Source organism: Salvia miltiorrhiza, chromosome 5 (genome assembly GCF_028751815.1).
Source record: "Salvia miltiorrhiza cultivar Shanhuang (shh) chromosome 5, IMPLAD_Smil_shh, whole genome shotgun sequence".
NCBI lineage: Eukaryota > Viridiplantae > Streptophyta > Magnoliopsida > Lamiales > Lamiaceae > Salvia > Salvia miltiorrhiza.
This window is the reverse complement of record NC_080391.1, coordinates 46,363,789-46,435,538: the sequence shown is the minus strand read 5'-3', so window position 1 is coordinate 46,435,538 and position 71,750 is coordinate 46,363,789. Positions and strand designations below refer to the sequence as shown.

General features: G+C 38.4%; 6 protein-coding genes across 7 annotated transcripts; 1 reads left to right on the top strand and 5 right to left on the bottom strand.

Annotated features, from left to right (window-relative positions):
* Positions 1–5,543: 5,543 nt before the first annotated feature.
* On the bottom strand, positions 5,544–8,776 carry LOC131024549 (3-oxoacyl-[acyl-carrier-protein] synthase I, chloroplastic-like). 2 transcript variants are annotated; one of them, XM_057954064.1, is made up of 8 exons: positions 8,251–8,715; positions 7,566–7,921; positions 7,048–7,479; positions 6,792–6,965; positions 6,588–6,701; positions 6,404–6,505; positions 6,268–6,334; positions 5,544–6,134 (listed from the first exon to the last, which is right to left on the bottom strand). In XM_057954064.1, the coding sequence occupies exons 1-8, from the start codon at positions 8,405–8,407 to the stop codon at positions 6,067–6,069; spliced, it is 1,470 nt and encodes a 489-aa protein (XP_057810047.1). In that variant the 5' UTR covers positions 8,408–8,715; the 3' UTR covers positions 5,544–6,066. The 2 variants fall into 2 exon arrangements, with proteins under 2 accessions (XP_057810047.1, XP_057810046.1); XM_057954063.1 differs by having other exon boundaries at positions 5,544–6,334; positions 8,251–8,776.
* A 3,122-nt stretch (positions 8,777–11,898) lies between these two features.
* LOC131024560 (uncharacterized) lies at positions 11,899–14,055 on the top strand. The gene is made up of 2 exons (XM_057954075.1): positions 11,899–13,701; positions 13,790–14,055. Exons 1-2 carry the CDS (start codon positions 13,103–13,105, stop codon positions 13,842–13,844), a joined length of 654 nt encoding a protein of 217 aa, XP_057810058.1. The 5' UTR covers positions 11,899–13,102; the 3' UTR covers positions 13,845–14,055.
* A 37,385-nt stretch (positions 14,056–51,440) lies between these two features.
* On the bottom strand, positions 51,441–53,480 carry LOC131024555 (3-oxoacyl-[acyl-carrier-protein] synthase I, chloroplastic-like). Its single transcript, XM_057954071.1, has 6 exons — positions 52,997–53,480; positions 52,820–52,933; positions 52,644–52,745; positions 52,033–52,099; positions 51,787–51,950; positions 51,441–51,609 (listed from the first exon to the last, which is right to left on the bottom strand). Exons 1-5 carry the CDS (start codon positions 53,471–53,473, stop codon positions 51,883–51,885), a joined length of 828 nt encoding a protein of 275 aa, XP_057810054.1. The 5' UTR covers positions 53,474–53,480; the 3' UTR covers positions 51,441–51,609; positions 51,787–51,882.
* Positions 53,481–53,616: 136 nt separating this feature from the next.
* LOC131024569 (3-oxoacyl-[acyl-carrier-protein] synthase I, chloroplastic-like) lies at positions 53,617–53,979 on the bottom strand. The gene has a single exon (XM_057954090.1). The coding sequence runs from the start codon at positions 53,977–53,979 to the stop codon at positions 53,617–53,619; it is 363 nt and encodes a 120-aa protein (XP_057810073.1).
* Positions 53,980–58,722: 4,743 nt separating this feature from the next.
* LOC131026013 (3-oxoacyl-[acyl-carrier-protein] synthase I, chloroplastic-like) lies at positions 58,723–60,277 on the bottom strand. Its single transcript, XM_057955793.1, has 5 exons — positions 59,672–60,277; positions 59,495–59,608; positions 59,304–59,405; positions 58,982–59,048; positions 58,723–58,900 (listed from the first exon to the last, which is right to left on the bottom strand). The coding sequence occupies exons 1-5, from the start codon at positions 60,275–60,277 to the stop codon at positions 58,833–58,835; spliced, it is 957 nt and encodes a 318-aa protein (XP_057811776.1). The 3' UTR covers positions 58,723–58,832.
* A 62-nt stretch (positions 60,278–60,339) lies between these two features.
* LOC131026012 (3-oxoacyl-[acyl-carrier-protein] synthase I, chloroplastic-like) lies at positions 60,340–61,062 on the bottom strand. Its single transcript, XM_057955792.1, has 2 exons — positions 60,886–61,062; positions 60,340–60,704 (listed from the first exon to the last, which is right to left on the bottom strand). The coding sequence occupies exons 1-2, from the start codon at positions 61,001–61,003 to the stop codon at positions 60,340–60,342; spliced, it is 483 nt and encodes a 160-aa protein (XP_057811775.1). The 5' UTR covers positions 61,004–61,062.
* Positions 61,063–71,750: the final 10,688 nt, after the last annotated feature.

Genomic DNA, 71,750 nt, shown 5'->3' with positions numbered 1-71,750 from the left:
AGATTTTAAGCGTGGGGTGTTTGTTGGTATTTGTAATTCCTGTGGGTGTTTTCTTGTTGTGTTCTTGGGCTTTCTTGTGTTGGGGCGAATGGTCCCCTTGTCTTGTTTTTTTTGCTCGTTCTTAAGTGCATCGCATGTTGATAGTGGTTCATTGGCGATTCTGGACTGTGTCTGTGTTGTTTGTTATCCTTGTCTTTCATGATTGATTTGTTCCCAATGAAGTGTAATTAGTTTAAGGTTTTGGTGAAGCACCCTGATGAGCAACTTTTGACGTGATTTGTCCGGTAGATGCTAGGGGGAGTGTTTTCAGTGCAAATTCCTAATATCATTCTCTGTGTTGAAGTGTTTGGTTGGTTGTTGAGTTTTTGATAGCTCTGGGTCTCTGCTCCCCTGATGGCTTCATTATGAGCATGAGAAACCACACGAGAACATTTTGGATCACCTTCAAAAGTTCAATCTCGTGATTTTCGGCTTATCTATTAAGAGCGAAAACAACTTGACCCAAAAAAAAAAAAAAAAAAAAAAAAAAAAAAAAGAGAAGTGAAATGCGAAAAAATGAAAAAAAAAATGTGAAAAAGGATGGAGATATGATTATAAAGGAAATTGCATTAGGAAATTCACCCCTAGCGGAGAATTGGGTCTGATCGGATCGAGTGGTATCATCTTGTTGTTGCATCTTAAACCTTAACTTTGAACACTTGATTGGGGACATTGATATCTTGAAAGACTTGGATTGGTTGGTGTTTTGCTTGGTGAGAAGAATCGCTTGTGGATTTTCTTTCGATGTTGTGATTGTTGCTTGAGGACAAGCAAGGATTTAAGTGTGGGGGGGTTGTTTAGCCCTATTTTGTGATGAATTTGTGGGTGTTTACGTCTTATATTGACTTTTATTTTGGTCTCTTTCACTTAAGAGTTGAATGATTTGAGCTTTTGTGCTAATTTTGTTGTCTCAGGATTTTGTGCTCAAATTGATTGATATGTGGACAAAAATAAAGTCAGAATTTAGTTGATTGGTTTGAAGAAGAATCGAAGTTCGTCTCGATACGAGTTCGTAGGCGAAAACGGATCCAAAATCCGACTTGAAACGAGGGAGAACGGGCCAAAACAAAACCGCTGCGCATTGCAGTGGACGGCGGGCGCCGTGTGACGGCGGCCGCCGTGCCCAAACTGCGAAGGGGGCACACGGCGCCGCCGTGTCACGGCGCCGCCGCCTCTGTGCAGATCCGACAGCATCTTTTTTTAGTTTAAAACCCATCCCTAGGGTTTCTATTTAAAGGACTTTCGTCCCCAGCAGCCCATAGACGATTTCTCTTAGTTTTTCTTCAGTTTTAGGGGAGTTAGAAACATCAAGAACATCTTGGACTCATTGGATTGCTTAATTTTGTAAGAACTCCTTTGATTCTCTTTGTTTTATGAATCCTTTGGTTATTTGAGTTTTTGTTTCTTGTCTTTGATGAATATGATGATTGAGGATCATTGTTATTGATTCTATATTCTCTTGGTTATATGAATCCTTTGATTAATTGAGTTTTGTGTTTTATGCTTTTGATTAATGTGATGATTGAAGATTATTGTTGTTGATTCTAGATTCTCTTGGTTTTATGAATCCTTGGTATATTTGAATCTTTGTTTGTGTTTTGATGAATGTCATGATTGGAGATCATTGTTGTTGAGTTTAGATAATCTACGTGATTCGTAGTTCGTTGCTATTGCTTACGTTTTTCCCTTCTTGTTGGTGAATGTTTAGAGATTTCTTTTATGGTGATTTAGGTTTCATTGTACTTGAATCGGATGATTGATTTAGTTTTCATGCTTTTGGTTTAAATTGATTGAAGGTTATTAATATGATCGTTTGTTTAAAGCTTTAGGTTAAACCTTAGTAATCGGTTTAATGTTCAATCGCATGTCCTTAGTTCTTATATGTTTTCTACATTAGTTAATGTTTATTGTTTCTTTCTGTTTATGCCTTGGTGATTAGAGAGCGAGTTAGTGACAGACCCAATTACCCGATTAGAGTGTTTAGATTTCTTTTAAGTTTCTTGTGAGCAATACGATTAGAGCCCTGCTAAGTCTTCCTTGTGAGACGACTTGAGTCACCTTACCACCCTAGGACGACCTCGTATAAATTCGAGTCCATCCGTTAGGTGTTTTAGGATGAGTCAGTACTCAATCTAACAATATTTTTTAATGGGAAAAGGTGCAGATTGGCCCCCAAAGTAGTAGCCCCTATAGCGTATAACCCCTCTTACTCACTGTGTGTGCAATTAAACCCCTGAACTCCAAGAAAAGGGTGTAAATTCGCCCCTCTGACTAACGGCTGTTAACGACGTTAGGTCAGAGGGGGGAATTTGCACCCTTTTCTCGGAGTTCAGGGGTTTAGTTGCACACACAGTGACTAAGGGGGGTTTTACGCTACAGGGGCTACTACTTCAAGGGTTAATCTGCACATTTTCCTTTCTTTTTTTAAAATTATCTCTCATCTATGTTTTCTCTCAAAAAGTCACGGACAAAAAAACAGGAAGCCCTCCTCCTCCAAAATCTGATCGCCGTCGCCGCTGATTAAAGCTCCGGCGAGGCTAGCCGAGGGTACCGCCCCTTTCCCTCTCTCCTGGGCCCTAAACCCCGGAGCTTTCTCGGCTGCACACGCTCAACGTTAATGACGAGCCCTAATTCCCCCCTTCGGTCCGAAATCATCGCCGCGATATCCGGCAAACCGGCCGCCTACCGCCAACGACACCCACCACATGCCCTCTATCTCAATCTGTGATAGATCGCGAGCCCTAGCTTTTCTCGATGATGAGTCGCCTCTTTCTCTCAAATACGACGAAATCGCCGCCACCGCTGCTAAAAGGCCGGCAAGCAGCCAATCCATGGCTCCAGTGCAGCCGCACCCGGCCGGAGAGCCGTCTCCTGCTCGATTCTCCTCTGAAGAGGACGAAGGATTGAACTGTTTGTGATGTTTGGCAAGGCGTCGGCGCCATCGCCAAATTTGACGCCTCTCACAATTTAACGATCATAACCTACTTATTTTCGCTATTCCTATATAATGTCGATTTGATGGATTAATCGTTTGTGTTGCTGATAAAAGATGATCCTACAACTTGTCGATTCAACCACCGTTAGCGGCGGTGTAGTGGCCGAGAGAGAAAGAGGGCTGAGTGAGAGAGATGAGAGTTAATTAAAAAAGGGAAAAGATGTAGATTAGCCCCTAAAGTAATAGCCCCTATAGCGTAAAACCCTCTTTAGTCACTGTGTGTGCAACTAAACCCCTGAACTCCGAGAAAATGGTGCAAATTCCCCCCTCTGACCTAACGTCGTTAACAGCCGTTAGTCAGAGGGGGGAATTTGCACCCTTTTCTCGGAGTTTAGGGGTTTAGTTGCACACACAGTGAGTAAGAGGGGTTATACGCTATAGGGGCCACTAATTCGGGGGCCAATTTGCACCTTTTCCCTTTTTTAATTGTGTCCCCTAAAAAATTTTCGGCGCCCGAAAGTTGACGTGGCACGCCAAAAACTGTGACATGAAAATATTAAAACAGTTGGATTTGCCAGCTATTATAATTTTTTTAAAAAAAGATATAATTATGTGGCACTAAAACAATACTAACGAGTCTGAGAAGAAAAATAACCCAAATCAACCCTCAAAATTGAAGAAGTTTGGAAAAATGGAAGATATTATACACATCAAGTAACAAAAAAAATATGCTTGCAGGAACCCCCAAAAATACAACACAAGATATCTTATAACAAATAAAGCTAATAATACAACACATAGATATCTATATATAATATAAAAGAGGATTCTTAACGTAAACTTTTTCCCACCAAAATTTCTCTCTCTTTATTTTTCTTCTTATAATTTTGATTCTCTTTTAAAATCATCAACTTTAATTTATAAAAAAATATTCAATATGGATGTTAAATTAAAGATAATGACGATATCTTTAATTTGATGTAAAAATTATAAAAAATAAATTTAAAACCAATAAGTTATTATAGTTTAAAGTCACCAAATTATTTTTTTCTATGTCCTCTCTCTTCTCTCCTCTATCATCTCCTCTCTCATTTCTCATTTTTTAAAATTCACGGTTCTTTCATTCCTTTTTCCATATTTTTTTATTTTATTTTTTATGTTTTTACTATATATCAGTATTTTTTATATTTTACTATTTATATTTTTATTATATCAGTTTAATGCAATTACAATGATGAAACTTATATTTGTTCATTTTAGAAATCTTTAGCTTAAAAATATTTTTTTAAAGGTCAACTTTATATTAATATAAATTTGTAGATAAATAACTAATATATAGTATATCTTAAAAATCGAATTTTTAAGCTTCAAAATTACTCATTGGAAAATCAGTAATTAGAGAACCATTATCGATTTTCTTTAAAAATAAAAAATAAAAGTAAATTGAAGAGTTTAATTTTTTAGTAGCACATTTATTTAAATTTACTGAAATTGTATACATTTTATTTTGGAAAATGAACGACACATTTCTCATGTTAAACCCTTTATTTTTTCACTTTCCAATTGAAAAAAAAAATGTATACATTGTAACTTTATTTTAAAATTTGAGCATAAACAAAATGACCTCATAAATATGATTTAAATATGCATTCGAAAACTATATTAAACTATAGTTATATTATATGTAAATAAATAGTTTTGTACATCTTAGAATATTATATGATCCATAACGATACTCATTATCATCTATACTTGCTTTTGATATTTCATAATTTATTTATTTATAAATTTATACACATTATCAATTAAATCAATTAATTGCTATTTCAATAATTGAAAATTCTAATGTTTTCATATTGATATTTTTATTGAGATTATATTGTGAATAATTTATTTTTTATTGAGATCATTCATGTTTATATTTACTTATATATATATATATATATATATTATGTTTAATATTTTTATTTATTTATTTAAATTATCGTTCAATTTTGATGATGGTCGTGCATCGCACGAGCGGGCACATACTAGTTCACATAAAAAAACACCGAATGAAACGGCTTGTGGAAAAATACAACACGGAGATAATGCTATACAAGAAAACAACAATTAAAATAAAAAATAAAAAAACAAGAAAAACGAAAAATTAGGTTTCGAAATCATCGCACGATTGGAACAGAGGAAGGGTACTTGAGAGGAGAGGCCACTGCATCGAACGCGTATTTCGTGGCGGCGACGAGCTTGGAGAGGCGGCCAGCGTAGATGCCCTTGCCCGACGAAGAGTTCTTCACTTTTCCCAAACTTCTGAATTTTTTAGTGCTGATTTGGGTTTTTTTCCTTCACACTCGTTAGTATTGTTTTAGTGCCACATAATTATATATATATATTTTAAAGTTTATTATAGCTGGCAAATTCAGCTGTTTTAATATTTCCACGTCACAGTTTTCAGCGCGCCAGGGGCCGAAATTTTTTTAGGGGACACAATTGAAAAAATGTTTTTAGGTTGAGTACCGATTGGATATTATTGAAAAGTTGGGACATAATCGATAATTCGACCAAACGATGGGACATAAAGTGACATTTACCCAATAGAAAATATAAAAGATTCTGTACATTCGGATGCACGACTCATCATTCTAATTAAGATTCATCAATCTTTAATTAAAGTTTATTAATCACCCATCAGAGTTTATTAATCACAATTACTCTCTCTGTCCCGCGAAGCTTGAGCAATTATTTTTAGTACGAAGTTTAAAAAATTGGTATTTTATGTGTTAAGTCTAATAGATGAAAAAGTGAAAAAGTGAAAAGGTGAATAATAGAAAAACTTTTGCCATATAAAAAAAGTGCTCAAGCTTCGCTGGACAACTCAAAAATGAATACTACTCAAACTTCACGGGATGGAGGGAGTAGAATTCAATTAGGGCCTAAACAACGCACCAAAACTCAAGCAAGGACAGATAACTAAATGCTTCAAGACACATGATCTGAATGAAGCATATACTTTGCTAAAATCCCTACTTAAAATGTAGGAGAGCTAGCAAAGATCTGTCGCTGCTGAGGACGAGTCGAGCTTGTGTGAGATCGTTTCATGGGCTGAAGGGCGCGAAGACAACAACTGAATTATGGCCTCCAAAGCCAAATGAATTAGATATGGCTGCAATACAATACAAATAAATCAGACACCAAACCATAAGAAGCTGCTGCATCATTTAGTAGTATTGCACAATGGTTTCTACTTGAAATATTATGATTTAAAGAGTTGGATTTGGCGGAGAAGGAAGACACACCAACATTTACTTGATGCTGCTTCTTTACATTCGGGACAGTGTCGATGGTGACATTAGGCTCCAAGTCCTACACATATACAACACTTAGAATTAGGAGATGATCATAGAGATAATTACTAGTTGCAGAAAAGCTTACATATTGATTGATTGTGGGGTGTAACCATCCTGTGTTGATTGCTTTGATCGTAGCTATCGCTTCCAATCCACCAGCAGCGCCAAGTCCATGTCCGATCATTGACTAAACCAAGCACGTTGAAAAATCATCACATATATTGGGGCAATAACTTAGTCTAGCTAGATGGGATTATTAACTAATTGACCTTGGTGCCATTCATCTTCAACTCAGAGGTGTTCTTGAAGACTTTCTTGATAGCATTCACCTCAGCCAGATCTCCAGCAGGCGTTGATGTCGCATGAGCATTCACATAGTTAACCTGTCATCACTTGCAAATTTCAAAATCTTGATTCATACACCAAAATTCAGTTTGATTTTCTATCACAGATAAATAAAATAAATGGGGAACCTCTTCAGGAGCCACTCCAGCATCTTGCAAGCCCTTGACTATGCAAGAGGAAACACCAAACCCGTCGGGGCGTGGATCTGTCATGTGGTGAGCATCACAGGTAGCTGCACCTCCCAAATACTCGGCATAAACCTTGGCTCCTCTTTTCATGGCGTGCTCCATACTTTCCATTATCTGAAATCACATTAGTTTAATAAACTGAATATTTGAAGCTACAAATGCTGCAACTTAGTAAAAGATGTAATAAATAACATACCAACACACCAGCACCTTCTCCCATGACAAAACCATCGCGGTTTCTATCCCATGGCCTTGACGCTCTCTGTGGTTCGTCGTTTCTCTGAGACAAGGCTCTGCAAGCTATGAAACCTCCGATTCCAATTGGAATGATTGAAGCATCTGTTCCTCCAGCCACCATGATATCTGCATCGCCTCGTCTAATGTGGTTTGCAGCAGCAATGAAGCAGTGATTAGAAGTAGCACAAGCTGTTGCAATGGAGTAATTAGGCCCCATGAAGCCGGTGTTTATAGCCAGCAATGCAGACCCCATGTTTGATATGGAATAAGGAATGAAAAATGGAGTTATCTTTTTATGCCCCTTTAGAACTAAGGCTTCGACTCCATTACTGAAAGACGTGAAGCCCCCCATTGCTGATCCCACCAACACTCCCATTCTTGTCTTGTCCATCTGCAACACAGAAACGAAATTGCTTTACGTGTTTGTTTCTGAATTGAATTATCAATAACTTCAGATTCAAATGGTTCAATTCTCACAGTATCCACAACTTGTTTCCCTAGGGTGGCATCATCAAGAGCCCTTTTCCCAGCAACCAAGCAATATCTCCAGCAATCATCAAGACGGCGGTCATTCTTCCCATCAATATATCCCTTGGAAGAGAAGTCGCGAATCTGGCCAGCGAACCTAACAGAGTAATCCGAAGCATCAAATCTGTCAATGGGAGTGATGCCACTCACTCCATCCAGCAGATTGCTGTAGTAAGTATCAATGTCACTTCCAAAAACCGAAACAAGGCCCATTCCAGTGATCACAATCCTTTTCTTGGGATCCGTTTCTCTCTTCGGAGAGGAAACAGTTGGAGAAGCCACTGCCTTGATCTTCCCACATTTTGCTGCTCAAAACAGACCATCACTTGGTCAACATACCCACTTAAAAAGGTATTCAATTTCTTCATTAGAAAAGCCACAAGAATGATTAACAATCGATCTATTTCCAAGAGGTACAAATAAACAGGACTACATTAGTTATTAAGCAACTGAAACAATAAGAAGATGATCGAAATTCTGCAGTAGCCATTGTTAAAGAAGTTATTTGAAAGTATGATCAAAGATATTAATATGACACATCATAAAAGTAACTCAGCTAAAGGTTAGAATCTAACACTGAATAAGCTAACAACAGTAAGCAAATAACCACAGAATCAAAGACATTCGTATGCACCTGAAGTTGCAACGAACCCCTTAATATCTAAACTAGCCAAGCCGAGCTGCGTGGCCTCGAGTAATTTGAGGCCATTATACTGAAACAATGAAGTCCCACTGTTTCTTGATTCTCTACTCCTGCTGAAGATGAGAGTAGAAGAAGATGTGCAAGACATTTTTCCCACCCGAAAAATGGCGAGACCATCTTGTTTCTTAAATAAGAAGAGGAAAGAAAAGGGGATATAGTGTGGAAGGAGTTAACAATGAGAGTTTTGTTTGGTCTTTGTTGGGATTCTTAGCTATGTTGGGCAATCCGCCTACTGCTTCTAACAGCTATCATTGTTGTCTATGCTTTCTTCATTGCAATGCAAGAAATGCAAGAAACTAACTGATTGGACTTTTTGGAGCTATAAGAGGAGACGCGAGGCAAAATCTTCAACACTGCCTAACCTATTCATAGCTTAAAAATAAAAGAATATGAAATCATCCAATTTTGCTCAAACCAACCGACCCTTATATGGAGTAGTAATTAATAATGCAAACAACGACACCAAACAACCGCAGGTTTTTACCATCTTCATCTTCTAGTTGAACATGAAAAAATGAAGAACGGAAGAGAAAAATAATCGAGCTGGGAATAGAGAAAAACATACTATAGGACTGCGTTTCCAAATGACAATAATTTTAAATCCTCCAAAATTAACACATACTACTGTATTACGCAAATGACAATACATAATCTTAAATTATGTACAAAGGTGGTAGTTGTTTTTGGACTTTTCTAATTTGATAGCAGGATCTTTTCTACTCCCTTGACCCTTCGTCCCTTTAGTTTTAACTTATTTCTTTTTTGGTAATTTTTTTTTACTATAATAAATATGACCAGTACATTTTTGTATTATAATCATATTCATTTAAATAATCATGTTAAACACAATTAGGTGAAGTAAAATGGGGCAGCAGACAGCCATTTAATTAAAATCATTTATTTCCAAGGATCTATTGGTGTGCACAGGATATGATGGATATCCCTGTTATATTTAGGCAGTTGCCTCTAATACACTTCGATCATCAATGTAATTTACTCTCTTTCTTTTTAAATTGTTTCATTGATAATGACTTATTCTAAAAAAAATATTCTCTCATAAAAAAATTATAGGCTTTATCATTTTTTGTCACTTTTATTCTTTAATTATTATTTTTCTTAAGAATCGTTTCGAACAACAATGAGCCATCATTAATATGGGATGAAGGGAGTATAAATTTTCTTTTTCATCGAAAATTTAATTACACTACTACTTGTTTGTCCCGTGTCTATGAGTTTTATTTCTTATTGGCTAAAAAGTTTTTGGGCCTAGCTATTTCTCGATTGCTTGCTCATATGAGCAGGGACATATTTAAAATCTCATGTGTTGCATACAACATAATATTTCAATAATGACATATTTTTTATAAATAATGATATTTATAGATATTATTATATAAAATTATAATATATTATAGTTGGATAATTATTATTGCGCATCATAGAAATAAAGACATATCACTAAATTTAGTGACACTTGAAGGTATAAGTCGTAACATGCACGACTGTAATTATTGTTGTGAATCTTGTGATATGTGAAAGCTTAACTATTTTGTATGACAATATATTTCATAATTAGTTCTTTGAGAAATTTAATTTTATTAATAATTAAATTAATAATATTATTTGTACGTACATGTGTGAATTTGTATGTGTGCGTGACTGACACACATAGAAAAAGAGAGAGAGAGTGTAAGCAAAAATATATATATTTTTTTATTAAAACCTAAGAAATTATTGAAAGCATAGGAAAGCAGACTAAGGGTTGAGCCTCATTAAAACCTCTTTAGGGTGGGAAAAACCCCAAAGAGAAAAAGAGTACCCGTCTAAAACAGAAACACAGAAAAACCACGAGGAACAGAGCTAGGTTGGGATAACTTCTAGAGCTCCGGTTGAACCATTACCCTAAAGAAACTTCAGCTCTGATAACCCGAAAAGAAGACAAAACAACCAAAACCAAGCAACAAAAAATAAAACGCAAAAAATAGAACGACTCAACGTCGAACAGGCTAGACCGCGAGGTCATTATGCTCACGGAGCAACCAATGGAGCCTGACCACCCGGATCCCAACTTCGAGCCGAAAGCTGAAAAGGAACCCAGGAGACGCTCCATCCCAAACACCATGATCCCAATCAACGCAACCAAAAGGAAAGCTAGAAGCCAAGCTTTCGAAACTCACGTCTATCGCCAAACATCCGCAGCGCGGCTCAACAAAGTCGTCCGCAGCAAGCCTCTCGTATCCTCGCATCTAGGACGAAGATCAGCAGGCCGCAAGCCTGACGCTATTGTCGCCAGCCAAAAGACACACAACCCAACTCCAAAAAACAAGCCGTCTGCAGCCTGCGTGACCAGCAGGCCTAGAACCAAAGGCTGAAACTGATGCCGTTGCCATCAGCCAAAAGCCATGCTGCCCAACGCCAAAAAACCAGCGACAGCCACCCACCAAAGCTATAAACCGCGACCTTAAAGAACCACCCTAACAAAGCTATGGGTAGACATATCACGAGCCATAGCATGTTTAATCCGAGTAAGCAAAAATATATTGTGATACATACGTGTAGTAAAAATATTTTATGATTAGTTTTAAATGTCACAAAATTTGTTAGATTTTTAAATGTAGCAAAGTACATTTTTATGTGTAATTAAAGTATGTAGATACATATTAGGATGTAGCTAAACTTTGTTATACTTGAAGATGTAACAAATTTTGTGATACATTTCTTGCTATCACTAAAAATTGTATTACAACTAGACAAATTTATTGTTTTTTTTTTTTCCTGAAGAACTAGACAAATTTATTGTTGTGTTAGTCTAGTGGTAAAATGGTTAATGTTTAAGGTCAAAAATCATGTGTTCGAGTCTACCATGACTCAGATCTTTGAAATTTTTGTTTATTCAATAAAAAAAATGCTTAAAATCTCAAATAAAATTAGATACCTCATCTTCTATATATTACTAGTATTTAGGATTTCTCAGTTTATAATCTTGGGAAAAGTATCAAATAAGCCCCTGTTGTGGTGGCCCTTTTCACGTCTGGCTCCCTATAGTCGAAGGGGTATCAACTAAACCCCTGAACTAATTAAAATCGAATAATTTTCCTCCTCTGACCTAACGTCGTTAAGTGTCCGTTAACGTTTGGGTTTAATTGCACCCTCTACTTCAGGGGTGGATCTGCACCTTTTTTTTTATAATTTCAGCAACCCACCTCTGACATCAACTTAACCGCCCCCCGTACTCATCGGCTCCAACTTACACTTTGTCAGCTCGCACGCGTTCAATCTCTTGATCGTCGACTGCTTACCGCCGACATGCAGCAGCATCACCAACTCCAGATGTGGACCTGGATCGAATCCTGCTTGGTCCAAATCCATATCCGTATTTTTTTACTTAGGTCAGGATCCGGTCCAAATCCATTAGGTCCAAAAAAATGAGATTCATGTCCAGATCCATTAGATTCACAGGTTCTCGAGTCTTGACCCGAAAAAGAGAAAAAAGAATGGATCCGGGTCAGGACTCGAGAACCTGTGAATCTAATGGATCATCAATATTACGGCAATTTGCTCCGATCTCACCGTAGTGTGTCTTCGTCGAAGGTCATAACCATGGACTTTCTACTCCTTCGAAGGTGCATTTGCTCTGATCTCACCGTAGTGTGTCTGTTGTGAAGAGGGTATTGACTCAACAATTTTCAGAAGCTAATATACCGACTTGTCAGCAAATGCGACTATTGGAGATAGAGTGCGGCGGCCCTGAAAGTGTAGGTTGCACAGAAAGAGATATTAGGAATTTCGAGAAAGAATTAAGGGATCAACAAAAAGAGATTGATGCTGAAACTCTGATAGAATTCTTTACATCTGAGAAGGAGAAGTATTCAGCATTCTTCTTTGATTATGAGATTGGTTCAGATAATAGGTTCAAAAGATGTTTTTGGGCAGATCATATTTCAAGGAGGGCATATAGTGTATTTGGCGATGTCGTTGTTTTTTATTCCACTTATAACACTAATAAGTATGGGATGATTTTTACACCTTTCGTAGGGGTTAATCATCATCATCAAACAATTATTTTTGGTTGTGGGTTTTTAAGTGATGAGAAGACTGAATCATATGTTTGGCTACTTAATAAGTTTATTGAAGCCATGCCAACTGGTGCACCAAAAGCGATCATCACTGATCAAGATCCTGCTATGACAAAAGCAATTGAACAAGTTTTGCCTGAAACGGTGCATCGGTATTGCTTGTGGCACATATTGAACAAATTCTCAGATAAGATTTCTGCGGTGACTTTCCGAGATCACTATCAGAGCATAAAGAGAATGTTATAAAAAATTCTACATCCCCTGAGGAATTCGAGCATGGTTGGGAAGAGGTTATTCGATGTGCTAACTTGGAGCAAAATAGTTGGATATTGTTGATGTATGGATTGCGGCATAAGTGGGTTCCGACATATTTTAGACATGTATTTTTTGCTGGGATGTCAAGTAGTCAGAGATCTGAGAGTTTGCATTCTTTTTTCAAAAAATATATCTCGAACAAGAACTCATTGATGGATTTCATCACACGATTCAATCGGGCATTAAGACACCAAAGACACAGCGAGTTAGCTGCAGACCACGTTGATATGAATGAGCATCCCAAAATCAAAACAAATTGGCCAATGGAAGCTCAAATGGTTAAGGTGTACACAAAAAAGAAATGGATGGAGTTTCAGGATGAAATGAGTCAAAGTCATGGTTAGTGTGTGCAAAATGCCTCTATAAGAGATGAGCTTGTGATTTACAATGTGATGAGTTTTCAAGATTGTTCGTCCTCGAAACCAAGGCTACTCGTGCATGACAAACTGAGAGACCATATATCATGCAGCTGTGGAAAATTTGAGTTTGATGGTATTCCGTGCAGACACATGTTAGCTTTCTTCCGTGTTAACCAAATATTTCATTTACCTGAAAAGTATATAGTCAAGCGATGGACACGAGATGCAAAGATTGACGCTATATATGCCATAGATGATCAAAATGCTAATGACGATCCAATAAGATTTTTGATGTCACGACGCTCCAAGTTATCTTATAAGGCTTCAATCTTGATTGATGATGCATCTTTAACTGATGAGGGGACAAAATTTTTGGATGAACAATTTGATTACATACATGGTAAAATCAAAGAGATGAGTATTAGTCCAACATCTATCTATGAAAGTCAAATAAGGAAGAGCTTGGATAAACTAAGAAATATTAGTGATCCTTCTGAAATAAGAACAAAGGAATGCGGAAAACGAATGCTATCATCGAAAGAGAAGTCAACTCTAAAGGCTAGGGCGTGTCATGGATGTGGGCTTCGTGGAGTATCACATGACAAACGTAATTGCCCAAATTTGCATAACGAGTATGTGTATAATTATTGAGTTTTATCATTTATGTTTTTAACTAATACATTCACTTGACTGCTTTTACTATGTCATGTTTAATTTCAGATCGATTGCAGATGATCGTCACGGAAACAATGGAAAAGCAAGTGAAGAAGATTAATGTCCATAGCAAGTGAAAATGCATGCTTTTGAACTCATCGATTTTGCAGACTTGAATTATAGTTCATAAATTCATTTTTTTTATATAGAGTTATGAGAATTTAAACAATTTTTAGTTGGTTTGTAATTTCATTAATTTCTCTAATTTTCAATTTTATGAACTTTGATTCACTCTGTTTGATTACATTTGCTTATGGGAGAAGGTAATTTAGTTTTTGGTTTGTGTCTTGTTTATATTGAAGACAATTACTTTAGTCTTCCTGATTTCTTCTATTTGCTTGTTGTGTGAAGTTGTTCTCTTTTCTCTTTTTCTTGTGTTGTTGCCAGGAATGAAGTTATTTTATTTCCTCTTTTCCTTGTGTTGTTGCCAGGAATGAAGTTATTTTATTTTCTCTTTTTCTTGTGTTGTTGCCAGGAATGAAGTTGTTTTATTTTCTCTTTTTCTTGTATTGTTGCCAGGAAATGAAGTTGTTCTCTTTTCCCTTTTCTCATTCCATCACCTGCCTCTAACAATTAATTTGAGAAATTCCTTCAGGAACTCCCCAAGTCTCAAACTCGCGCACTTATTGTACAATAAGGCAGTCTCATTTTTTCTCTGCAACTAAATTCTGCAACCTCTACAGGCCATTGGTTTTTGGTTTTCTGCAAGGCATAATAGTCTCTTATTTTCTGTGTTTTTCTGCAAGTAAGGCATAATAGCCTTCTATTTCTTGTGTTTATCAAACCCATGAACAGTAAGATATATAGTATTTGTTTCAATGTATGATAGAATAAAAATGGATATAATATTGTTAAGGGATATTTGCCGTAAAATATATATATAGGGGAGGGCTAGAATAAAAACACTCTTAAGTGTATAAAATATAAATGATTTTCAGCCCTTAGATCATCAAGATCTACGGTTGATTCGTAACCCTTTTGGATGAATTCGTGGTCCTGGGTTCGAATCCCAAAGGTAGCAAAAATTTATTTTTCACAATTCGTAACCATGTTGGATGAATTCGTAACCCTGTTGGATAAAATTCGTACATTAAAAAACGTTTATATTTATATTTTAAGAAGTGTTTTTACTGTAGCCCTCCCCTATATATATATATATATATATATATATATATATATATATATATATATAAATATGGAGAGGTTCAAGAAAAAATCACTAAATAAAAGAAGAACGGAGAACAATTTTTAGTCATTCGATCATCAAGATCTACGGTGGATGCATCATCTTGTTGGATGAATGCAGATCCTGGGTTGGAATCTTGAAGGGAGCAATTTTTTTTTAAGTGCATTAATTTTAACAGCAAATGCATTAGATTTGATGGTTCTCACGTTCTCACAAATAATGTAGTTCTCTCTAGAACCACACCCTATATATATATATATATATATATATATATATAGGGGTGGGCTAGAATAAAAACACATTTTTTTGTATAAACTATAAACGAATTAAAATGTATGAATTATATGTAGAACACGTATGAATTGGCTGTGTAACTTAACTGTATGAATTGCAAAAAATAAAATTTTCGCTACATTTGGGATTCGAACTCAGGACCTGAATTCATCTAACAAGGTGATGAATCAACCGTATATCTTGATGATCTAAGGGCTAAAAATTGTTCCAATTTTATTTAAAAAATGTGTTTTTATTCTAGCCCTCCCATATATATATATATAGGGTGTGGTTCTAGAGAGAACTACATTATTTGTGAGAACGGGAGAACCATCAAATCTAATGCATTCACTGTAAAAATTAATGCATCCGCTGTTAAAATTAATGCACTCAAAAAAATAAAAAAAAATGTTCCCTTCAGGATTCGAACCCAGGATCTGCATTCATCCAACAAGATGATGCATCCACCGTAGATCTTGATGATCGAATGGCTGAAAATGGTTCTCCGGTCTTCTTTTATTTATGGTTCTTTCCTGAACCTCTCCCTATATATATATATATATATATATATATATATATATATATATATCAAAAGGTGCATTACTTAGATTTTTCTGCTTTTAAGGAATATATTTTTATTCTTATGTTGTCTTAAGTAATTTGATAATTTGTATATTTTTATCTAAATGGTGAACTATATGAATAAATTTTAATATACATGCAAGAAAAAAATATAAATAAATAAATATATAATAATGAAAAGGAACACGTATCATATATATATATATATATATATATATATATATATATATATATATATATAGGGAGAGGTTCAGGAAAAAACCATAAATAAAAGAAGACCGGAGAACCATTTTCAGCCATTCGATCATCAAGATCTACGGTGGATGCATCATCTTGTTGGATGAATGCAGATCCTGGGTTCGAATCCTGAAGGGAACATTTTTTTTTTATTTTTTTGAGTGCATTAATTTTAACAGCGGATGCATTAATTTTTACAGTGAATGCATTAGATTTGATGGTTCTCCCGTTCTCACAAATAATGTAGTTCTCTCTAGAACCACACCCTATATATATATATATATATATATATATATATATACATGTTAGCAATATTATCATTATTTTATAATACAAATATATGTCCTTTGTTGTGATATTAACTTTGTTCGATTAATTTCTAAAAATATAATATAGTGCAAAAAATAATATAAGATATTACACTAGTTGTCACGACCGGCCCTAATTAAGGATAATTAAGCCGGGGAAACCGTGACTAATGGAGGGAGATTAGGAGCGGGGTAGAAAGGGGGATAATCAAACAAGGAAGGATCGCATTTCATCATTTTTAATAAAAGGGATATTTATAATATAACGGAGGTTTAGTCGTATAGACTCAAATAACTAGTAAGTTCGGATAACTCCGACTTAGCCAAAATAACATAAAACTTCTGAGTACGCAGCGGAATAAGGTTCTGATTACATGTATGAAGACATGTATCCCTAGAGTTCATTAATACATAATAAGACAAAAGAGTCCCGTTCGTCACTTCATCACCATCGGCAGCTACTCAACCTGCACATTTAGAAATATATGCAGGGCTGAGTACAAAAGTACTCAGTGGGCACGTATGCCTAAGTATAAAAATACATGCTTCAAAACTGTAAATTGTCATGCCATCATAAACAGTACAGCAAGGGAGTTTTTCGCTAAAAAGGCCCAAGCTTACTAAGTTCATTTATGATTCTTAAAGTTCGACTGCAGTCTAAGTTCTCTTGTAATCTATCATATCTGGAACTGTGTGCCGGAGAGGTGGCCACCTCTCACAAACACTTGACCGGCCAACCCGCTAGATGACTCACGGTCACTGGTGTACACTAGCCCTGGCAGGATAGCTATCAACTGCTCAGGACCCGAATTCGATTGCATAATAACTGGCAAAGCCACATCAGATAGATATCATACCAAACATTGAAACATTTATGGCAAGACAATAGTTGAAATAATTTTCAGTTCAATGATTTTGCCATGAAATAACTTGCTTGAATGTAACATTTAAAATCATTTGATATATATGAAACTGAAATTAACAGTTAGATCATCTCATGCATTCATTCGTATAAGAGGCCTACGATACGCAGGGGATCTCTATATACGTATAGTAAAAGTAATGCCCACCTGATAGCAACTTTTGCTTTGGTAAAGTAGCTTCTTGTCTGGCTATTCTTACTCTCGCGCTTCACCTTTATTGCGATGATATAAAGTAAGATATTTGCTCGAATGAAATCCTCAATTAATGAGAATGCGTAATTTAACTATGCATGACTCGTATTCCGATAATTATTATTCTGAGATAATAATCTGGGAGATTCTATTATAAATCCTAATTGTCGGATTAAATAAATAAAATTAACTAATTGAGGATCGTCTCATGAGGGTGGATAAATAATTAATCCGCTCATCTTAGAGTATTCTAACTCACTTACTAATTAATAGCCTCATTCTAAATTAATCAATAATTAGAATTAGCTCAATTTAATAAATAGATTAATCTAGACTACCCTTAAATTGGGCCTGATTTTAAGCCAAAAATAATAATGGCAGTCCAAATAAAAATTAACTCTAGCCCAAACTAATTAAATACAGCCTATTATAAATTTAGATCTGCAGCCCACGTAATTAAAATGAAGGCCCAATTTTTCGGCCCAAAGAGAAAAAAATCAAATGGCCCAACTCTTTTTCTTCCTTAACAATCATCCGCTCTCTTTCTCTCTCTCAGAAACGCTCACAGCTCCCTTCCGTAAGGGCGGCTTCGTCCGCCTCCTGCTCCGGCCGGCGTCGGTCGTCGCCGCGCCTGAGCCCGGCGCTCTTCTCTCTCTTGTCCGCCTTCGATTTCCTCATGAAACCGAGCTTCCATCTCCCTCTCCTCTTTCGATTTCGGAGGCTCCGTCTCTCTCTCCACGCGAGTCCTGCCGCCGCCGTCTCCGGCTGTTTCAGCCGCCATCGATCCGGCGCCCTTCTTTCACGTCGGCCACCCTTCTCCTTCCACGTTCTCTCTTCTCACAGCGCCTTTCAAATCTATGAAGGAAACCCAAAAAGGGAAGCCCCAAATTTTATTTCCTCCTCTGCCTGAACCCGCCGCCGCCGCTGCTGAGGAACCGGCGAGTGGCCGTCGTTCTAAGCTTCATGTTCGGTTGAGGGCGCCGCCCCTCTCATCCGATTCACCTTCCTCAGTCTCGACGAAGCAACCCAACCGAGCCCTAGGTTCCTTCGGCTCAAGCGACATCGCCGCCACTGCCTGGGCTCGATCGCGCTTCAGAAATTCCGGCGGAGTCGACGCCGCTCTTCGGCTTTGCCTGAAAACTGGCGTTCCTCCTCCCACTTCACAGATGCGAGGTAGAAAGGAGGTGAGCCCTAATTTCCTGGATCAGAAATCGCCTCCACCGCCGTCACCGGAAAACCAGCGAGCGAGGTTGCTTCTGTCGCCATTCTAAGGTCCGGCGAGGTCGGCTCCCTCCGTAGCTGTCGGTGCTGGGTGAAGGCACCGCGAACCGCTGTCGTTGCTCTTCCGGGCGATGGTGAGGCAGACGCAATTTCAGGATACACAACTCAAAAGAATTGAGCCCTAGCTTCTCTTTCCACAAGGCGTCGCCGCTCTGTGATTCGGCGAGAGCCTCACCGTCGTCGTCGCCGGGTTCTCCCCTGATCTCGCCCGACAAGCAGCATAGCTCTGCCTCCGCCAATGCTCCTCGGTTCGGCGAAACAGGGCAACCTCCCCTCCTTAATGAAAGCTAAGTTCATTCTTAATACTCTATTGTGAACGAAACTCAAAGTTTGTTGTAAACCCAGTTCATGTTTCTATTGAGTTCTAGCATTTCTATAATTCGATTATGCAGTGGGTAAAACTAGCCATAGTAGTTTGTTTATCATGCTTAAGTGTAGAGTATGTATGATGGGAAAGTAGTATATGGAGCTCAATGAATACCTTGAATGCTTTGCGAATGTTTGGTGCATGGTTGGCTGCTGCTGTTGTTGAATCCAGAGGATAGGAACTGAAATAAACTGTGGATTGCTTTCATTCTGAATGCAGGTTGAAAATTCAAGAAGGAAGTTTGCAGCTGAATTGTTACAGGCGTGAATTTGGTAGTTATACTTGAGTATCTAGTCATCTATGCCATGTGAAAGCCTTGAGAGAGAATAGGTAGAGTTGCGGCTGATTGACAGCTTCTCTCATTTTTCTCTCCCGCATGCTTGTAGGTATGTAGCTGTAGTGTTTTGTGATAGTGATAGGTTTTGATTGTAAGTAGGGAATAGTGGTGATGTAAATAATTCTCTTAAGTCATTGTGTAAAGCTATATCTGCAAATCTAATTTTTTGTATCATTGCATATCTATAAAATCGATTCTAGGTTTTGCTGAATAACTATGCTTCGATATAACATCTCTACGAATTAAATAACTAATTTAACTCGTTCTCATTAGTCTGAACCAAATCACGACTTTCAAGTAACTAATAGAAATAAAATCTCTATCGCATATAAAATAACAACTTTAAGTTGACTTTGCTAAGTCAGTTATAGATTTGAAAATATAAATTATTAACTGGCTCAATAATTTATATCCCGATTCTCTCACGCGAAGCTAACAAGCATAACTAAAATAATAATAGGCAAAGAATACATATAATTTATAATCCTAGTTGAATTCTAAATATAAATAATTATTGGACTTTTCAATTACTGAAAGATGCAATAATAATTATCGATTTACTGGTCTTAATCATAAATAAAAGAGCGGGCTACTACATACTACCCCTCTTAACAAAAATTTCGTCCCGAAATTTGCATATCATCGTAAAAGTTTTGGGTAAGTTCTCTCATCTTGCTTTCGAGTTCTCATGTTGCTTTTTTTTTATCCATGGTGTCTCCATTGGACTTTTACTAAAGTGATAGACTTGCTCCTGGGTTGTTTCACTTTTTGATCCCAGATGGCTTTTGTCCTTTCTTTATAGCTCAATCTGGGCTAAGGATCATCTTCTTTTGGTAGATCACGTGCTTTGGATTGAAAACATACTTCCTAAGTTGGGATGTGTGGAAACATTGGGCATTCCCATAAATTGGCGGTAACGCCAATCCTAAGCCACTAGGCTTATTTTATCTAGAATCTCCTAAGGTTCCAGAAATCGTGACATAAGCTTACCTTTGACACCAAACCTAATTATTCATTTGGAGGGAGATGGCTTTTAGGAAGACCATGTCTCCTACTAAAGATGTAACTCAGGTCGGCGCGTATCAAAGTAAAAATTTTGTCTATCGCCTCTTTTATTCTTTCTCTGACAATCGAACTATCTCGATCATCTCGCTGAGCATTTTTGGTCCTAAGATTCTCCTTCACCTACTTTGCCCAGTAAAGTAACGATCTGCATTTTCTTTCATATACTGCCTCATAAGGCGTCATATCGATGGTTGCCTGATAATTATTATCATATGCAAACTAAATCAATGACAACACTGATTCCTCACTTCAACCTCTGTCTAGTACTATTACTCTTAACACTTCTTCGAGAGTTTGAATCGTTCTCTCAAACTGTCCATCCGTTTGTAAGTGGAAGACAACACTAAAATTTGACCTCGTGCCTGATTCCTTCTACAAGTTCATCCAAAACCTGGATGTAAACTTCGAATCTCCGATAGCCTGAATTTTTCTCTTAAACATCCATAAGTGATTGTCACGGGCACACCGTGTAACGCACAATTTCTCGGGTATACAACTAGGCTAGCTTGTTCGATTAGTATCTAATTGGTATTGTTATACAATAAGCGCATTTCGTGAGTCACTACACTATTACGCAAATGGCGGTGTTCCCTCCTTTCGACTTTGTAAACTAGCCACGAAATCCATTGTAATGTGCTCCCACTTCCAATCTGGAAATTCCAATGGGTGTAACTTATCATATGGTCTTTGGTGTTAAGCCTTCACTCGTTAACATGTTAGGCATCTCTCAACAAATGAAGCTATATCTTTCTTTATATCTATTCACTAAAATTTTCCTTCCTAGTCCTAGTACTTTTTGTGCTTCCTTGGTGGGCAGTATATAACGTGGAATGAGCTTCGCTCATTATCTCATCTCTGAATTGTTCATCGTGTGAACACACACAATCTTTGATCAACATTAACGCATTATCCACGTCTCATGATACGTCTCCTGATCTTATTGCTAAACGTATTTTCTCCAAGGTCTCATTCTCTTTTTTTTTTTTTTTTTTTTCGCATTATCAGCTTTCCTATAAAGTTGGGTGTTATTACCATCGTGGCAATAATCCATTCTACAGATTCTAGTGGTTGAATCACTTCTAAATTCATTCTACTAAAATCTTTCATGGGTTCTTCTTCCTAAGTAAGGGGAGATCCCAACTTAAGTTGAGTCTTACGACTCAAGGAGTCGTCTACCTTGTTAGCTTTGCCTGGGTGGTAGTTAATACTACAGTCGCGGTCCTGCGCTAGTTCGAGCCATCTTTACTGTCTCATGTTAAGATCTTCTTGCTCGAAAAAGTATTTCAAACTTTTATGGTCTTTACTGCAGTTAATTCTAGTTTATGAGTTGGCTAGTTCAATTCATATGGTTAATGCTATCGTGATGCGTATGTTGCCACTCTTCCTTCTTGCGTTAACATGCAACTAAGTACTCTCCTTGGACACGTCTGTATAAATCACATATTATTTGTTAGCTACTGGAACAGCTATGGTTAACTTCTCCTTGAGCTTCTTGAAATCTTTTTTTTTTTTTTTTTTTTCACATACTCTTGTCCAAAGAAATTTAATTCCCTTCCTGAGTAATAGGGTCATTGGTCTTGCTATTTTGGAAAATCCTTCTATGAATCTCTGATAGCAACTTGCTAGTTCCAAGAAATTTTTGATCTCATTTGGGGTTAGTAGGTGATCTCCACTCATGTACAACTTATACTTCCTCAGGGTGCACTTTGATCCTTTCTAATGAGATAATATGTCCCAAAAACGTGATTTTGTTGAGCCAAAATTCGCACTTGCAGAACTTAGCATAAAGATGCTTTGTTTTCAATATTTTTAAGACTATCCTCAGGTGTTTCTCATGGTCCTTCTCGTTCCTCGAGTAGATCAAGACATCATCTATGAAACTAAGACAACTTGCCTAAGTACGGGTGGAACACTCGGTTCATGAGGTCCACAAACATGGCTGGTGCATTGGTCAATCCAAATGACACCACTACGAACTCATAGAGTCTATATCTGGTTCGGAAGACCACCTTGGGTACATCTTCTTATCGAATCTATAGTTGATGGTACCTAGACCTTAAATCTAGCTTTGAGGACACACTCACTACTCTGAGTTGCTTGAAGAAGTCGTCTATCCTCGTTAGAGGATACCTGTCCTTGAGTGTCACCTTGTTCAACTCTCTATAAGTTGATGTGTATTCTCGGACCGAGGATACACATTCTCAATGTGCCATCTTTATTCTTTTACAAAAAGAACGGGTGCACCCCAGTGAAATCTCCAGGAAACATTTGGAAATTCACGTACGATTGTCACGTCTCCTATACTTTTTTTTTCGGTTTTTAGTTTTCTGTGCAACTACACAAGGTAGGGTGGACACCATTTTCTTATCATCTTTGTTGCTTGAGGGGCGGAGATGATCGTCTTTCTCCTACCCATGCTGATCCCATGAAAACGTGTCAGTTTCTTCCCCATGGTCGAAAAGAAATTTGACTTTCATTGCAAATGATGATGGCATAGTTCTCAACTATCCATTCCATTCCTAAAATTATGTATATGTCTCTCATCGGCATAACATACGAGTTGTTCACTCCAACTTGAATAATTTTTATGCTTAGCTCTAAATTCAAGCACACACGTGCTATTATTGTTGTTGTTGCTATCGCTGGTGTGGTTACTGCTCTTGGTATTGTTGGGCAAAGCTTGGATTGCTCAAATGCAGATTCTGAACAGGCGAGTTTAGCCTGAGACCCGCCCTTTGTTGCTTATTCGGGTAACGATTTGTATAATGTTCATTCCAGTTACTATGCAACAACCTTCATTACCAGTACTGGAGAGTTTCCCATGGTTCTTGTTCCACTTTGGGCAGGGTGGAGTCCCATACTTGTTATCCCCCATCTGTTTTGAGGTGTCATAGCCACGTTGCTGTGACGTCTGCCCCTGCCATGGCCCTTTCCTTAGCTTGGCCAGGGTTACTATATCCCATTCTCTTTTTCTTTCTCAAAAGTTTTGAGCCCGAGTTTGTGGAGGTGCAGACGTAGGCGCAGTTGCTGGTCTCTCTCCCAGCATTGCTGCCTCAATGCATAACGCTTTGCTAAGCGACTCCACGTAAGACGATCCACCATGGCTTGCCCAAGCCATTCTAATCTCGTGCCTCAGTCCGACATCGAATTCTTTTAACCATCTTTTCATATGTGTCTACTTGCTCTAGCGCATATCTTGACGTATCGCAGAACATCATGCCATATGGAGTAATTGTTGTTCTTCCTTGCTTCGGATTGTAAAATTCCATTTCTTTATTTTTGCGATAGCTTTTGGGTGTATACTTGTCATATATTACAGTCTTAAACTATTCCCACGTTAAATTTCCTAACTACTCAATTATCATTGTCTTCCTCCTTGCTTCCCACCATAAGTCAGCTGAGAGGATACGCAAGTAAGACGTTCCAGATCTGTGCAGCGTAAGAAATTGAAGATGCGCTCACTAGCTTGTACCCAAGTCTCAGCCTTTGTTGGATCTCCTATCCTATCGAAGACAGGTGGGTTTCCTCGTAGAAATAGTTCTTCTATTCTATATTTTTGTTGTATAGTTAGTGGCGTTATATTGTTCTAGCCATGGTACTGGGCCTTTTTCATTATCTCGTGGAATTCTTCATCTTCTTCTCGGACTCCCTTGTTTTGGTGGCGTACTGATGAGTTGACACGTAATCATCAATACATACATATGCATATCATCACTTCTGTAAACCGTTTCTTGATTCTCAAATCTTGCTCGCACTCTTTCTCGTGCAAGCATATAAGTAAAATGTGGCGGAATTGACTTGCCGCAAAAGATCGATAAGGTCGCTAAAAAGACATAAGAAAATTGTTTCGATGAGAACTTCTACATTAACATATGGATCTAGATGTATTGATCTATCCAAGTACTACTCATGATGAACTGGCTGTCTAGCAATGCCATCACCAACTAATTTGGTCATGGAACCAATTTTTTTTTTTTTTTTTTCGTACTAATACTAGTCAAACATAACTAAGCCAACATAGGGCATACAAAAACATCAGAACAATCATTGTTTTCTAAAAAAAAATAATAACGTTCTACCAAATCCATAAGAGATGGTCTAGCTGCATCATGTGATTGACCCTTGGGTCGAGGCATACTTGTTTGATGGATTTAATCTGGTGAATACTTGTTTGTTTTTAGGTCACCGGAAATCTACTAACAACTAACAAACCACAATGATTAAAGTCACAAATGGCAATTACGCAGAGTGAAGTGAATCAACAATTTTGTCATACGATTGAAAAGAAATGGCCTTAGGGTAGAAATGAATTGACTAAAAGGTCGAGACGAAATGACCTAATAATCTGAACCCGCTTGGCTTTTCAGATGAAAGTTTAAATATATAGGTTTAGAGACCCATATATGACGACTACTGATATTTTGGTCATGTGGACTGGCCAGGTCCGACATAACTACTTCTCAGTCACTCGGAAATACTTTTCCGAACTAGGCAACTCTTGTTCATTGGCTGAAAAAGGTATATTTGGTCTAAAATCACCACTTTCTTCTTAACATCTTGAACATGTCCTTGAGAATATTCTAGAGCTTCTCAAACTTGGAGTCTGCCTCCTAGTTTAATGCAATCCTTAAACATCTTCTATAGGCGAAATAAGGTAGGCTCGACCTTACTCAACAATCTTCCTCTATATGATCTTTGTGTAGTACTTCTAGTACTTAGTGTTTTCTTCACATAGCGCTTGAAATGCAACCATATAATTTGAAGTACTATTCCGTGTTATTGCAAAAGACCTTCTGAATCATCACACATTCAATAAGGAAATAGCTTTTGCTCATCTGAGCACCTTTATAGGGTATGTGTCACCATATGTAATGCTAAGTCATGGAATGACCTTAGTCAATGCTCTCATTCCGGCTACCAGACTAAATACCTAATCCAAGACGTTCTAACTGAGGCGATGTCCTCGATAGGTTAAGATATGTATACTTATCTTGAGTATATCCTTAGGGTCTCATTAGAATCTTAATTCATTTGTTTCAGCATTAATCCACTGTCGGCGCTTCTAGCTATTATTAAACTCTGAACCATCTTCGAGAACTTCTCTCGTCTTACCCACTTGAGTAAACTTTTATGATCAATCATAATGGTTGGTAATTGTTAGTACCCATATCACATCTCGTCTTTCCAATTCGTAGTAGGTGATCGTAATCAATAGGGATTCTCAGTCATGTCCTCATCTAATATGATAGGTACTGTAAGCAGAATGGTTCCGAATATCTGAAACTATAAGCTGATAGCTTTAATCGAATTATTAACATCATATACAAAGCATTTTGACCCCTCGTAAGTCTAACTCTGAAGTTCATTGATGAATCATGAAAGTTATCCTCAAGCCATAGCTAGTGATAATCGAGGCTAGAAGTGAGTCTCAACTTATTAGGGATTAGCTAACTGATTACATAAGTCACACTCATCGCTATAAGCAATATCATACTTAAACTATCATTGAATAAGGCAGTAGTTGATTAGGTTTTCCGTCTTGCGTGAACAACCTGAATGAAGAACAATGCCTGCGTCAGTGATCCGTGCGTGGCACTCCGCTTGCACTACTTTCATTAGATTCTCTTCCTCTTTCTTAGCTCTTCACCATGGCTATAGTGATATATAACTGAGTTTCTAGCTTTTATTGTTCTTCTCGTAACAGTGATCATGCATTCTTAACGCATCTAAGTTTATTGAGATATCTAATCAATCAATAAAGCATAAAACTTGAATGTAAGCATCAGTACATTCATATAGAACGTGAACTTCTCAATGTTTTAAAATCATTACCACCTTCTTTCTTGCGCTGAGCATGACGATGTGATGAAGTGATGAGCTTTGGTTGACTGACTCATATATACTAGTGATCATACTAGAAAAATGGGCTAACTCTAGGGTTCAGAGCAAATGAACTGCTCTGATACCACTCTGTCACGACCGGCCCTAATTAAGGATAATTAAGCCGGGGAAACCGTGACTAATGGAGGGAGATTAGGAGCGGGGTAGAAAGGGGGATAATCAAACAAGGAAGGATCGCATTTCATCATTTTTAATAAAAGGGATATTTATAATATAACGGAGGTTTAGTCGTATAGACTCAAATAACTAGTAAGTTCGGATAACTCCGACTTAGCCAAAATAACATAAAACTTCTGAGTACGCAGCGGAATAAGGTTCTGATTACATGTATGAAGACATGTATCCCTAGAGTTCATTAATACATAATAAGACAAAAGAGTCCCGTTCGTCACTTCATCACCATCGGCAGCTACTCAACCTGCACATTTAGAAATATATGCAGGGCTGAGTACAAAAGTACTCAGTGGGCACGTATGCCTAAGTATAAAAATACATGCTTCAAAACTGTAAATTGTCATGCCATCATAAACAGTACAGCAAGGGAGTTTTTCGCTAAAAAGGCCCAAGCTTACTAAGTTCATTTGTGATTCTTAAAGTTCGACTGCAGTCTAAGTTCTCTTGTAATCTATCATATCTGGAACTGTGTGCCGGAGAGGTGGCCACCTCTCACAAACACTTGACCGGCCAACCCGCTAGATGACTCACGGTCACTGGTGTACACTAGCCCTGGCAGGATAGCTATCAACTGCTCAGGACCCGAATTCGATTGCATAATAACTGGCAAAGCCACATCAGATAGATATCATACCAAACATTGAAACATTTATGGCAAGACAATAGTTGAAATAATTTTCAGTTCAATGATTTTGCCATGAAATAACTTGCTTGAATGTAACATTTAAAATCATTTGATATATATGAAACTGAAATTAACAGTTAGATCATCTCATGCATTCATTCGTATAAGAGGCCTACGATACGCAGGGGATCTCTATATACGTATAGTAAAAGTAATGCCCACCTGATAGCAACTTTTGCTTTGGTAAAGTAGCTTCTTGTCTGGCTATTCTTACTCTCGCGCTTCACCTTTATTGCGATGATATAAAGTAAGATATTTGCTCGAATGAAATCCTCAATTAATGAGAATGCGTAATTTAACTATGCATGACTCGTATTCCGATAATTATTATTCTGAGATAATAATCTGGGAGATTCTATTATAAATCCTAATTGTCGGATTAAATAAATAAAATTAACTAATTGAGGATCGTCTCATGAGGGTGGATAAATAATTAATCCGCTCATCTTAGAGTATTCTAACTCACTTACTAATTAATAGCCTCATTCTAAATTAATCAATAATTAGAATTAGCTCAATTTAATAAATAGATTAATCTAGACTACCCTTAAATTGGGCCTGATTTTAAGCCAAAAATAATAATGGCAGTCCAAATAAAAATTAACTCTAGCCCAAACTAATTAAATACAGCCTATTATAAATTTAGATCTGCAGCCCACGTAATTAAAATGAAGGCCCAATTTTTCGGCCCAAAGAGAAAAAAATCAAATGGCCCAACTCTTTTTCTTCCTTAACAATCATCCGCTCTCTTTCTCTCTCTCAGAAACGCTCACAGCTCCCTTCCGTAAGGGCGGCTTCGTCCGCCTCCTGCTCCGGCCGGCGTCGGTCGTCGCCGCGCCTGAGCCCGGCGCTCTTCTCTCTCTTGTCCGCCTTCGATTTCCTCATGAAACCGAGCTTCCATCTCCCTCTCCTCTTTCGATTTCGGAGGCTCCGTCTCTCTCTCCACGCGAGTCCTGCCGCCGCCGTCTCCGGCTGTTTCAGCCGCCATCGATCCGGCGCCCTTCTTTCACGTCGGCCACCCTTCTCCTTCCACGTTCTCTCTTCTCACAGCGCCTTTCAAATCTATGAAGGAAACCCAAAAAGGGAAGCCCCAAATTTTATTTCCTCCTCTGCCTGAACCCGCCGCCGCCGCTGCTGAGGAACCGGCGAGTGGCCGTCGTTCTAAGCTTCATGTTCGGTTGAGGGCGCCGCCCCTCTCATCCGATTCACCTTCCTCAGTCTCGACGAAGCAACCCAACCGAGCCCTAGGTTCCTTCGGCTCAAGCGACATCGCCGCCACTGCCTGGGCTCGATCGCGCTTCAGAAATTCCGGCGGAGTCGACGCCGCTCTTCGGCTTTGCCTGAAAACTGGCGTTCCTCCTCCCACTTCACAGATGCGAGGTAGAAAGGAGGTGAGCCCTAATTTCCTGGATCAGAAATCGCCTCCACCGCCGTCACCGGAAAACCAGCGAGCGAGGTTGCTTCTGTCGCCATTCTAAGGTCCGGCGAGGTCGGCTCCCTCCGTAGCTGTCGGTGCTGGGTGAAGGCACCGCGAACCGCTGTCGTTGCTCTTCCGGGCGATGGTGAGGCAGATGCAATTTCAGGATACACAACTCAAAAGAATTGAGCCCTAGCTTCTCTTTCCACAAGGCGTCGCCGCTCTGTGATTCGGCGAGAGCCTCACCGTCGTCGTCGCCGGGTTCTCCCCTGATCTCGCCCGACAAGCAGCATAGCTCTGCCTCCGCCAATGCTCCTCGGTTCGGCGAAACAGGGCAACCTCCCCTCCTTAATGAAAGCTAAGTTCATTCTTAATACTCTATTGTGAACGAAACTCAAAGTTTGTTGTAAACCCAGTTCATGTTTCTATTGAGTTCTAGCATTTCTATAATTCGATTATGCAGTGGGTAAAACTAGCCATAGTAGTTTGTTTATCATGCTTAAGTGTAGAGTATGTATGATGGGAAAGTAGTATATGGAGCTCAATGAATACCTTGAATGCTTTGCGAATGTTTGGTGCATGGTTGGCTGCTGCTGTTGTTGAATCCAGAGGATAGGAACTGAAATAAACTGTGGATTGCTTTCATTCTGAATGCAGGTTGAAAATTCAAGAAGGAAGTTTGCAGCTGAATTGTTACAGGCGTGAATTTGGTAGTTATACTTGAGTATCTAGTCATCTATGCCATGTGAAAGCCTTGAGAGAGAATAGGTAGAGTTGCGGCTGATTGACAGCTTCTCTCATTTTTCTCTCCCGCATGCTTGTAGGTATGTAGCTGTAGTGTTTTGTGATAGTGATAGGTTTTGATTGTAAGTAGGGAATAGTGGTGATGTAAATAATTCTCTTAAGTCATTGTGTAAAGCTATATCTGCAAATCTAATTTTTTGTATCATTGCATATCTATAAAATCGATTCTAGGTTTTGCTGAATAACTATGCTTCGATATAACATCTCTACGAATTAAATAACTAATTTAACTCGTTCTCATTAGTCTGAACCAAATCACGACTTTCAAGTAACTAATAGAAATAAAATCTCTATCGCATATAAAATAACAACTTTAAGTTGACTTTGCTAAGTCAGTTATAGATTTGAAAATATAAATTATTAACTGGCTCAATAATTTATATCCCGATTCTCTCACGCGAAGCTAACAAGCATAACTAAAATAATAATAGGCAAAGAATACATATAATTTATAATCCTAGTTGAATTCTAAATATAAATAATTATTGGACTTTTCAATTACTGAAAGATGCAATAATAATTATCGATTTACTGGTCTTAATCATAAATAAAAGAGCGGGCTACTACACTAGTTGAACTTGAAAGTAAAGAATAAAAATGGATATAATATTGTTAAGGGATATTTGCCGTAAAATACACGAACTTTCTTGTTTTAAGCTCTTGAAAAGAGCTATATCAGGACTACTCCTAGTCCTCCGGACAACCTTCAAAATTAAAAAAAAAAAAAAATACACCACCTTTCGATTTTTTATGATTTTTCCCACGGGTATGAAATACCCCAAATAGAAGTTGATTTTAGTACTTTTGACTTAAATTTTTTTATACCTAAACGTGACGGATAATAAAAACGGCATAATAAATTCGATGCATCAGCTTAAGTTTCAACAAATCTAAATCAAAACTAAAATCAGCTTCTATTTGGGTGTAATTTATATCGTTGGGATAAATCAGAAAAAATCCATAAGTGATGTATTTTTTTTTTCAAATTTAAAGGTCATAGGAAATATTAGAATTTGCTTAAAGTTCGTGTATTTTACAGAAAATATCCTTATTGTTAATGGTGCACATATTAACAATATTCTTCAATTATTTCAAAAGCAACAGTTCAATGCAATATTTTTTAAGATATTAGTGAAATTGGAAATAAAGATCAGAAAAACAATAGAAATTCATATAACGGCGAGAATAGTGTCACACATTGACCATATTGTTCGATTATTTATTAAACTATGATATAGTGTAAAAAACGTGCAACATATTAGTGAATTTGAAATAAAATATTAATATTAAAACAAATCGCTATAATTGTGAGAATAATGTCCCAAATCCACCACATTGTTCTATTATTTCATAAGAACTAGCATTTGCAGCTTGTGCAACGCACAAGAAATATTTTTATATTACTATATACCAATTCCTTTATCATATATATAAATATACTAAAAAAATAATTTTAAATTAATATATTTGAGCTGAATATTAAAAAAGTAAAAAAAATAAAGAATAATCCACAATGATAAAAATTGATATTACGAAGAGGTACAAAAAATAAGTTTAAAAATGAAAATAGGATTTATGCAAAGAAAGATGAGAGAGGAGAGAGAATTTATTAAATTTCAATCTTTAAATAAATATAACTTTTACATTTTAATCAAATATTTACATAAAATATTCTATCTCCGTCCATGATATCGTTTCTACTTTTGTCATTTTGTCGTCCATAATATTATTTTCACTTCCATTTATAGCAGTAGAGTCCACAAACTTTAACTCACAACAATAGTGTGACCCAAACTCCATTCATAATAATATTCATTCACAAAATTGTCACTCAATTTTGAAACCAATTTGAAACCTTAGCATTTTAATATAGTATAGATATGTTATACTGTAAAGTATTAGAATATATTTGTCAAATTAAAATAAATTAACTAATGACCAAAAGAAAATCACTATCATTGTGAGAATAATGTCACGATATTAACCACATTGCCCAATTAATGAATTTGGGTCTTCGATGTCCGATATTCGATATTCGATATTTGATATTTCCAAAAGGGATCACAAGTATGCGAAGAAGAAAGAAATGGTAGCTGGAGAAGCTGAAGATTCTGGATCTGCAACCATGTCTTCAACCAACAACTCCACCAGCTCAGATGACGAGAGCCAGGCCCTCATGGCTAAAGATGCCAAAAGCGTGGCTGATAACTCTTGCAACAGCTACGACAACGGATTGAATGGGCCTGAGGTAAACTCTCACTCTAGAACTCTTAATACTGATAACTCCTTGTTGTTTATAGGAGATAATTCAGAATCTAGAGGCACCTCAACTGGTGAAGTTGATGAGTATGATCAGCTCATGACTGATCATCAATTGCTGAGATCAATGTTCGAAAATCTCCTACGACAAAAATCAGAAACTGAAAAAGGAGATCAGTGAAGATCAGTCAAAGAAGGAGACAATCAAGGTCTACTATCCAGATGATACCGGTCTTGATGAACTGATCAAGGAGAACAATCAACTAAAGACAAGAGTCAACACTCTTCGGTCAGAATAGAGCGAGCTCCAGTCTCAACTGAACGAGACCAAGACTGAGCTCAAGAAATCAACAGTGCAATTAATGTGAGAAGGCCTCACATGAAATCAAGAGGCTCAACTACAAATTGGAGCAAATTAACAGTCAAGAACTGCATGAAGAATCTCCACTGATGGACAACTTTCCATCAAAAGCTTTAGTGGAAAGCATCGGAGGAAAGTTGACCACCGCTGATAAGGGAAAATGAATCATGATCCAAGATGTAACTGAAGCATCCGATGACGACACACCAGAAGAACCCAAGGATTATGATAAAGAAGAAGTTCTGAAGAGAAACATGATGGTGAACAAGAATGTTCCTCCTCCACAAAACTACAGACGAGCAAATGAGGCACCCAATCAGTATGCAACAACTGAAGGACTATGGAATCAAAGAAAAAGAAGTTCCAATCTACTGTGATAGCTCCAGTGCTATTGCAATCTCACAGAATCTAGTACATTACACCAGATGCAAGCACGTTGCGATACGTCATCACTTTATTCGTGATCATGTGGAAAAGAAAGACGTTTCAGTTGAGAAGATCTATACAAGCATTCAAAGAGTTGATTTGCTGACCAAAGCTCTTCCAGAGGATAGATTCAAATATCTATGCGGAAGGATCGGGCTACTGAATCCCGAAGAATGATGCTGGTCAGAGAAGCTTTTTAACTGAAGAAGAGGATTTCAACTGAAGTCATGACAACTGATGTTCAGTCAACTGAAGCCTCTTAACTGATGACGTGGTAAGTAATGAAGATGAGTCTTTGATCGAGGGGGAACTGTTCTTAACAGTTTAGCTGAACACATGGTATCGACTGACTACAATGATCAGTCGACCAGTAAGTATTTATATTTCAGTAAAAATAGTCGTTTCAGTTAGTTATTTATATGCATTCATAAATTTCAAAATCATATTCTTAACTGATTAGTAGCATCAAAATGTTTTAACTGATTGTTGGGAACTGGAACTAAAATATCCTTGCTAGACAAGTCATTTAAGTTGCATTTAAATAGGCCTTTAATTTGTCCCGCATTTTTCAGAATCAGTTTCAATATTTCCTTTTCAAGTGATTAATCAAAGTACACTTTATCGCATAAAATCCCTTATTTTAAGGAATTCAAGTGACGAGCATTTAATGCGGATTTAAAAAATCATTAAATACGCCTTGGCATGTGGATTTCAACTGTCTGTGTCTTTTCAAAGCCCTATATTAACTGTTCATCTCCTACGACCGATCATATCAGCATATAAAAATCACGTTCTTCCACACTTAGAATTTTTCTTCCCTTTCACCTGCAATCCTCCGTGAGAAACTTTGTCTAATATTTTCCCAGATCAACTAGTTCTACGAAGAACTGAAGTTCAACGACTCCGGTGATCTCATCACGAAGATCAACGTTTACACCATACCGAACTTCAAGGAACTGGAGAAAGTCCACATCAACGTTACTGAGAATGTTCAGAAATTGTCCGTCCTACTGAACACTGGCCCAAAGCCCTCCATCATCACTGACGTGGAGGCAAACAAAATACTGAAGACGGCGATGCTTCAGGAGAGCACTCCCACCGAAGGGACTCTTAAGCTTGCGCTCTACAAGCCGGGCCACAACCTTCTGGGTAAGATTATACAAAAATGCTGGTTTGGCACTAGAGGTTCCCCTGACCAGGCCTCACAGCCGCAGAAGAATGTCATGGCTGCGCTCCTGATGGAAGGTCCTTACAACTGGGAAGGAGCCTATCTTGACTTGCTCTACAATGAGCCAACCAACTCAAAGTCGGCGTCGATGCTCCGACAAGGAAATAGGGTGACTCAAATCATCATCGAGGGCAACAGTCATATTCAAGTCTACTGGCCAGAGCAGCTGCCAGTGAGTGATCACTTCCACCTCATCAAGCAGGCGAATGGAGGCTCTAAAACCTCCACGCAGACAAAATTGAAGGTAATTTCTGAACCTTCATCAGTTGAGACTGAAACACCTGTGTCTCCAACTGATATCTCCAAGCTTTCTTCCAAGCCTACCTCCAAGCCTTCTGCCACCCTATCAGAAATTCCTTCCGATATTCCTCGCCGCCCCCGTTCCACTCCCAAAAAGACCACCTCCAAGCCCAAATTAAAACCAAAACCCAAATCCGACAGGATATCAGTAAGGATACCTGCCAAAGGCAAATAAATTCAACCTTCTTCTCCTCCAGTGCCAACTCTTTTCGGCACTAAAGAGCAACAACAAGCTGTTCAAGCCTTAAGATTTGAATCCTCTAGAGAAGCCACTCTTTACCTTGTTCAGCACTTCCCTGGCCTCAACTCTTCTCTTGAAGTATACCAAAACCTCCATCGTCTTCTTGCCTTCACCTTCATAAAAACAGCTCCGTGCTCTCAGATCGATGATCTCAATACCGTCGAGTCTGATGACACATTTGCCTTTGAGGAGGCACATCTGTACAGTATCTTCGACATTCCAAAGCTTTGGGATGTCATACATGACTTTGACAGGTTCACCCTAGACTACCTAAAGTCTCAGGGGTACACAAGGGGTCCCATAGATACTAACCTTGATGCAGGGACTTCATCCTCCAAGGCTGCTGAAGAGCCTCTGACTCTGCAATTCCATAAGGCTGCACCCTTAGAAACTTGGTGTTTCTGCAGCCCAAGCTCTTCAGGAACCTTAAACGACTGAACACATCAGTCAAGCAACTAAAGATGAACCACATCAAATGGATACTGATCGAGCCGGAGCCTCAACTAAAGCTCCTGAATTGGAACAGATGACCACCACTGACCCAACATCTCCAGAGGGTCAAGCTGTGGATATTACTGATGAACCTATGTAGTCACCTTCACCTCAAGAAGCAGATGTTGCCGGTGCACTGAAAGTGGCAGTCGATACTGCTGAAATAGCTGCTGAGGGATTTCTTCCGAATATCCCTGTTGTTTCAACTGATGATGTGCAGGTCATTCGAACTTCCGAAGTGACTGATGTTAGTGCTTCAACTGAAGAAGTTCTTCCCCAACAAGAACAAGTCGCTGCTGTTGAGCAAGCAACTGACCTTCCAGTTGATACTCAACAATCAAATGATGCGGAAACTGGTCAAACATCCACTGAGCCTACCAAGGATGCCACCCCTGACATGGCTTCTGATCCAACAGCCGAGAAGCCAACTGGAGCTCCATCTGAACCTCCAGTCCAGCCCAAGGAAACAACTGAAGCTGCTCCTTCCTCTTCTACTCCAGGAGCATCTTCTTCAAAAGGCAAGAAAGAGCATATTCCTCCGGTGCTGCCTGTTGAAGAGATTGAGATCACAAGGCCTCCATATTGGATTTATGATTCCGATGAAGAAACTGATGCGTGCCTAACTGCTTGGAAACTGAGATTGGGAGATTGAAACATGAGCTAGAATGCATAGACATCTACGCTCACAAGTATGTGCACAAGCTCAAGGAAGTCGAGGACATGTTAACTGGTGATATAATCGACCACTCCGTTCAGTTGGCCACCTTGCAAGCTAAAGTCCGCCTTCTCCAAAGCACGGTGATTGACCATGGTACTAGAGTTTTACCTCTTACGGTCATTGTTCCCAACATCCAAAATGACATTAAAGTTATTAAGGGAGAATTGAAGATTGTGGAACTCCAAGGCAAGAAACAGCTCATGGATGCTCAATTTCAGCTCGACAAGCTTCGCACTGAATTCATGAAGGAGTACATGACTGAAGATGGTACAAAGATGCTGATTGCAAAAGAGCTTCGACCAGTCAACATGCGGATTGCTCAACTGGAGGTTGAACTTCGTGCAGTCTGTGACTCTTCTAACTCCTCCCTCATCCAGAAGATGTTCAATGATATTCAAGATCTTCAGAATCGCATGGATGATGCCAAAAATGGGGAAGAGTATTGGGTCCTGAGCTCTCAGTCGGATCCATCGAAGCTGCGAAAGAGAAGCCACCAGCGCCATCTCTTTCTAAGGAATACAGGAAAAGACCCAGAGCAGAAGAGCAAGAGCCGAGAGAGCATGAGCCACGAGCTAAGAAAGCACTAAAACTTGTTGAGCCTGCACCTCCTCCTTCCGGCATCAAGTTAAAGGAAAGGCGACTGATGAATAAATACATTGAAGAAGGTCTTTTGGTATCCCATCTTGATAAATTTGATCACACTAATAAATGGGTGCCTGAAGACATGAATGCTTGGTGGGAGAAGTTAAAGGAAATCTACACCAAGTGGATCGTTTTTGCGCAACTTGATCAAAGTCCAGATTTCCACTTCCTCAACAACTGGACTGAAAAGGGGATGCTGAAGAGACTGATAGATGCAAAAGATAAAGCGAAGATGTCAACTATGCTCTACCCCCTAAGAGCTTTTGTTAGTCCTCCTAAGCACATGAGTCACATCAACAGAGAAACCATCAAGAAGGACGTTGAAGCTCTATGAAGGATTTGGGGAGTAAATGAAAGGAACCATCCTATGGAGTTTGACGACATCAAGAGGACAATCTTTGGACTATACCAGCAGAAGCCTTAGTTTTACTGCTTACAGATGTATTCTTTCTCTTTCTGCTTTGGCTGTACTCTGTTGTGTTCTAGAAACTGATATCTCATCAGTTATTTGAAATGAAAATATTGTTTCTCTTGATCTCAACCTGAAGACAATTTCTTTTTGTCCAGGCTCTGATTATTTATGTCTTTTTAGTTATGCTTTCTTCTTGTTCTTTTGCTGTTGTGTTTTGCTTTCAGTCAGCTAGATTTTAGGTTATCTTGTTAAAGGGGAATTGTATTCGCCCTGTTTAATATCTTGCTTTTCTGATTTCAGTCATTTCTTGTCTTATGACTGATTATATGGTTTTGGCATCATCAGAAAGGGGGCAAGTTGTTGGGAACTTAATGAAATATCCTATCCCTAGTTTTGATGATACTAAAACTCTTAGATTTTCTTTTAATAGACTAGAACTTTTCAAACTCAAGTGTTAGATTTCATATTTTCTAGTTTAACTGTTATCCTGAAGACTGAAGTTCTCTCAACTAAAGATAACATGTGAAAAGACCAAGTCAAATACTAATGTATTGACTGAACGAGGATCTCACTGAAGAATCAGTTATGACTGATTTATTAATGACAACCACGTGGAATTAGCGGACTGATACTCAAGTCAAGTATCAGTTGACATTCTTCATAGGACTGAAGATTCTAAGTTAAAAGGAATCCACATACTTTCAAGTACAGCCACATTAAATGCAGAGATATTGAAGATCGTCCTTTCTCAGCAGAGCATTCCTTTTTGGTGCAAACTTTTCAGAGGCGCCTTACCTCCTGTACCTTGAGACGCCATTCTTCACTAAATTAGGAACCTCAAAGATTGAAGCCACAACCAAATTCAAATCTCATCTCACAACAGACGGATTCTTGAAGACCATCTTGCCAACGGATCTATTCAAGATTTCGCCTATAAATAGAGCTCGAGGAACACCACAATCTTCACCGATTCAAATGCACAAACTGAACCTCTGTCAAATTTGCAACTTAGCCATTCACTGCCTTCAAAGTTTGAATTGAAGAAGAGAATACTCAAAGCCAAAATCAGCTCACTGATTTCATACATTCACTTAGCATATTAGGCAAATCCTTGTATTATCCAAAGCCTAAGTTCTCGATTACAGAGAGTCTGTTCTCTGTAATCTAGTTGGTATTTCAAACCCTTTTCAACTGAGCAAAAAGAGAGTTTGAGGAGAGAGGAGTTCATACCAGTGTTCTGACTCCAGAGTTCTTAGCCACCCGCTGTAAAAGGTACTTTGTCTTAGCGTGCTAAGAAAGAGCGAGAAATCCAACCCAGTGTGTTGGTGCTGAAAATTATATTTTCAGTCCAAGGTTCGCTGTGCACCCGCAAGCACAAGCCCAAAGTGATTGTCAATGTGTTTAACTGACCGTGGACGTAGGAACTTGTTCCGAACCACGTAAAAATCTCTTGTGTTGTTTATCGTTTTCAGTTTTACTTTCTTATCTGTGCACAAACGCTTTCTTAACTGAAACTAATTAATTGCAAAGAGAAACTCTATTTTGACAACGTGTTAATATCACAGGCTATTTCTTAAGTATAAATTTTTGCTGCTAGTGTTATTAGTCTAATTGATAAATCTTCGGATAATCAGTAAGATTCACAACTCTCCTCTGTTTACAAACTCTAGACTGAAGCTTTACGTGGATATCAGTTAAAGCCTTGTGTCTAACTAAAATCAAAATACTGAAGTTACTTCAATATCAGTCTACAACCACCTTTCAACTGAAGTTTTCTTAACTGCTCTCATCAGTCAAACCTTTAAGTATCAGTCGATACTTATTCAGTTATTTATAAAAGAATTTGAAAAATAGCCTACAGGTGTATTCCTCCCCCCCAATACACCTGTTCAGTGACCCTCCGGGACCCAACACAAGGGACTTCCCAATTTCTGACACCAAACCGCTTTCTTTTGAGTATTACCAGTCCAAAGAAAATTTCTGCATTTCGAATCCAACTCTTTAAGAAGGGAACCAGGCCATCGGTAAACCATCATCGAGTGAGTCAAAGAGCTTTGGATAACCGATTTAATAAGGCAAAGCTTACCAGCCATGGAAAGATGAATACCCTTCCATCGCGAAAATTTATTAATGATGCGATCATTGACAGAGCGAAGATAAGATGATCTGATCCGACCATCAAAAATAGGGACACCAAGATATACAAAATGCATATAACCAAGTTGAAAATTCAAAATGCGCATAATAGCGCGACAGACGTGCATGAGAACTTTCCTCGCAAAATAAATTTGCAATTTCTCCTTACTGCAAATTTGACCCGAAATATCACCATATAAATCCAAAATGTTTTTTAGAGTGACAGCATTATCCGGAGAGGCAGTGCAGAAAATCATAATGTCATCCGTATACACTACAAAAAAATCGGTCATTACCGACGGCTAAATGCCGTCGGTAAAAAAAGACGGCCGCCGGTAAATAGAGTTACCGGTAGCGATGCCGGCGGCAAACTACCGCCGCTAATCGGCTCGTCAGCAACGACAATACCGGCGGCGACCGGCCGCCGTCGGCAAGTAACGGCGGCTTTGCCGCTGGAATTGTTGCCGTTAAACGGCGGAGCCTTGCCGGAGAATTAGCGGCGGTAACCACCGCCGCTAATTACCGAGGGCGTTATTGCCGTCGGTAGTGCGCCACCGGAGTCCGGCGTACCCCTGCCGGAAAACTAGCGACGGCGATTACCACCGCTAATTGGCGGCGGCATAACGCCGTCGGTAATAAGCCCCCGCCGTCCGGTGGCCCTTGCCAGAGGGGGCCAGGTTTTTACCGAGGGCAAAACGTCGTCGGTAATTACCGACGGCGTTTTGCCCTCGGTAATTTTTTTAGTTTTATTTTTTTTATTTTATTTATTTATTTATTTATTTTATTGTATATCCACAATTTATTTCCGTATTTATACGGTATTGCATAGTTTAGACGAACTTCTCAGTCGGTGACCCGACTTCCCAGTGGGTCACCCATCTTGCTTGTGCTCTGTGTCAAGCACGCTTAACTTTGAAATTCTTTTCGAATGGTCACCAGTACAGAACACTCGTATTATTGATATATCTACATCTATTAATTCATTTAAATGCTATATATTCACTCATATATTTATAATCTTTGAATATGTGGAGATAATACCTGAAATATGTTGTTAATTAATGACCAAAATTTGACTCATCCAAAAACACCTAACGGATGGACTCGAATTTATACGAGGTCGTCCTAGGGTGGTAAGGTGACTCAAGTCGTCTCACAAGGAAGACTTAGCAGGGCTTTAATCGTATTGCTCACGAGAACTGAAAGGAAATCTAAACACTCTAACCGGGTAATTGGGTCTGTCACTAACTCGCTCTCTAATCACCAAGGCATAAACAAAAAGAACAGGAAACATTAACTAACGTAGAAAACATATAAGAACTAAGAGCATGCAATTGAGCATTAAACCAATCAACTAGGGTTTTAATCTAGAGCTTTAAACAAACGATCATATTCATAACCTTCAATCAATTTGAAACCAAAGCATGAAAACTAAAACAAGCATTCGATTCAAGCACAATGAAAACCTTAATCACCATAAAAGAAATCTCTAAACATTCACCAACAAGAAAGGAAAAGCGTAAGCAATAGCAACGAACTACGAATCACGTAGATTATCAAACTCAACAACAATGATCTCCAATCATCACATTTATCAAAAGCATAAAACAAAGATTCAAATAAACTAAAGGATTCATTAAACCAAGAGAAACAATCGAGTTCTTACAAACGTAGTGATCCGAGTGAAACAAATCCAACGGAATGAAACGATCAAGCAACGACAATCCAATGAATCCGAGCACGAAAATTTATGTTTAAAATCTCTAAAAACCAAAGGAAAATAGTGGAAAATCGCCCTAGAGGCTGCTGTGTTCGAAGATGTCAAGTAAAACCCTAAAAATGGGTTTTTATACGAATTTTCGTAACTGCCGGATTTGAACAGCGGCGGCGGCCACCGTGAGACGGCGGCGCCGTGGACGGCGGCCGCCGTGGGACGGCGCCGCCGTGATGGCCTTTCGCAGGATCATCCAAAAACAGGCACGGCCCGCGCCGTGGGGCCGCGGCCGCCGTCTAGGCGGCGGCGGCCGTGGGGCTGCCTTCGAAAAAAATCTCCAAACGATGCTAAAAAACTTGACAACTCTCGAATCCTGCACACGACGACAGTAAACCCAAAAAGATCATCGAGCATGTGAAATATAGAGCAAAAAGTCATGAAACATGCTCGAATGCACAGCCGAAACACAAGCAAAGATCACCCAAAAACGAGGTAAACAATCGAGTTCGTTTCGGTCATTATTTTTATCGTCGGTAAAATATTTAATTAATATTTAATTATAAATTAAATTTTTTTTTTTAACATTAATACACCAAAAGTGTTTTAATTTGGTTATTATAATGTGATTTGAATTTATTTGTTTATGTTAAATGCAATCATCATCATCATTGCCATAAATATATAAAACATATATAGTTTTAATAATTAAAGCACTTGAAATATATAGTTCAATAAAACATAAATTTGAAAAGAAAGTGCAAATGTAATTTTGTTTGAAAACATAAATATAAGTCTAGCATGGTAATAAAAGACTGAAAGTCCTAAGCATCATCATCATCATCATCATCATCATCATCATCATCATCATCATCATCATCATCATCATCATCATCATCATCATCATCATCAACATCGGCATCATGGGGTGGAGGTGGCTGAGCATTATACATCCTCATAAACGCCTCCAATTGAGCCATGCGGTCCTGCATCTCTTGGCGTGTTGCTTGCTCTGCCGCCATGCGCTCCTCCATCTGTTGGCGTTGTGCTTGCTCTGCCGCCAATCGCTCCTCCAGCGTAGAGATCCGTGTCTCATAAAGCTGCTGAGACATCGCAGAAGTGCCCGTACTGCGGATAGACCCTCTACTAGCCTGACTCTGCCGGGCACTCCCGACGCCGTAGATCCGTGACCTATCAGGATGCACCACCTCCAAATACACCTCGTCTAGCCGGTTCTGTCGTCCTGTGGCAGCGGCCACTTGATGAACCTCGGCCTAATTCATACATAACAATGCATAATTGTTAGAAAATAAATACATTCACTAGATATTTGAATAAACTTAAACACTTACGTCAATTCTTGCATCTCTCGGAGACGTATAACTTCCGTCGGGGTACATGTGGAGGCGTAGGAAGGTGGCATAGTTCGGTGAATCCTGGGAAAAATCAGCCTCCAAACTCTGTAGATGTATTTATATAAGATAAATAAGTTATATTAGTCAAGATATTATATATATATATATATATATATATATATATATATTTATGAACTTAATTATTTGTTAATTACATACCATATACTGCTGCAGGATACGAGTCGACTGAGACCCGCCCACGTGCCTACTGATCCCTGTACCCTTCCCATCGGGCTCGGACATCCGGTTGGCACGTGCTCGATCTGAAACAGCCTCAACCTCGGGACGCTGCCAGTAATCCTGGAGTCCAGTCCAAAAATCGGGAGTCATCCAGACGGGTCTAGACATCTCTCTCCCTTGGCGGGTACACTGCTTGAGCTCTGCCTTGTAGTCGCTCATCATGTCGGAGTACCTTTTGCGGGCGTTTTTCTCCCATATTTTCCTCACGTCACGCTCATCCTCGGGCTGCCACTGAAACTCTTTCTGTTGAAAGAAAGAGAATTAATTTAATATCAAACATTTTAACAATTTAATATGATATATTTATATGTACTATAAATTTAATTGTACCTGTAATTCACCAAAAAATGTATCCTTCATCGCCGGGGGCGTCAACTTCCATGTGTACCCGCCTGGGTTATCAAACATCTTAAATGTGCGCGTGCAAGCTTTGGACAGGCCAGTGGGCTCCAACAAAACACTGTGTACAAGTAATTTTATCACTTAATCATGGTGTACGAGAAACAGTAATTTAAACTAAAATACTTACCCAGTCGTAGGATGCCTCTGAAATACCGTCCTCCCATCAGGTGCCTTAACCTCTCTCTCTCTGATAGCGGCAGCTGTAGGGCCCCTAGGCCTTCTAGCCCGTGAACTACTAGAAGCCTAGGGATAGGGCTGAGCATCGAACCGACCGAACCGAAAAAACCGACCGAACCGATCATTTTCGGTTCGGTTCGGTTTTAGAATTTCTGGTTGTCGGTTCGGTTCAGTTTTTATACTTAAAAACCGATGGGGATCGGTTCGGTTGTCGGTTTTTTAGTTTTGGTTCGGTTATGAACCGAACCGAACCGATAATATATATATATATATATATATATATATAATATTATTTATTTTATATTTTATATTACAAGTGTAAAAGTAAACCCTAGTCTCAATTTCTCATTTTCCCCCAAACTGCTGTGCGGCTGCGCCTCCCAGGCTCCCCTCCCTTCTCCATTTGAAAATCAAAACCCTAGCCTCCAATCTCCACACTGCCCAGCCGGCGCTTCTATGACCGGCGACCTCCCCCACCGCCTCCATTCTCCGCGCCGCTTCTCCTCCAGGGCGCGCCGCTTCTCTGCACGGGCTGCACGGCAGCCGCGACTCACGAGCAGTCGGAGCAGACCCGCCAGCCGTCCGCCCGCGTCTGACTTCTCCAGACTCCAGCACGAGTCGTCCAGCTTCTCCTCCGCCGGACCGCCGCCTCTGACGATGAAGCACGACCAGACCGGCGACGCCTTCCTCCGCGGTTGACGCTGCTTCTCTTCCAGCACAAGCCACGAGGCTCGAGCAGACCCACTGCCCGCGTCTCCTCCCCCGCGCTTCTCCTACGCCAGTACTTGTTTAGGATTTTGCTGTTATTTTCGAGAATACAGCCTATTTTTAGTGAATTTGGGCATATTTACAGTTTTTTTTGGGAAAAAATGATAACACAACGGTTCGGTTCGGTTACCGACCGAAACCGATCGGTTTCGGCCGGTTCGGTTTTGGTCAGTTTTCGGACAATAGGCGGTTCGGTTCGGCTCGTTCTCTGTGGAGATCGGTTCGGTTTCGGTTTTCTCAAAAGGCATCGGTTCGGTTCGGTTTTGAACCGATGCTCACCCCTACCTGGGGAGTCTCGGGAGTCCCAGAAATATGCGTCCCGGACCTATCAGATGTATCTGCAGTAGCTTCTGGCGCATTACCGCCAGATCGCCTCCTAAATCCCAAGAAACCTCGTTGGGTAGACATGATACCTGTTGCATACAATTACATTAACAAATATATAGCCAAACATAACATTAACAGTAACTAACAAACATAACAAATTTGCAATCAAATTCAACCAAAATGTGCATTTACATTTATTCATAATCATCACTACTATCATCATCACTATCGTTAGATGTCAACGGGGGATCATCGTCTTCTGATTCATCGTCATCTTCAATCTCAACGACTCCACCGAGGGGATGAAGAAGAAGTGGTTGTTCAATGCCTACACTTGTGTGAGTAGACATAATAGTAACCACTTCTTCTTGAAATGGTTGATCTAATGTTGGTGTAGATGCTGCAGTAGACACTTCAACCTTTGATCTTGCGTTGACTTTGCATGCTGACCACCAATTTTTCTTTGATTGGTTCGTACTGGGATAGGGACAATAAAACACTTGAACTACTTGACTCGCCAAAACAAAGGGATCATACTTCTTATATCTTCGTGTGTGGTTCAATGAAACTAACTTGAAGTTTGTATCAATAGAAGTTCCCTGAGCCGACAAGTCAAACCATTCACAGTTGAACCCGGATACTCCAGCACGCAAACCTCTTGCAGACGCCCATAAAAGTCTAGCACATCTCTATCACTACCATAGACCGAGCCTTTTATGCAAACGCCACTGTTCACAATCGCACTCTCTCTATCATGATCAGTTGTGTGAAATCTATAGCCATTCACGAAATAACCGGAGTATGTTTCAATCTCCCTTAATGGTCCAGCTGCAAGCGACCTAAGGTGTTCAATCTCCGCTTGCAGAAGGTGTTCAATTCTTCTCTGGATTTTTCTGTATCTTTTGTCTTCCCCTTCACATTCAGGACAGTATTAAACACGTTATCAAACACATTTTTCTCAATGTGCATGACATCCATATTATGTCGAATCAAAAGATGTCTCCAATAGGGTAGATCCCAAAATATGCTTTTCTTTTTCCACCCTACATCTTGATATTTGGCGAGTTGAGCGTTCCTGCCATCGAAGTCTTCGGTAACCTTCACGAAGCCTAACCCCTCGATTTCATTCAAGATTTGTATTCCTGATCTTTGTTCTGGTGGACCAACATTGCATGTCTTATTCCTCAAGAATGAAGTTTTGTTTCTCCTAAACACATGGTTAGGAGGTAAGAACTTCCGATGATTATCAAACCACGATTGTTTTCCACTCATCGGCAAAGTGAATGCTTCTGTATTCTCCATGCAATGTGGACATGCCAATTTCCCAGCTATACCCCACACAGACAACATAGCGTACGCTGAAAAATCACTGATAGTCCATATCAGAGCTGCTCACATCTGGAAATTTTGCTTCAACGATATGTCGTAAGTGTTCACACCAACCTCCCACAGAGATTTTAACTCTTGTATCAGTGGCTGTAAGAAAACGTCCAACTTCATCTTTGGGTTTGATGGGCCAGGCACGAGGACTGTGAGGAACATGAATTGTTCTTTCATGCACAACCACGGAGGCAAGTTATACGGCGTGACAATAACTGGCCAAGAAGAATATTGACGCCCTGATTGTGCAAATGGGGCAAAACCATCTGTAGAGAAGCCCAATCTCACATTTCTGATCTCCTCGGCGAATCTAGGAAAGACTGAATTCAAATGTTTCCATGCCGGAGAGTTGGCCGGGTGGTGCATTATCCCATCGTCTGTGGAGGTCGCATGCCACCGCATATGTTCAGCAGTTGCAGGAGACTGCAAACAATCTCTGCAATCGGGGCGTCAAGGGAAAATAGTGCATCTATTTGGCGGGCACTTGTTTCTTTCGGCGACTCCCAGATGCACGCAAGCTGTCCTTATATCGTGATTGGTCACAGAACATACAACTATGTAGCTCACTAGTTTCCCCCCAATACAACATGCAGTTATTAACACAGCAATCGATCTTCTCTACTGGCAAACCCAAACCACGTAGATTTCTTTTCGTACTATAGAAGTCTTCTGGACAGTTGTTACCCTCTGGTAAAGCAGCTTTCATCATCGAAGACATCTGATTGTAAGTCCTCTCTGACATGTGGCTTTCAGTCTTTATGCTCATGAATTGAGTCATCCAGCTTAATTGTGTGTACGTGTCACATCCTGCGTACAATGGAGGATCCGCTGCATCCAACATGTTATAAATCTGTTGAGCGTCATTATTGGGCGGCTGCTCCAGATTTGGAGGATCTTGATAATTACTAGGTCCAGCATGGTCATGCACCATCCTTTCGTAGTTATTGTATAATCCATCATCCTCATTCATTATAGCATGTTCTCTCGGCATATACAGCGGTGCTTCCCCGTGAGAAACCCAAACTTTGTAATTTAGGACAAATCCACGCCTACTAACATGTTTTCTGACCGTAGGTACATCTAAATACGCTTGATTCTTGCACTTCTTACACGGGCACCTAATGTTACCTTGTCCATCTGTGTACGCCGTTTGATTGAACGCCCACTCAAGGAAAAACTCAAGCCCCGTTTCAAATGCAGTACGATCATTGTATCTTGCGTACATCCACATACGATTATCACTCATTCTTGCAAATTCTAATTGAAAAAAACAAATAAAATATAATAAATTACTTGAAATCTAACAAAATTTCGACAGCATAACCCCACTATCCTAACTACCAAGTGCTCGACTCTACCAGCAACTATAGTGACCATAGTGGTCCTAATTTACTAAGCCTATACTAGGTCTACCCGGCCCCCCAATGTCGAAGCAATAATACTACAATACAAATAAAAGCAATAAAAATCAGGGTAATTAAATTAAAAACAATCATTTGTTGGGAGAAGATCCTTAAGAAATAATCAATTTCTATCCCAAAGGGAGAAGATCCGTAAGAAATTGATTAAATCTATCCCACAATATATATAATAACATAACATTTGATAAACACATAGCACATAACATTTAATTTAACAAAATTATCCAACATATATAAATTATTCTAACAAACAACTTAAACTAATTGATTAAAATTAATATAATTTAAAATTAATCATGCTTCATAATTTAAAATTAAACTAACAACATATATTAAATGGATTAATATAATTTAAAATTAATCATGCTTCATATAATTTAGTTATAAACAAAATCAATTATAAATTAATTAACTATATATAACAAATAAATCTATTTAATTAATATATAATTAAATACATAAATAAACTCATAATTAAATAATTAAATAAATAAATAAGAGAGCGTACGGTGGTGGTTTCCGGCGGGTGTCGTGAAGAAGGCGGTGAAACGAGGTCGTTGAACTACAATAAAGAATATAAGTGAAAATTAAATAATTATATATATATAGATCTAGAGAGAGAGTTACCTGCTGGGCGGCGGCGGTCAGCGGCGGCGACGGTCAGCGGTCGGACCGGAAGCAGCAGCAGCAGGGGAAGGGGGGGGGGGATTTTCTGTTGTGTGCGGCGCAGAAACTGAAAAAAGAAGGAAAACCCGCTGCCCTATATTTTAACCATTACCGACGGCAATTTCCGCCGTTAATTATATAAAATTAATTAATTATTGCGTATTTTAAAATTAACGACGGCGTCACCGCCGCTACCTACCGGCGGCGATTTTGCCGTCGGTAATTGGCCGGTGATTGCGAAAGTTCGGGTCGCCTGAAATGCCGCCGCCGAGCCGCCGTTACCTACCGACGGCAAAATAGCCGCCGGTAATTTTCGCCGGTAAATACGCGTTTTTTTTGTAGTGGTATAGGAGGTGGGTCGGGATAATTGATAAATTAATAAATTTATGGAATTTTTTATATAATATTAAAACCTTGAATTAAAATTAGTTAAATATAGATGATAATGAAATTAAGTAATTTTTTAATTTAATAATTCAAACATAATATGTCTTACATAATGTTATACTATAATTTATATGAGTAAACTATTATTTGTAGGTGAAAAAAAAGAAATAAATCAAGATTACTAATTAAATTGTTGGAAATGTCTATAATGAAATCGTGTGATTTATTATTTAAAATAAAAAATTTCTAAATCATCTTGGATTTAGGACCAAAACCAATACAGAAGTTCACGGAAAAAGAAGAAAACATATTTATAATATACGATTGAATTAATTTAATTTTTTTTCCAACATTGTCATTACTTTACTTTTTTCCTTAGCTCTTAACTTTAGTAATTTATTATGGTTTTTCCAACTTTTATCTTTCTTTTATATTTTTTTTCAATTTTTTAATAAAATAAATGTAACTAAAAAAATTGAAATAATCAAAATAACTTAAATATCACTAAAATTAGTGAGTCATGCAATCCTTTTATTATTCTTTTTTCCAACTTTTGCATTCCATTTTTTTTTTATCGAAACTTTTCAATCAAAAGGAAAAATTAAATTGAAATTAATTAGTAAAACATAATCAAACTTAGTGAGTTATTTAATAAATTAGTAGAATATATTTATGGAAAAAATCTTTAATTATTATGGAAAGATAGAACTTTGACTTTTACTAATTTACCTATATTATCGGTTGAGGTTAGATATGTAAAATACTATATTAGTTAATTAGCACAAATTTAGTATTAATCATTAATCTTAAAAAAAATACTAAAATATCCTATTATGTATATAAATAATAAGTATAAATAGCACTACGCTTAATAATATTCTCCGCCGCATGTTGTATTTAGGCAGTTGCCTCCCTACTAGATAGACTACGCTAATACACTTCGATCATCAATTTAATTTACTCTCTTCGTTTTATTGATAATGACTTATTTTCCTTTTTTGTCTGTTCTATTGATAATGACTTAATCTAAAAAAGAGAATAATATTCTCCCATAAAAAATTGTAGGCTTTATCATTTTCTGTCATTTTTATTCTTTAATCACTATTTTTCTTAATAATTGTATCGAACAACAATGAGTCATTATTAATATGGGATGGAGGGAGTATAAATTTTCTTTTTCACCGGAAATTTAATTACACTACTACTTGTTTGTCCCGTGTCTATGAGTTTTATTTCTTATTAGGTAATTACTAAGTTTTTGGGCCCAGCTATTTCTCGATTGCTTGCAAGGCACCTCACATGAGCAGGGAAATATTTAAAATCTCACGTGTTGCATACGACATAATATTCCAATAATTGACATAGTTTTTTTTATATATAAATAATGATATTTATATATATTATTAAATAAAATTATAATATATTATAGCTGGATAATTATTATTGTGCATCATAAAAATAAACATATCACTAAATCTAGTGACACTAGAAGGTATAAGTATTTTTGTAACATGTACAACTATAATTATTGTTGTGATATGTAAAAGTTTTAACTATTTTGTATGACAATATATTTCATAATTAGTTCTTTGAGAAATTTAATTTTATTAAGGGTTAAGGTGCAGATAGGCCCCTATAGTATAAGTCCTTATAGCGTATTGCTCCTCATACTCACTGTGTGTACAAATAGGCCCTCAAAGTTCGAAAAATGGATCAATTAAACCCGTTTGACTAACTGCTGTTAGTCAAACGTTAGTAATTTTTTTTCAATCCCCAATTTATTTCTTCTTTCAATTTTTACCCCCAATTCCGATTCAGCCACTGTCAATATCTCCCTCGGCCTCTCTTCTCTTCCGGCGGCGACGAGGCCGCCGGTCACCTCTCCCATGAAATTCGGTGCTACCGTCACGTCCAAGTTTACATCGCGATGGAAGAGATCGCCGAAGGCGCGCTAGCAGACGGTGTTCATGATATTTGCGACACCTCGAAGCACAGCGATGCAGTTATCGTGGAGGAAGCGGAGGCTGACGCCGGCAAGGAAGCTGAGGAGCTCGGACAAGAGCTTGACCCCACCTCCAGCGAGAAAATCGTCGCTCTCAACGCACCTGATGCAGGCGGCGGCCTCATCGGCTACGGCGTTGATGAGGAGTGGCAGGAGGGAGGAGACGCGCTTGATGGGTGGAGTCGGCGCACTCCTTCTCGAGCCACATGAGGAAGGAGAGGACTTGGACCGACTCAGTCGGGTCACGGCGGAGAGAGCGGGTGAGGGAGGCGTAGAGCTCCCTATCGATGGTGTGGAACTGCCGGAAGGGGCAGGTTTCCAGCGGGAAGAGGGAGTGACTTCTGCAATTTCCGCCGAAAGGTGGCTCGCAGCGGAGAGGCAACGGTTGGGTTGCGATGTGGTGTGCCGGATTTTGCAATTTCCGCCGGAAGAGAAGAGAGGCTAAGGAAGATGTAGGAGTGACTAAATTGAATTGGGGGTAGAAATTAAAAGAAGAAAGAAATTGGGGTTAAAAAAAATATTGACTAACGTTTGACTAACAGCGGTTAGTCAAACGGGTTTAATTGATCGATTTTTCAGACTTTGGGGGCCTATTTGCACACACAGTGAGTATGAGGAGCAATACGCTATAAGGGCCTATACTACAAGGGCCTATCTGCACATTAACCCTTTTATTAATAATTAAATTAATAATATTATTTGTGCGTATATGTGTGAATTTGTATGAGTGCGTAACTGACACACACATAGAAAGAGAGGGAGAGAGAGTAAGCAAAAATATATTGTGATACATATGTGTAATAAAAATATTTTATGATATTAGCTTTAAATGTCACAAAATTTGTTAGATTTTTAAATGTGGCAAAGTTTATTTACATTTTTATGTATAATTAAAGTATATAGATACATATTAGGATGTAGCTAAACTTTGTTATACTTGAAGATGTAACAAATTTTGTGATATATTTCTTGGTATCACTAAAAATTGTATTACAGCTAGACAAATTTATTGTTGTGTTAGTCTAGTAGAAAATTAGTTAATGTTTAAGGTCAAAAATCATGTGTTTGTGTCCATCATGACTCAGACCTTTGAAATTTTTGTTTATTCAATAAAAAAAGAAATGCTTAAAATCTCAATAAAAAATTATATACCTCATCTTCTAGGATTTCTCATTTTATAATCTTTATCATTTTGTTGACTTGAATTTTTATAACTTGAAAATAAAAACGAGTTAAATATGTCAAATCGAATGGGGTCATAGGCAGATGAGCTAATCTGACGAGTTTGCAGGTCGATTTGATGAATTAGAGCATCCACTATGGTGCTACCCCATAGTGGTGCCACATGTGTGCCACCTCAACAACTACATCCTTTTTCAACTACCTCATATTTTCCCCACTGTGCCACTACCTCATATTTAACTATTCATGGACCCCACTATCATTATTATTATATTTACCACTATACACACACACATATATATATATATATATATATATATATATATATAAATTAGCATGTGACCCATCTTTGAGACAAGGAATTGAGGTAGCAATATTGCTACCTCAATTTTTTGCTACCCCATTTTTGAAGACCTTCACTGTGCTACTATCCACTAACTACCTCAAAACTACCTAGCATAGTGGATGCTCTTAGGAGTAAGCAAAATAATATTTTATTTTTATAGTAGTCGCCACTTCGAATCCTGCTCGTTTGCTTTTTCCACCTCGTTGAATAAAAATCACATACTAATGTGTGAAACTCGTTCAGATGAAACAGATTTCATTTGACATTATAATTTTAAAATTTAAAATTTAACAAAAAACAATGTATTCAAAGTGATACTGTTAACACGTGATCAGAATAAGTACAACATGATATATGAAATTATTATTGAAAAATGAATTTACATATGGCAAACAACTACTGTAGAAAAGCAGATCAAAGAAGAGGTTCTTCATTGGTTTTTCCATCTCCTTTATCTGCAAGAACAAAACATATATTTCAAATTTTAATCATATTTTTGTACAAATAAGAAAATTGGAGTATAATTCCTTAGCAAAATAAATTTACATGTAGAATGTTAGGGGGTCTAATTAATAGACATATTGTATCTGTGTCCTGCTTTCTTAATCTTGAAAAAATTAACTATTTTGAACCTTTTGGAGCATTGTGAAGTAGAATGTGCTACATTTAATTCTTGATAGATTCTGAGTTTGCCTATATGCTCATATATGGTTGTGGAAGACACCGTCTCAAGGGCTGAAGGGCGCCAATACTACTACTGCATTTTGGCCTCCGAACCCAAATGAGTTGGATATGGCTACAAGCAAATCACACACTTATAATCAGTTTTTATATGTCATTCAATTCCACACGAATGCTTTGATTCAAGATTTCCATACCAACGTTTATCTGATGCTGCTTCTTCACATATGGGATAGTGTCAATGGTGACTTCAGCCTCCAACTCCTGCACATTAGTTTAATTAGAGGGTATTTGACTTAGCTTATTTTAAAGCGCTTATAAGATGTAATTTGTTTTTGTTTTTTTTTTTCACTTGGGGGAGCTGGGGAGGAGGAGCAGTGAGGTTTGAACCCAAGACCTCACTGTTCATAGACAGGAGGTCACACCGCTTGGTGTTTGATAATTGAGCTTATAAGCTAGAGGGAAAATTTTTAGTTAGTCAGAAAAAATCCTTGTTACAGAGAAAAAAATCGAAAAGAAATGAAATGATATATGATAAAAGTAAAAAATTATAGTTGAGTTATTTTTGTTAAATGAGGTGATGCTTATAAGATAATGAGAAAATAAGTTATGATAGATGAACTTATTTTATGGGAAGCTTATAAATTTTTGTAGCTTATTATAACGCTTATAAGTTGTTTAGGAATTTATTTTGTTAAATACTTTGAAGAAATTTTCTAAATAGATTATAAGCTCAGTCAATCACCCCTTAGTTAACACTTAGAATTAGGAAACAAACACTCTAACAAGATTTTGCAAAAAACCTTACATCTTGGTTGAGTGTAGGATGTAACCAACCAGTGTTGATTGCTTTAATAGTCGCTATTGCTTCCAACCCACCCGCAGCTCCCAGCGCGTGTCCGATCATTGACTGATGACAAAATATTCTTGATATATTATTAGCCCTCTATAATTATTGGAAATATAATATAATAATTTTTAGACCTTGGTGGCATTCATCTTCAAGTGAGAGGTGTCGCTGAATACTTTTTCGATGGCTTGAACCTCAGCCAAATCTCCAGCTGGAGTTGATGTTGCATGAGCGTTCACATAGTTAACCTTGCAAATCACAAAAATTTATCTTAGTTTCATTTTGTATCACACAAAAACGAATGAGATTACCTCTTGTGCAGAGACTCCAGCATCTTCCAAAGCCCTGATTATGCAAGACGCAACGACAAGGCCGTCGGGGCGTGGATCTGTCAAGTGATGAGCATCACAGTTGGTTGCACCTCCCAAATACTCTGCATAAACCTTGGCTCCTCTTTTCATGGCATGCTCCATGCTCTCCATTACCAACACTCCAGCACCCTCTCCCATCACAAATCCATCGCGGTTTCTGTCCCACGGCCTCGACGCCTTGTGTGGTTGGTCGTTTCTCACAGACAAGGCTCTGCAGGCTGCGAAACCTCCAATTCCAAGTGGAATCAGTGGAGCCTCCGTTCCACCGGCCACCATCACATCTGCGTCGCCTTGTCTGATGTGGTTTGCAGCAGCATTGAAGCAGTGATTAGCAGTGGCACAAGCTGCTGCAATGGAGTAAGTGGGCCCCATGAAGCCCGTGTCCGTAGCCAGCAATGCAGACCCCGTGCTTGTCATAACATAAGGAACCCAAAACGGAGTTATCTTTCTATGCCCCTTCTCAGTCAAGGCATCCGCTCCATTCTTGAAAACCGAAGAGCCTCCAATTCCTGATCCCACCACACTCCCATTCTTGTCTTGTCCATCTGCAATACAACAATTCAAATTTCCTCATTGCCTTTTCGTTCCCACTTATTCAACTCTAAAAAACGTGCCTTTTTGCCAAGGGTAGCATCATCAAGAGCCTTTTTGCCTGCAACCAAGCAATATCTCCAGCAATCGTCGAGACGCCGATCATCCTTGGCGTTGATGTATCCCTCAGAAGAGAAGCCGCGAATCTGACCCCCGATTTTAACAGGGAAATCTGATGTATCAAATCTGTCAATGGGAGTGATACCGCTCACTCCATCAAGGAGTTTGTTGTAGTAAGTGTCGATGTCACTTCCGAAAACAGAAACAAGGCCCATTCCAGTTATCACTATCCTTTTCTTGGGATCCGTTTCTCTCTTTGGAGAAGCCTGCATTGATTTGATCTTCCCAGGTCTTGCTGCTGAAAAAAATCAACCATCATAACTTGATCAAAACAAGAAAGTAAACTATATATTTGGAATTAATTAAAACGATGATGATGAAATTAATTGGTTTGCACCTGAAGTTGTAAGGAACAGCTTAGAGTGCGATGGCTGGGTTGGGAGAGATTTGAGGGCATTGCAGCGAGTATGGGGGTTTGTTGATTGAGTAAGCAGCTGAGTAGAAGAAGATGCGCACACAATGCTCCACATTTTTATTTTTAAGTTCTGATTTATTTCACATGCCTTCCTTCCCACTTAGGATCAACGTATAAATGGTTGCTAAGCATTCTCTCCGTCCGGCTTTTAATATCCAATTGAGAGTGACACAGAGATTTAATAAAGTGGTTGGGCGTATTATGAGTGAAATAAGAGTCTCATCTTTTATTGAAATGAGATTTAGTGTACCACACTTTATGTCACACTTTCAATTTTGTTTAATTTCTTATATATGTTTTCTTCAATTTCAACTTTATATGCTTTAGTTTAATTTTGTGATTATTAACTAGGGTTTATTCCATCAATTTAGGGTATATATTTATTTTTTATCATTTAATTTTACTTTTATTAGCTAATAATAGGTTGGTAAATTCAAAGTCATAGTATATATTTTTTAAAAAAATTATTTTTTTTGAAATAAAAATTAAATATAATTCATAGTATTATAATAAATTTTATTTTTATAAAAAGTATTTTTAAAATAATAGATATAAGCATGTGACATAGTGACACACATAAAATTTTGAGACACTGGATCTTACTTACTTTTACTAAAAATAGAAATGAATACAAAGATGTGGAACACCAAACTAAATTATATTAGTATTAAATATCAAACCAATCCAAACTATATTAATAAGGTGTGGTGCGATTTGATTTGGGGTGTACATAATTTTATTTTCTTACTTAATAACAAATATCTACAAGGCTATTTAAAAGAGGAATATAATATCATGAAGAACAATTCTAAGATATGAATTAAATAAGTCAATTATATGTCTCAACATTAAAATGAAAGAACCATCACTCCTATATAAGGGATGGGAGAATGGTGAGGATGAGTGAGTGAACTTAAGATTTAAGAATTTAAACCTCTCAAAAAAAAAAAGATTTAAGAATTTAATTTTAAATCTCTAAGTCCACATCATATGTAAAAATAATATATAGGAATATAAATTTACTATATTCGTTGAATAAAATTTTAAAAACTCAATAATAAAAATAATAATAATAATAATAATAATAATAATAATAATAATAATAATAATAATAATAATAATAATAATAATAATAATAATAATAATAATAATAATAATACGATTTGTAGCTTGGTTTGATTTATATTTTTTAAAAATAAAACTTAAATCATGCTCCCTCCGTCCCATTAGCTTTGTCCCAACTTTTTTGACACGATTATTAAGAAAAGTATCATTAGTGCAGTAAAAGTGTGTAAAGATGTGAGCAGGGGCGGATCTAGAAATTGAGGTTAAGGGGGGCTGAATTTGTTAATTTACGGCGTCCGAAGACATTTACACGGGGATCCCAAAGCAATTTTTTTTAGCAATCCGCACACTTCATTTTCATGCATTTTTTTACCAATCACTTAATATAATAGATAATTGTTTGCAATTCAATTAATTCAACATATCAAGTAGATTGAAAGCATATAAAACATATTTTGATGCATTTTTTTAAAAAAGTATTTCATTTTCTAAACCAATAAACTAATTTTCATTGTTAATAATTAGTAATTTTACTTTTAACTTTAGAATGGACTCAAATTCAACATTAAAAATTAAATAAGTAAAAAAATAGGATAAAAATAACATAAATGTAACAAATCAATGTACAATGTCAAGCAATTAATATGGATGCTTGGGTATATTTTTTCTTCTATTTCTTATTTACACACACATAATAATAATAATAATAATAATAATAATAATAATAATAATAATAATAATAATAATAATAATAATAATAATAATAATAATAACTCAAAAATTGGGAGAGCCCCCCTCCCCCTCCCCCCCCATTCGCCACTGGATGTGAGACCATATTATTTGTAGTGTAAAATCATATGATGGGCCCATTTCTCCACTCAAAATTTAATTAATTATTATTATTAACGCTACCTATTAAGTTATACTTTTTCTCCACTTACAATAAACTAAACCATTTTCATTAAAACATGTGTCGTCCCCTTCTAGAACTATTTTTGATGGACGAAGGGAGTATTATTATTAATACTAAATTTTAAATGGGATTCATTCTTCACTCATAACACACTCAACTATTTTTATAAAAATCTATGTTGTTTCCATTTAAAATTATTTTTTGTTAAAGGAGAAAATATTACATTAATATATCTTTTATGTCAAGGCTTCTTAATTTATGCACACAATAGTGCTTCTTTATGATAATGTTTTTCTATAGGGTAATTACTCTTAAATAGATAAACTTTCACCAAATTCTGAAATTGCATACCACCTTTAAAATCAACCTAACAGTACATAATTTTTGTATATTTTTTAATTTTTTCGATGACATCTAAAATCCCCAAATTTGAAAATGATGTGGACGCCGGACTTACACGTGGACTCATCGGAGTTCAGTTCAAAACGACGCCGTCCTTAATTAAAAGAAAACGACGTCGTTTTCTTTAAATTCCCAGATTTAATTTCCTTAACTTTCCCCTTTTCTTATCAAATCGCGACTAACAAAGGCCTCCACCCTCTTCTTCCTTGAATCAATCAATAAGGCAGTTGAGTACAATACCACTACCGCCGGGCAAGGAAGTGGCACCCAAGCTCGTTCGACTTCTCTAATTTTTCGGTGCCAGAGTTGTTTGCACTGCTGCGATAACAAGTGGAAAGAATATGAAAAGAAATCCATGATTCAGAAGGAGCAACAAATGAATGAATCGTCTTCGGAGAATTCGTCGGTTGTGGTACACAGAAGGAAGAGATACTCATTGTTTCAACGAAGAAGAAGACGGCAAAATCAAACATATAAATGAAGAAGAGGGCAAAATTCGACGATAAAGGGAAAAATCAGAAGAGTAAGGTGAAATTTTAGAAAAAAGACGTAGTTTTCCTTAACTAAGGACGACATCGTTTTGAATGGCCGTCCGGCAAGTCCACGTGGGCGTTCCGGCGTCCACGTCATTTTCAAATTTGGAGTTTTTAGGTGTCATGGGAATAATAAAAAAATATACAAAAACTATATATTGTCAGACTGATTTTAATGGTGGTGTACAATTCCAGAATTTAGTGAAAGTTTATGTATTTAGGGGCAATTATCCCTTTTATATATTATAGATCATGTAAATTTCAATGGTCTAAAGAGTTTACGTGGAAGAAATCATTTTAATATTTGATCCCCCAGATGAATATATCATACTTATATGAATATATGAATAATCATGCATATAAATTATAATTAAATTTGACGATGACGCATAATTCATTTAGGAGGTGGTCTTGGGTACACCTGGGTGTACCGTACAACCGGATCACACCTTCACTTAAACTTTGACCCGCACTCTGATTTGAACCCATATTCTGACCCAACTCATATAAATAACACTATTTTGGGTACGGGTCAACCCGGTTGTACGGTACACCCAGGTGTACCCAAGATTTTGTGTTCATTTAGTCAGACATTTCCCCTTACTCAATAGGCCAGAGGCTCAAGTCAGCCCATCATTGATCATCTTTAAAAAAAATTATAACCAAATTTGAGTGAAATAATATGATCCATGTGACTTAGAGCTTTAATATTATCTAGATCCATTTTTATTGTCATTATTTTTACATCCAAGTACCAAGTACCAATTGTGCACATGCTATATCTCTCACTGTATATATTTTTCACATACATGTACCATCTTACTAGTAGCATGAACCATGTGTTTGCATAAATCTCACGTTGCTATTTAGCATGAAATTGCCTAACCACTTTGCACAACTTCTTCCAATTGCCTAACTAAATTAAGGAAGATGCTTTATAATAATGTCTTTATATATATATATATATAGGGGGCGCTCCAATGAGACCCCCTAATTTTAGTGAGATCTAGTGCACGATCTGGTGCGTTTATTTTATCAATCCTATGGCTGATATTGTATCTGGAGGGTGATTTTTTTTCGCAGGGTTCGAATCCTGGAGGGAGCAGAATATTTTAAATTTTGTTATTCATCAGTACATACTGCATTGTTCATCAGTACATACGGCTCTGTTCATCAGTATATATGTCTTATTCGGTACGAATTTTTTAATTTTTATTTTTCATCAGTATATACATCTTGTTCATTAGATATACGTTTTGTTCATTAGTATTATATTTCTTATTCATTGTACTCATGTTACACGAAAAATAGGGGGTCTCACTGGAGCGCGCCCCTATATATATATATATATTTCATTTTCATCATATGAAATATATTAGTTACACATTCAAACTGAATAATAATATCTATATATTTTTCCTCAAAAATTAAAATAAAATAATATCTATATATTTAACTTCCATCATATAAAATGAGATTAGTTAATCGTGAAACACACGTTTCTGCTAGTTTTAATAAATATGTGATGTGGAATATTATTGAAATAAAATAATAGTATAATTGATTAAAATTTAACTTACACCAACTCTTTGAAGTCAGATAATTAAAGCACTTACTTATATTTAGGATTAAAAAAGTTAACATAAATAAATTTGAACATCCAATTCTTATAGTAATGTTTTGGATCGGAGGTCCAAATTATTAAGGAAAATTCATACACGAAAATGTAAGGCCGTTTTAAGGGCTGAAGGGCGCGAAGACAACAACTGAGTTCTGGCCTCCAAGGCCAAATGAGTTGGATATGGCTGCAATAATCATAAGCATCATTATGATACTATATATCTACTTAATTATATTTTGATTCAAAATAGTGGAGGATTTCATACCAACATTCACTTGATGCTGCTTCTTTATATTTGGGATAGTGTCAATGGTGACTTCAGCCTCCAACTCCTACATAAGTTTAATTAGTTAACACTTAGAATTAGGAAACAAACAGGCGTTTAATTTACATATTTGATTATATGCATGATTGTGTATTTTTATCATTAAGAATATGATTACTTCAATCCCATCATTTTAATGGGATAAGAGAATTGGGATATCCTAAAGTTTCACTTCATCAAAGTAAACAAGTGATTAGCCTTACACAATTTTTATCCCCTTCAAAGTAAACACCCTCTAACAAGATTCTGCAAAAAAGCTTACATCTTGGTTGAGTGTAGGATGTAACCAACCAGTGTTGATTGCTTTAATCGTCGCTATTGCTTCCAACCCACCCGCAGCTCCCAGCCCGTGTCCGATCATTGACTGATGAAAAAAATTTCTTCAAATCACAAAAAACAATTATATATATTACTAGCTCTCTATACTTAATGAAACTATACTAATATTTAGACCTTGGTGGCATTCATCTTCAAGTGAGAGGTGTTGCTGAATACTTTGTTGATGGCTTTAACCTCAGCCAAGTCTCCAACTGGAGTTGATGTTGCATGAGCATTCACATAGTTAACCTTGCAAATAACCAAAATTTATCTTAGTTTCATTTTGTATCACACAAAAATGAATGAGATTACCTCTTCAGCAGCCACTCCAGCATCTTCCAAAGCCTTGATTATGCAAGACGCAACGACTAGGCCGTCGGGGCGTGGATTTGTAATGTGATGAGCATCAACGGTAGCTGCACCTCCCAAATACTCTGCATAAACCTTGGCTCCTCTTTTCATGGCGTGCTCCATGCTCTCCATTACCAACACTCCACAACCTTCTCCCATCACAAATCCATCGCGGTGTATGTCCCACGGCCTCGACGCCTTGTGTGGCTCGTCGTTTCTGTTGGACAAGACTCTGGCGACTGTGCAACCTCCAATTGCGAGTGGCACGATTGCAGCATCCGTTCCACCGGCCACCATCACATCCGCCTCGCCTCGTCTAATGTGGGTTGCAGCAGCAATGAAGCAGTAATTTGCAGTTGAACAAGCAGCTGCGATGGAGTAAGTGGGCCCCATGAAGCCGGTGTCTATAGCCAGCAACGCAGACCCCATGTTTGATAGTGAATATGGAACGAAAAATGGACTTATTTTTTTATTCCCCTTTTCAAGTAAGGCTTCCACTCCATTAGTGAAAGCCGTGTAGCTCCCCATCCCTGTTCCCACCAACACTCCCATTCTCTCCTTCTCCATCTGCAACACACAATCTATATATCAAGTTTCAATCTTTCAAAACGTATATATATATATGCAAATTAATTAATTCCAACGGCTGCATCAGCAAGTAGTTGTTTGCCAAGGGTAGCATCATCAAGAGCCCTTTTTCCTGCAACCAAACCATATCTCCAGCAATCATCGAGACGACGATCATCCTTGGCGTTGATGTATCCCTCAGACGAGAAGTCGTGAATCTGACCCGCGATCTTAATAGAGAAATCTGATGTATCAAATCTGTCAATGGGAGTGATACCGCTCACTCCATCAAGGAGTTTGTTGTAGTAAGTGTCGATGTCATTTCCGAAAACCGAAACAAGGCCCATTCCAGTTATCACTATCCTTTTCTTCGGATCTCTTTCTCTCTTTGGAGAAGCCTGCAATGATTTGATCTTCCCACGTCTTGCTGCTCAAAACAGTCGACCATCATAACTTGATCAACATATATACATACTTAATAAAGTATAGAATTTCTTCATGAGCAAAATCGGCAAGTATTGAGCCTCACAAGATATATGTATAAGTAAATAACAACACAATCAAGACACGAATAGGATAGGTTTTTTAATTAAAAGGTCGAAGACTACCTGAAGTTGTAAAGTCGACTGATTTGAGGCCATTAGAGCGATGAGTGTTTCTTGATTCTTTGTTCCTCCTGTTAAGAGCATGCAGAGCTGAAGAAACTGCGCAAGCATAGCTCGACATTTTTACACCTAAGCTGATGGCTTATTTCTTTAATTTATAAGAAGAAGTAAAAAGTGAACGCTGATCTTGGTTGTGTTGGGTATTTGGTATTGGTAATGGTATATATATACATGTTTTCTTGCTGATTAGTTATTATCTAACTACTTCGTATAACGACTTCTTCCAAATCACAGAGCTCTAAGAACACACGATATATAAACAAGTTGGATTAAAAAGTGAGTTTACTATCCGTTCATCTAAAACTCATATAGTGATATCTCTTAACCACCTGAACCCTCTAATTAAATTTATAAAGGCTAATAGCCAAAAAATACACGAACTTTCATCGAATTTGCAAATTGCACATGACCTTCAAAATTGGTCTCAGAATACATGACCTTTTAATTTAATTGTGATTTGCACATGCATTGACCATAACTTTAAGCCTAGTTGACGTGGCTGCCGGAAATTGCAGACGTGGACTAACCGTCGGGCAAGTAATACGACGTCGTTTCTTGAGTGAATATAATTTTTTAAAAAAAAGAGGAAAATCTTGGTCTTCTTCTCCGTCTTTTCCAGACGTCGAGCACGACCGCCGCCTTTTCCAGATCCGCCGTCTTTTCTAGACGCCGAGCACCACCGCCACCGCCGAGCACATCGCGGTCTTCTTCTCCGTCACAGGCCATCGCTCGCTTTCTTTCCGCTGCCTCACCGCCGTCCTCCATCCTCCATCGCTCGCCTTTTCTTCGCTCATATGAATGTCGCCTCACCGCCATCTTCCATCTCTGCCCCTTTCCCTGAATCTCCATCCTCCATCCGCCGCCATTCTCCATCTCCGCCGCACCGCACAACGCGGCCTCGTCTCCAGCTGCCGCTTTCCACCAGCCACAACACAAACACCACACAACGCGGCGACACGACACAAGCACTACACCATGCCACGAATTTCAGTAGCGAAGAGCCGACAATCCCCAAATTTGCAGAACCCCCAAATCCACAAATCCCCCACAATCCTCCTCTGCCTCCAACCTTCCAAAATCGAAGTCGAGCCGGATGAAATTGAAGGAGTGGTGATGGAAAATCGAAGTCAAATGGGAAGAAATCCCTAGATCTGAAGCCACAATCCTCCTCTGTCTCCAACCTTCCAAAATCGGATTCGAGTCGGATGAAATCGAAGGAGTGATGAGGAAAAATCGGAGTCAAATGGGAAGAAAACCCAGATCTGAAGCCACAATCCTTCTCCCCATGTGCGTGGAGTTCATCAGCTTCGTCACCGGCGAGGCCTCCGACAAGTGCCACCAGGAGAAGCGAAAGACGTCCGCCGCGGCCGATGCTGGAGAAGAAGAGGACTAATTTTTGTCAGCTTCGCTCTCTCTCTCTCTCTCTCTCTCTCTCTCTCTTTCTCTTATGCCACATGTATAAAAAAATTACATTGTTTTTAATTTTTATGCCACGCGTATTGCCACAGCATTAAAAATGCCACGCGTATTGCCACGTCGTTGCCGGTCAACTTTAATTATAGCCGGAATTCTCGCCGTGTGCAAATCACGATAAAATCAAAAGGTCATGTATTCTGAGGCCAATTTTGAAGGTCATGTGCAATTTGCAAATTCGGGCAAACTTCGTGTATTTTTCGGCTATTAACCCAATTTATAAATAGAAAGGCTAATTGCCTGTAAATCCATAACACATTTAGCAATTTGGAAATTGAACCTATTTGTTTAAAATTTCTTTAGAATCCAAAACCTTTTGTTTTCTTCTAATTTATGTCCCGTCATCAATTTTGTCCAACGTGGATGTGGGAATTAAAATTAAATTGTGACAGCCGAAAATGATAATGTGGCCACAAAAAATGACACTTAGACAAAAAAAATTGATAATTGAACTAAAATAACACTTTGAAAATAAAAAAATATAAAAACAAGTTCCCCTTCCCTCCTATTGCACCCTTCCCCCTTCCTCAAACCCTAATTTCCCGCATCCGCCGCCGCCGCCCCCTGACCCCCGGGCGGCCTGATAGCGCCCTAACCATGGCCCTAGATCAGACGAGTTTGGAGGATTAGACGGTGGCTGCCTCTGCCGAGATGATTCGCGTCGGAGAATTCTTGGATGCCGCGTGGGGGGGAAATTGAAGGTTTTTGTCATACAAAAAATTTGCCAGTTCCATTAATATATATAATAGCAGGATCCATACAATTTCACTCACATTTAAAATGAGATTTACTCACGTTTTATTAAAATATATGTAGTTCAAAGTGCGATAATTTTTTGGTGGACAATTGAAATAAAACAGAGTAATGTGGTGCTCCGAATTCAGATTGAAATAAAAGATCAAGAAGCAAATCTCACATTATTAAAGGAGTGAATAGTAGATAAATATTAGAAAATAATATTTTTTTAATAAAACCTTTAGATTTATCAATGTGAAATGAGTGGCAAAACTTCTATAATCTAGGACACCACCCATACGACACTTTGCGTAAATTGAGTTATATACATTTGCAAGTTTTTAAATTGTGAAGATTCTAAAAATAATAATTTTAAATTCATTTTATGTGTGTGGTAAGTAAAATCTAAGAATTATTAGATAATTTTATTTTATAAAAGCGAAAATACATCTAAATATAGGGCGGGTTTCTTCACGGCGACAAAGGGGGCACGAAGGATTGACACTACAAAAAAAATCGTGATTACCGGCGGCAATTCCCACCGGTAAACACCGGTATGCCGCCAGTAATTCTGTCGTCGACGATTCGTATACCGGCGGCAAATGACGGCAGCCAGTAACTAACGGCGGCATCGCCACCGTTGAAAGTCGTCGTCGCTTGACGAAGATTTGCTGGAGGTTTACCTGCGGCATTTCTCGTTGGTGTTTAGCGGCGGCATCACCGCTACCAGTAAAGTTGACCGGACGGTGGTGGCGTCACTCGCCGGCTGGAGTAATACCGGTGGCAATTCCCGTCAGTGATTAGCGGCAGCATCTCCGCCGCCAGTAAAGTTGACCGGAAGGCGGTGGTGCCACTTGCCGGATCGGCAGTGTTTACCGGAGTAATACTGGCGGCAATTCCCGCCGATGATTAGCGGCGGCACCGCGCCGCCGGTAATGTTTTTATTTTATTTTATTTATTTATTTATACCCCACAAGTATATCCGTATTTGTACATTATTGCAGACGTTAAACGAACTTCCCAGTCGGTCACTCATCTTAGTTGTGCTCTAAGTCAAGCACACTTAACTTTGAAGGTCCTTTGGAGTGGTCACCAGTACAGAACACTCGTATGATATATATATCTAGTACCTATTAATTCATTTAAACTCTATTTCAATATATATACAATATCATACATTCATAACCTTAGAATATGTCGAGATGTCGTTAATTATTGATCGGTCTCGTTTTCGCCCTTATTTTTATATCAAAAAAATATTTATTAATTATAATTTTTTTTATCAATCTAGTTTATAACTATTTTAATTTGGTATTTGTAATGTATTTTAAATTCAATTGCATACGTTGATTCAATCTAGGTTACCTTTTTTTTAAGTTTTCGACTTAATTATATAATCACAATAAATAGGGGATGGAGAATGAGGTAAATGCAATGTTGTTTCAAAACATGAAATAAATAGTTCAAGAAAACATAAATGTAAAAAGAAAGTGCAAGTGTAATGTTGTTCCAAAACATAAAATAAATAGTTCAACAAAATATAAATACATAAAAGTCAAGACGATGGACCGGGGATCATAGACCTAATCATCAGTAGGGGATCGAGGTAGCTGACCCGACTGCCTCATAAACTCCTCGAACATAGCCATCCGCTGCTCAAGGGCCGCACGTGCTGCACGTTTGGCCTCAAGTGCTACTCGTTCTATAGCCTACCCCATCCTCGTCCGCCTTCTGCAGGCACTCCTCCGGCATGGAGATCCGTGTCTCGTACAGCTGCTGAGACATCCCGAAACTACCAGTGCTGTGAGTAGACCCCCTACTAACCTGGCTCACACCGGCACTTTCAGTGCCGTAGAGCCGTGACCTGCCGGGCTGTACGACCTCCAAGTAGACCTTATCCAGCCGGTTCTCTCATCCAGTCTCAAGAGTAATGCGATGAATCTCCGCCTAATTCATACATAACAATGCATAATTGATAGTAAATAAATACATTTCACTATGTATTACTAATATTTGATTAAAGTTAAACACTTACATCAAGTCTCTCATCCCTCTCTGACACATAACTTCCATCCGCGCGCATGTGGAGGCGGAGGAAGGTGCTATAGTTCTGTGCGGCCGGGGGAGTCCAGTCTCCAAGCTCTGGTCATGCATGTATATAAGATAAATAAGTTATTATCAGTTCGCACGCGCTCGCCGGGAAACCGCTTGCACATCGTCCCGCGCCCAGTATTCCTTGAGCCCAGTCTAGAAATCGTCAGACATTCCCAGGGGTATGTCCATCGTCTCCCCTGCCTCGGTGTTCTCCCTGAGCTTACTCTTCAAGTCGCTCATCAAGTCACTGTACCTTTTGCGAGCATTTCGCTCCCACATCGCCCTCACCTCACGATCATCATCAGGCTCCCAATCATACACTTTCAGCTGAAAAAAATGGTTAATTTAATATATAACATTTTAACAATATATAATGATAAATTTATATGTGCTTGAAATTCAATTACCTTGAATTTCTAAAAGTACGCCTCTTTCACCGCTGGCAGAGTTAACTTCCAAGTGTACCCGCCTGGGTTCTGAATCCTCTTAAATGCTGTCGTGCAATTGGTGGAGATGCCCTATGGCCCCTTCAACTCACTGTGGATAAATTTCAATATGTAAAAGTAATTTAACGAATTGTTTGCTATACAAGAATTAATTCTTTAAATTAAAATACTTACCCAGTAGACATCCTCTCAAAGAGCAACCTCTCTCTGTCACCCCTACGACACTCGGTCGGCCCTGATCTCGGCAACTGACTTTCCTCTGGGCCTTCTACCCTGTGAACTAGAAGAGGCCTGAGGAGTCTCAAGAGTCACAGAAATGTGCGGCCCGGACCCTGAAGATGTCTGATCAGTCTGTTGCTTATCCTTAGACCTAGAAAACATATGGAGACCTCTACGAGTATACATGTTACCTGTTTCAAATTGATTCATATAAGTATAGAAATAAATAAAATATCATAAATTACTTGAATCAAACGAAATTCTGGCAGCATAATCCCACTATCCTAACTACCAAGTGTTCAACTCAACCAGTTATGTGAATTTACAAATACATTAACAAATAAAATAACAAAAATAACACATAAAATAACAAACAAACAGATACATCGTCAAATATTCAAATTGTACATTTACAGTTGCACGCAAGTTCTCCTTATATCGTGACTCACCACAGAAGTTACAGTTGTGGAACTCAATATCATCCCCCCAATACAACATACAATTATTAACACAACAATCGATCTTTTCTATTGGCAAACCCAAATCGCGCAGATTTATCTTCGTACTATAGAAGTCGTCGAGACAGTTGTTATCCTTCAGTAAAGCCTTTTGAAACATCGAAGACAATTGATTGTAGCATCTCTCAGACATGTGGTTTTCAACTTTTATGCTCATTAATTGTGTCATAAAGGATAATTGTGAGTAAGTCTCACAGGAAGGGTACAATGGATTATCGGCTGCGTTCAACATGTCATAAATCTGTTGAGCGTTAGGATTGGACGGCTCCTCGAGATTTGGAGGATCTTGGTAATTACTAGGTCCAACATGATCATACACCATCCTTTGGTAGTTACTGTATGACCCATCATACACCATCACTGATGCTTCCCCGTGATAAACCTATGTTGTGTAATCGTGGAGAAACCCACACCTAGTAACATGTTCTCTGATTGTAGGTACAGATAAAAAGGCTACATTCTTACACTTCCTACACATGCACCTTATGTTACATACTCCATCTGTGTACGCCGTTTGATTTATCGCATACTCAAGGAAACCCTCAAGTCCCGTTTCAAATGCAGAACGATCATTGTATCTCGCGTACATCCACAAACAATTATCACTCATTCTTGTAAATTTAATTGAAAAGAATAAATAAAATATCATAAATTACTTGAATCAAATAAAATTTCAGCAGCATATCTAATTACCAAGTGCTCGACTCTACCAGCAGCTATGGTAATCATAGTGGTTTTAATTTACTAAGCCTATACTAGGTCTACCCAGCCCCCCATTGTCGAAGCAATACAATACATATTAAGCAATAAAAAATAGAGTTATTAAATTAAAAACAATCATTTGTTGGAAGAAGATCCTTAAGAAATAATCAATTTCTATCCCAAAAGGAGAAGATCCTTAAGGAATTGACTAAATCTATACTACAATATATAATAACATATCATTTCATCCTAAAGACATACTAGCATACTTAAAATTCACTTAATCATACTTAATTTAAAAAAATTATCTAACATAAATAAATTAATGTAACAAATTCATACTTAATCATAATTTATAAACTAACAAATTAATCTAACTAATTAAAATTAATCATACAAATTAATTAAAAGGGTTAAGTATCAAATCCGCCCCTAACGTAGAGGCCCTTATTACGTTTAGCACCGAATGGCCAGGAGTGTGTCAACTAAGCCCCTAAAGTACCTAATTTTCTTCGATTAAGTCCTCCGACTTAACGGAGAGTTAACACCGTTAATTTTTTATTTTTTTTATTTTGTTGGTGGTGGGATCCACACTTTCTTCTTCACCAAGCTTGCCGGAAACTCGCCGAAAACCTAATCCACCCCTTCATCCTTGAAAATCTTGTGCAAATACAGTGCCCAATTCATTATTCTCCAAGCAAAATGTAAAGATAAGTAACAGAATTCCTTCTTGTCATAGTTCATGAGAGAGAGAGTTTAATCCTAAACTATGAATATTAAGCAACAGTAGTAGCAAAATGTAAAGTGTTGCCGCAGAATTTCCCACTTCTCATAGTCATCATAGAGAGAGAGAGTCAAATTCGAAACTCTGTGAAAACAAGTTATTCCTTTCCAAGGACAGAGAAAACGAGAGATGGGGGGGAGGGAGAGAGAGAGAGAGAGAGAGACAGAGAGGTGGCTAGGGGAGGTGGGCGGCTGCGCCGGTGCTGTTAAGTCAAGGACAGAGGTGGTGTTCGTGTTCAGGCTGTGGAAAACGCCTTTCACCTTCGACGGCTCCCTCCGCTCGTCGAAGGCTAACGCCACAGCCCACGTGAGCCGATTGCTTGCCGGACGATTAGGGCTCGGTTCCTGATTTTGATTGGGCATGCGTGAGTTTGACTTGAGTAGAGAGAGGGCAAAGCCGTTGAAGGCGTCGGCTTCGCCGGATTATTAGGAGCCGCGGTGGCGACGATTTGAGAAAGGAAGGGAGAGGAGTTTATGTTCTTGAGGAACAAGGGAGAGACAGTGAAAGAAGGAGACCGGGGCAGAGGAGCAGACAAGCCACATAATAAAATAAAATAAAAACTGACGGAGTTAACTCTCCGTTAAGTTGGAGGGGTTAATTGGCGAAAATTAGGTACTTCAGGGGCTTAGTTGACACACCCCTGCCCATAAGGTGCTAAACGTAATAAGGGCCTCCACGTTAGGGGCAGATTTGATACTTAACCCTAATTAAAATTAATGTTAATTAGATTAATTTTAATCTAACAAAATAATAGTAAATAAATTTAAAATTAATCTAACAAATTAAAACTAATCATAAAATTAATCATGCTTCATAGATAATTATAATATAAATTAATTAAAATTAATCTAATTAACATTAATTTTAATCTAACAAAATAATAGTAAATAAATAAGTAAATAAAATGGCGAGAACGAGAGCGTACAGTAGGGGTCGGCGGCGGAGCGGTGGCGGTGGCGACAGCGGTGTGGGGGGATGAAATGAGAGAGAGAGAGAGAGAGAGAGAGCGAGAGACACACAAAAAAAGATGGGGGCTTACCTGGACGGAGGCGGACGGCGGCGAGGCAGAGGCGAGAAGGGGGGAGGGGGAGGGGGAGGGGTGTTGGGAACCTTGTTGAATATCCTAACCCTTATTTTGATGATACCAAAAATCATAGGACTTAATTGTAATAGACTAGAATTGTTTTGAACTCAAGTGTTAGAGTTCGTTTCTAGTTTAGTGTGCGGTGTCGAAGACTGAAGAACGAAGGACTGAAGACTGAAGACTGCAGATCCCAACTGAAGTATCACTTGAAGACTGATTACTTAATGCGCGCAAAGGACTGATACTAAAGTCAAGTATCAGTTGAACATTCCTTCTCGGACTGATCTTCCAACGTTCAGAGGAAGCCACGTACTCACCAAGTACAGCCGCATTAAATGCAGAGATCTCAGGATCTTATCTCTGCAGAGGTCATTCCTATCTGGTGGTTACTTTTCAGAGACGTCACATCTTCTGTCCATCAAAGAGAGCCGTTTCCACCCAGACAAGGAACCTCGAAGATTAAAGCCTCAGCCCAAATTCGAATTGCTCTCCAACGGAAGAAATCTTGAGGATGATCTACGCCAACGGATCTATTCAAGAGTTCTCCTACAAATAGCGCTCGAGGATCACTTCAACCATCACCGACTCAACAACATAAGCTGAAGCTCTGCCGAAATTGCTACTCAGCCTTAAGTTTAAACTCCTCATAGCTTGAATCGAAGAAGAGAATTCGAAAGCTAAAATCAGTCACTGCTGATTACATACATTCTCTTAGACCCTAGGCATATATATGTTTACCCAGAAGCCAAAGGTCAAACTTGCTTCAAAGAACTTGTTCTTTGTAAGTATAGTTGGCACTCGTTCAAACCTCCCCCCCATAAGAGTGTTTTGAGTGATTCGGAGGTCAGAAGGGTTTTTCTGACTCTGGGAAGTCTTAGCACGGGTTGTGTTAAGCAAGGGAAATCCTACGCGAGTGAAGCGCGGGTACTGGAGAAGGGTTATCTTCAGTGTACGGTTGTGTGAACCCGACAAGCACACGGTTCGGTTTGCAGTGCACCTGTTAAGCACTTGCGGAGTGGATTGTTGGTCTGATCAACCAACCGTGGATGTAGGAAAGGTTTTTTCCGAACCACGTAAAAGTCTCTGTGTTGTTTACAGCTTTCAGTTTTACATTCTTACTTGTGTTATTTCAATTGATAAAACTTAATACTGACTAACTGCAAAGAGAAACCTTAACCAACAACTTGCTCCACCGAGGCTATTTCGAAACTAAGTTTAATTTCTGCTGCGTATGATATCAGTCTGACTGATCTATCTTTCGATAGTCAGGAAGAGTGTTATCATCTCTGTTTTAGCAAACACGACTGAAGCCCTTACTTGCATCAGTTAAGTTCCAGCAACTTAACTGATAACTCTTTACTGAAGAGGTTTCAGTATCAGTCGTCAACCCTGTTTGGTCAAAACTGATTTCAGTAAAACAGGAGTCTTTGTTTGCTTGTAAAGTTTTGTTTTGATCTCTGACTGAGATCCCTCTGATTGAGGTCGGCAGATTGATTTAAAAATAGCCTATAAGTGTATTCCCCCCCCCCCATACACCTATTCGAGACCCTCAGGACCTAACAATTGGTATCAGAGCAGGTTGTTCGCAAGAACTACCTGTATCTGACTAGTTCTACTTGAACTAGATCCTTTTTCTTAAAGGTCTCGAAAAAGTTCTCTTTTTCTTTTTGTGCTTGCTATCTGTTCTATCTGTTCTCTCTTTTTTGATGGAGACTAACCACAGCAGATTATCTTCTCTACCTATGTTTAGTATTGAAAAATACGACATATGGAAGTTTCGCCTTGAAAGCTTCCTCACCGCCCAACATTGCCAAATGTGGGAAGTCATCACCAGTGGACCAATCACCATCACCGAAACTGTCAAAATGGTTCCTGTTGATCCACAACAAGATCCTTACGATGAGGTCCAGCCCAAGCAAAAAGCAGACTTCACCACCGAAGAAAGAAAGCAAGATGAGCTAGACAACCTCGCCAAAAGCATAATCTCCGGCATCAGTTCCCGACAAGCATGTCATGAAGATAATCAAGTGCGGAACTGCAAAGGAGATGTGGGACATCCTGGAAAGAATGTGCGTAGGTTCCGAGAAAATCAAGGAGAATAAGCTATCTATAGCTTGTCAGAAGTTCGACTCCTTCCACATGCTCAAGAATGAATCTGTCGAAGAAATGGAACTCAGATTCAACCAAATTTTGAATGAAGTTCAATCCATTTCCAAAGACAAATACACTCAACGAGAAATCAACCTAAAAATTCTTCGAGCACTGCCACGTGGAGAATGGCAGATCTACTCAGTCGCTCATCAGCATAAGCCAGGATTCATTCAGCTCCCGACAAACAAGCTTTTCTCTGATCTCATGGATGAGACAATCATCTACTTTCCGGATGAGACTTGTCTTGATCAGCTAATCATGGAGAACAGCCGACTGGAGGAAAAACTCAGAAACTCCAACTCAGAATGTGAGAAAGCATCTCATGAGATCAAGAGGCTCAATCACAAGCTGGAAGAAACAGTCAAGAACTGCATGATGCAGTCACCCATGATGAGCAACTTTCCATCGAAAGGTCTTGTTAAAAGCATTGGAGGAAAGGTTGCAGCTGACAAAGGAAAGAAGATCATGATCATTTCAAAGGATGATCCTTCTAAAATCACAACATCAGAAGAATTAAGAGATCATGATATGGATGAAGTTCGCAAGCGCAGACTGATGGCTAGATCAAATGTTCCACCTCCACGGAGCTATAGACGAGCAAA

Coding starts and splice junctions, on each gene's coding strand:
- LOC131026013 (XM_057955793.1), bottom strand. CDS start 60,277: ATGGAGAAGGAGAGAATGGGAGTGTTGGTGGGAACAGGGATGGGGAGC. Junction 59,406..59,494: donor TGAAGATGAATGCCACCAAG/GTCTAAATATTA, acceptor TTTTTTCATCAG/TCAATGATCGGACACGGGCT. Junction 59,049..59,303: donor ATCCTACACTCAACCAAGAT/GTAAGCTTTTTT, acceptor AAACTTATGTAG/GAGTTGGAGGCTGAAGTCAC.
- LOC131024549 (XM_057954063.1), bottom strand. CDS start 8,407: ATGTCTTGCACATCTTCTTCTACTCTCATCTTCAGCAGGAGTAGAGAA. Junction 7,480..7,565: donor GGAAACAAGTTGTGGATACT/GTGAGAATTGAA, acceptor TCTGTGTTGCAG/ATGGACAAGACAAGAATGGG. Junction 6,506..6,587: donor TGAAGATGAATGGCACCAAG/GTCAATTAGTTA, acceptor TGCTTGGTTTAG/TCAATGATCGGACATGGACT.
- LOC131026012 (XM_057955792.1), bottom strand. CDS start 61,003: ATGTCGAGCTATGCTTGCGCAGTTTCTTCAGCTCTGCATGCTCTTAAC. Junction 60,705..60,885: donor AGTCGACTTTACAACTTCAG/GTAGTCTTCGAC, acceptor TGTTTTGAGCAG/CAAGACGTGGGAAGATCAAA.
- LOC131024560 (XM_057954075.1), top strand. CDS start 13,103: ATGAGTTTTCAAGATTGTTCGTCCTCGAAACCAAGGCTACTCGTGCAT. Junction 13,702..13,789: donor TGCCCAAATTTGCATAACGA/GTATGTGTATAA, acceptor GTTTAATTTCAG/ATCGATTGCAGATGATCGTC.
- LOC131024569 (XM_057954090.1), bottom strand. CDS start 53,979: ATGCAGGCTTCTCCAAAGAGAGAAACGGATCCCAAGAAAAGGATAGTG.
- LOC131024555 (XM_057954071.1), bottom strand. CDS start 53,473: ATGACAAGCACGGGGTCTGCATTGCTGGCTACGGACACGGGCTTCATG. Junction 52,934..52,996: donor CTGGAGTCTCTGCACAAGAG/GTAATCTCATTC, acceptor GTGATTTGCAAG/GTTAACTATGTGAACGCTCA. Junction 52,100..52,643: donor ATCCTACACTCAACCAAGAT/GTAAGGTTTTTT, acceptor ACTAATGTGCAG/GAGTTGGAGGCTGAAGTCAC.